The 71,054-nt window shown below is 49.1% G+C and overlaps 2 protein-coding genes across 4 annotated transcripts in view; one reads left to right on the forward strand and one right to left on the reverse strand.

Moving 5' to 3' along the window:
• The window catches only part of Cog7 (component of oligomeric golgi complex 7), a 60,770-nt gene extending 42,574 nt beyond the window's left edge, over positions 1-18,196 (forward strand). For both annotated transcript variants that reach the window (XM_052199922.1, XM_052199925.1), the window contains 6 exons: positions 3,803-3,989; positions 5,158-5,298; positions 11,413-11,496; positions 13,300-13,414; positions 15,345-15,488; positions 17,630-18,196. In XM_052199922.1, the coding sequence (XP_052055882.1) occupies positions 3,803-3,989; positions 5,158-5,298; positions 11,413-11,496; positions 13,300-13,414; positions 15,345-15,488; positions 17,630-17,796 (838 nt within the window). In that variant the 3' untranslated portion in view covers positions 17,797-18,196. The remainder of the gene's footprint in view (positions 1-3,802; positions 3,990-5,157; positions 5,299-11,412; positions 11,497-13,299; positions 13,415-15,344; positions 15,489-17,629) is intronic.
• A 6,363-nt stretch (positions 18,197-24,559) lies between these two features.
• Positions 24,560-44,858, reverse strand: Scnn1b (sodium channel epithelial 1 subunit beta). Of its 2 annotated transcripts, XM_052174828.1 has the most exons (12): positions 44,548-44,858; positions 41,072-41,342; positions 38,850-39,040; positions 32,846-32,949; positions 31,147-31,310; positions 30,780-30,887; positions 28,733-28,850; positions 27,705-27,780; positions 27,179-27,236; positions 26,446-26,507; positions 25,458-25,533; positions 24,560-25,354 (listed from the first exon to the last, which is right to left on the reverse strand). In XM_052174828.1, exons 1-12 carry the CDS (start codon positions 44,856-44,858, stop codon positions 24,974-24,976), a joined length of 1,920 nt encoding a protein of 639 aa, XP_052030788.1. In that variant the 3' UTR covers positions 24,560-24,973. The 2 variants fall into 2 exon arrangements, with proteins under 2 accessions (XP_052030788.1, XP_052030797.1); XM_052174837.1 differs by lacking the exon at positions 30,780-30,887.
• Between the last annotated feature and the right edge of the window lie 26,196 nt (positions 44,859-71,054).

Raw genomic sequence — 71,054 nt, forward strand, 5'->3', positions numbered from 1 at the left:
AGAAAGCATGTTACAAGTGGTGACTAAGACCCTAGACAAGCCCAGAGGATAGAAATTAATTAACTCAGGCAGCCTTGCAGTCCAGGTTCTGGCATAAAATTCTGAGCTGCCAAGGGGTGCAAATCAAAGGAGAATTTTGGGGACTACTGTAAGAAAAATCGTATTCTCCCCTTCTGCCTCTCTTCTAACGCTGCCAGTGCTTTTTCTGTGATCCAGGGTTGTACTGTTCAGACATTTCCCTGCAATGCTTCCCAGTTTTTTTATTCATTCATCCTGTAGGGATTAAGAGGCCTGGTGTGTGGGGTGGTTGTTGTTTAACTCTGTGTGTATGCGTGTGTATGCGTGTGTGTGTGTGTGTGTGTGTGTGTGTGTGTGTGTCTGTCTGTCTGTCTGTGTGTCTGTGTGTGTGTGTTTTAGACAGGTCCTTACTATGTTATATAGGCCCAGGGTGATCTAGAACTTACTGTATAGACCAGGCTAGCCTTTAACTCACGGAGATCCACTTGCCTTTACCTCCCAAGTGCTGGGGTTGGGATTGAAATCATACACTACCATGCTCAGCTGAGAGGAGTGTTGGTTTCAGTCAGTTAGAATGTGAGTGTTGTTCCCATGCTTCCCTCTGTCACAGTGTCCTTACACTGGCACTGCTCTAGGTATATTTGTTGGACATCTCTCCTCTTTGGGATATAGTAATTTTCCAAAGGGTCAGGAAGGTTCTGGTTAGGAGGGTGAATGAGGAAGGAGTTCATGGGTGTGGGATGAGTTTGTAGCTGCAGTTTGCAGCCTAGAGGGAAGCTAACAGGCTGGCTCTGCCTCGTCGAGAGACCACACAGCCTCGGAAGAGGTGATGTCATTCTGGAAGCACTGAGCCCGGGGATAGTCACCATCTGTGTTCCCATCTGGGTCACAGCTTGGTGTGTGGCAGCCACCCTGTAAAGCTTATCTTATCTCCCCATCTGGCTCACCTTAGAACCCAGACTCTAGCAGAGCCACTCCCCAGGGGCAGGCACGGGGCAAGGCAGAGCAGCCACTCTGGATAAGACTGACATCGGCTGTCATTCTTAAGATCTTTTTGCAAAAGAGTTTCAGGCTGTGTAAATCAGAGCTGGGTGTCACCTCTTGTCCTCAGTGACTTGGGTGAGTTGCTATGGCTTCACTTTACCTTCCTGGTGTCCTCCATGTTCCTTTAAAAGACTGGCACAAAAGTCCCTGATTTACAATGGTTCTGTTTGTGATGCTTTGGCTGCACACTGGTACAGCCTTAAGGAGAAAATATATTTAAAATTTTGTCTTTTCTAGACTAGCCTTGTTTGGGCCGTGATCCTTTCCCACAACTCGGGGCAGCGGCAGCTGGCCCCCAGCTCTCCACCAGCACCCCCCCCCCATGATTGCTAAGCTAGGAGCCCAGGTTAAGGCCTTTAGGAGGTTTTCTGCTTATGAGGATTTACTGGATCTGAGCCCCATTGTAAGTCTAGGTGCACCTGCATTTTTAAGGTCCCTGTAGAATCCTTCAAATGGATAGTTGCGTTTCAGGAATTCATTGTGAATGTACAGGCTTCCGTGGCTGAGGAGAGAAATCGCTTGTCCTGAAGGGAACTGAATTGAGGAGCTGGGTGAGATTATACGGTTCCCTCTTCAGTGCACACCTGCTTCAGGCTTCAGGTACAGGGAACGTGTTGGGCCTTCCCATTCATCTTGGAGCTTGAGTCAGGACTGTGTGCCTCTTTGGTATCCCCAGCTGAGCCACAGAGGCCGTTACAGTACTGGGAAATCAAGTCTTCGATTCCCTGAGGCTAGGGACATCACTGGGATGAGGTCACCTAGTGATGTGTGTATGGAGATGAGGCTAAGATCAGATGCCATTAGTTCTGGGATTGGAACTGGAGTTGGAATTGAGATTACCCAGACACTTTAAACTTGTCATTGCTGCAGAAAGCGTTTCTAACATGCTTTTTTTTCTTTAGCGTAGATGGCAAGCTGATGCAGGGAGGCTTAGTCACATACATGCGGCCTCTAGTCCTTCACAAACAGCCCTTAAACCCTACTGTGAGCCAGGCACTGTGCTGGGAGCTGGGGCTGGGTGATGAAGCCACTTTGTTCTGTCCTCACCTCTGCAGGGGACTTGAGAGAACCTGTGATAGGTGCACTGCAGAGGCAAGAGGTTGCTAGCAGCGAAGAGCCAAGTGCCCTGGGGAGAGCGGAGTCTGGGGACCTCCAGGGGACACACTCAAGACAGGAGGGGAGTGAGAGTGAGCCTGTGAGGCAGGGGCGTGTGTGTGTGTGTGTGTGTCTGTGTGTCTGTGTGTGTGTGTGTGTGTCTGTGCATGTGGCGTGTGTGTGTGTGTGTGTGTGTGTGTGTGTGTGTGTGTGTGTGTGTATGTGTGTGTGGCGTGTGTACAGTGGATGAGCAGAGACAGTTTGAGGCTATGAGGGATCAGCTCTGACTCCCAGGCTTCTGCATGTTTTAGTTTTATCCTGGAGAGTTGAGGTTGCTCCTGGAAAAGAAAAATCAGACTTGCCTTTTGTTAGCCAGACAGAGTGCTTCTTCAGTCCAGACCTGGCAATGAAGTCTAAGGGAGGTGGTCAGGAATGGGCCACAGTCTCCCAGACAAAAAAGCCAAGCAAATTGCTGGCAGCCTAAGCCACAGGAGCACTATCTTGAGGCTCTGGCAGAGGTGGAGGCAGCTGGAGCCTGTAGGGCTTTCTGGAGAAGCCCCATCTGCAGGGCTGCCCAGCAAGCTGTGGGGGCTGCTTTACGGTTTGTTTCTTTTCTTTCCCTTTTATTTTTGAGACCTGGCTGGCCTGTAGCTCACAGGGCTCCACCCAGGTCTGTCTTCAGGTGCTGTGGTTAAAGGTGTCCATCCCCTGCCCAGTTTAGTTTCATTTTCTTGAGATAGGGTCCAGGCTTGCTTTAACTTTGTAATCCCCCTGCCTTAACCTCCTTCTGTGGGGGTTTTAGGTATATGCCGCCTTGCTTAGCTCAGGAGCCTTTTTTTTGTTGTTTCTTTGTTTTGTTTTGTTTTTTAAATAAATGGATGTGATCTAAAACTTGGCTTGTCCAAAGCAATTGCTTTCGTAAGAAACATTCAGAAGGGAGGGTGGGGGCTGAGCTGCATTGGGGCTGTCACAGCCTTCTCTTTCCCCACAATTCTGTAAACTTTCAAGGAGGGAGGCTGAAGGCAAGAGTGGGCCGAGGGAGAAGAATGTTTCTACCATCGGTCCTTGTCGGTTAAGACTCAATTCTGTGGCAGTACTACAGGTGGATTATCATGGGGAAGCTCCCTGAGGCATTTTCCTTTCTTGAAGACTCTGAAAAGTGCCAGCCTCTCAATAGATCTCCCTGTAGCATCCAAGCCACAAAAATAAACGTTGTGGTGTGGCAGTGAATAGCGACATTGTAGTCAGTGTGTGGGTAAGGTTCTTGCGGAGGATAAGTAGACTTGCAGTTAGTCAGGGGCTCACCCAAGCCTTTGACTCTTCCCCCTCGTGTCGCCTGTGGAGTGAGGATGGAAACAAGTGTCCCAGATGGCAGCAGCTAAGTGCTGCCCTGGACAGGCTGTCCACCATAGCAAGTGTCTTCTGGTGGCAGGAGTGAGCAAATTGACTTTTAGTGTTAACCCTGCTTTTGTGCACCTGAGGCCCAGGTCATTCCTAAATGAGAAAGGATGTCTTCATTTCCTTCCAAAGCAGCCCTGAACTGTGTTTACCTCATGAGGGCGTCCTCCCTTTGGGAAGAGCCGTTGGAGGACTCTGAGAGCTCAGCGAGCTGCTCAGGGCATGGCGCTCATCGCTTTCCTTTCAGGATCCTGGCCACAGCGGGAAGGTATCTGTCTGACTCCTACAGCCCTCGGAGCCTGGCAGGGTTTCAGGACAGCATCTTGACAGACAAGAAGAGCCCTGCCAAGAACCCATGGCAGGAATATAATTACCTCCAGAAAGATAACCCTGCTGAATATGCCAGTTTAATGGAAATACTTTATACCCTCAAGGTATGAGACCAGCCCAGCCACATTCTCACAAATGAAAGCTTTCCCTCGTCACTCACTCTCCCCTGGTGCCAGGCTTTCTGGCTCCATTTGCAGCCCTGCCGTCATCCCTCTGTCTCCTGTATGTGAGGTTTTAAGGAGCTGGGTTGGAACTCGCTGAGATAAGGCTGAAGAACTTGGGTGGAGAGGTCTTTTTATGGATGAAAACCAGGCCTGAGAACTGTCCAGCAAGTTTTGTGTATCTCAGTTCAGAGATAACTTGTCTGTGACACTGTGGCAGTGTGTGTGTGTGGGGGTGTCCCCTCCTGGCTAGTCTTTTGAGCTGACCTTGCCTTTGAGTTTTAGCCTCCCTGGGTGCAGGGCCAAGAGGACTTCCCAGCAGGTGGAGTGAGTTACCTAGATCCTAGGTGTGACCCACAGGTTGTAAGAGGACCAGGGGCATCTGGTTCAGAATGCTTTCCCATTGGAGATACATTCATGTCACCAGATAAGACCTTCAGCTCTCCTGATGGGTGCAGTGCTCTGGGGTGAACTGTGCATGGAGGCCCTCATGATGTTTCCCCAGAGTCTCCCATCTCTGCACCGTGGCCCACCACTAGCTGCATCTGCGCTTGGCAAACACACTTCTTAGAGCAATTCTGTAAGCTCATTCATCCATGCTTCTGAGGTTAAGTTAAACCAACTCTGTTTATCTTTATTGCTAATCTGATTTATGTCTGTTGTGATTGACCCATTTATAATCACAAGAGCTAAGGTTACATTTTCCATCCCTGTATTTTCTCAGGCTGTATGGATTCCCGGGACACATAGTCTGGCTCTCAGCTAAGGGTAACTGTCCCAACCCCTCTGGGAATCAGAGCTCTGTCCATCATTCATGATTAGATGTGAGGCCATGGCTCTTCCCCTCTTTAGTCCCCAAGGGACAGTCACAAGTTAGGGTTTCCCAAATTGCAAATCCATAAACTCATATTGGAACAGAGTCACATGGAAAGTGACGTCAGCCCTCATGAGTTCAGTGTTTGGAGCTTGTGAATCTGTCTGCTAGCCTTTTCCCAAGTCAGGTTTGGGGACCATTATTGTAGAAACTGTCCACTTAGTGATCTTTCAATATTTTTAACTAGATAATGACCTTGTTTGGGGGCTTACCTGCCTTCTCCTTTCCCTGTCTCAGGAGAAGGGGTCCAGTAACCACCACCTGCTGTCTGCATCCCGCACAGCCCTGACCCGGCTGAACCAGCAGGCCCACCAGCTGGCTTTCGATTCGGTCTTCCTGCGCATCAAACAGCAGCTGCTGCTAATTTCCAGGATGGACGTGAGTTCCCACCGACTGCAATGTCTGTTCTCCCAGGTCCCTCATATCCTCAGCCCATGCCAGGATCTTGTCCCTGCCTGCCATGAGATGCAGGAGCAAACAGCCCTGCCACTGAGGGCAGCAGAGTCACTCGGTCATTTCAGTCTCTGTCGTAGCCTGAGTTTCTCGACTTTGTGGTTACTCGGTGCTCTGTGGAGCTCCATTTCATAAGCCAATGCTGAGAGCAGTGGTGGCTCTCATTATGTGAGACAGTGTCTTACTAGGTAGCCCAGGCTGGCACAAATCTCACCATCCCCCTACCTTAGTGTCTAAGTGCTGTGATTGCAGGTGTATACTTTCTGAAGACTGTCAGTATTGCTTGTTACCTTTCCCATCGGTGGGCCATTTCAAGGAGTCAGAGAGGTTGTGTGCTGCTCTGATGCCCTGACAGTTGTGGTCCTTGAGCAGGAGCATGCCTTGTGTGCCTTGGCCCTATATGGGATTTGGAGGGGGCTCTGCCTCTTTCACTGGCATGCGGGTTCTGTTGTGCTGGCGTGCTGAGACTGTGGGCCACACCCAGCTCTGTGCTGCCACTGTTTCCTGCAGTCCTCCTGTGTGCCTGGCTCAGGGGCGGCTTGCTGCCCTTGCCTCATGGCTTCCTCTCTTCCCTGCTTGTCCCGTTGCTTTTGGAGGAGCTGCCGAGAGCAGTCACATCTGTTCTACTTCCCTGTCTGTCCTTGGTGCAGATTCCTCTTCTCTCCCTTTGGGTTGTCACTGGTCAGTTGTCTCCCCAGCTCCCCGAGTTTGTTTAAGTTCTGCTTTTGTAGAAGAAAATTGTTTGGGAAAGACCCAGATACGTGCTTCGTATAGGGCACAGATCCTTTAAGGACAAGAACTCCTGTGGTATAATTACAAGGCCTTGGTTTCTGCTGCCCTGTACAAAGTATGTGAAGAATCTCTATATAGCCTTGGTCAAGTATCAGCCCCTTTCTGGCTCTAAAAAATCTCTGTCCATAAAATGGGTGATTCATAAACTGCGTGATTTTGGAGTTGATTCCATCCTGGAACTTGAATTTCCCTCTGTGAGAGGCTGTGAGGTCTACTGTAGCTGGAGTTTGTACTTCTACCACTGTGGGCTCAGAGAGCTGCATCGGAGAGGATGTGGGCCCACACATCAGTGCCGCTTCCTCAGCCTTCTGTGAGCCATGTGGATATAGTAGTTTCCATCCTATGGATAGTGTGTGGCAGATTTTAGCACAGCATGGCCACCGCGGATGGGGTGGTTTTTGTTTGGTTGGTTTGGACGTGGTTTTGTTTTCTTGAGACAGGGTTTCTCTGTGTAGCCCTGGATGTTCTGAAACTTGCTCTGTAGACCAGGCTAGCCTTGAACTCACAGAGATCTGCCTTGCCTCTGCCTCTGAGTGCTGGAATTAAAAGCATGCACTACAACTGCCCACAGAGTTTAAGAAATTACACTTTTCTTCCCTTCTGTGAATCTGCATTCTGATATGTATATTATAAATATATGTATATAATATATACATCAGATATATATCAGATGGAGCAGGTATATACACATATGTATATATAAATATATATATTCATATTTATATAAATATTTGAAATTTATTTTTATTTTATGTGTATAAATGTGTGTGTGTGTGTGTGTGTGCACCATGTGTGTGAAGTTCCCACAGAGGCTGGAAGAGGGCATTGGATCCCCTGGAACTGGAGTTATAGATGGTTATGAGCCACTATGTGGGTACTGGGAACTGAACCTGGGTCCTGTGTAAGAGCAGCCAGTGCTCTTGACTGATGAGCCGTCTCCATCTCTGCAGGGCCACCACTGTTGAGATGGTGTCTTCTAAGCTCATCTCAGACTGCCTCAGCTTCTAAATCTGGGGTCGCAGGCATGTGCTTCTACTTAGCTGTGTTCTCATTTTCTAAGAGAAAGGGCTTAATTGAGTCCTTAAAGTAAAAAGTAAGTGCATATTCATTTTCAGAAACACACTTAACCCTAGAAAATACAGAGTTAAAAGTATAGTAAATCCCTTTAAAATGTCACACTCTAAAATGTGAGTGTAAACATCCAATGTCCAGCAATTCCAGTGACCTGCCTACTCAAGTATGTCTCAGGTTAAGTAAGTATCTAAAGCAGTGGCTCTGAGGACACGCGGACTTGCCTTATGTGTGTTGTTTTTACAAGATTGTTACACACCTTTGATCCCACTCAGAAGGCAGTGGCAGGCAGAGCTTTGAGTTCAAGGCCAGCCTGGTCTACAGAGTGAGCTAGCTCATTGTCAGCCATGGACTTTGTCTCAAAAGCTAAATCACACAAAACAAAGTAACCTGAGCAGAGACCATGCCGACTAAGTCTCCTCTGACTTGAACCGAGCAACGTTGGAGGGAACCAGATGAGAAAGTGGGGCCGGGCCCCAGGCTCGCAGCAAACACGCAGCCCACTGAGCTGTCCCTTTGGCTTCTGTTCTTGCTGCTTTATTTCATCACCATTTGCGATGCTGGCCACACTTCACCAGCTATGTCTTAGTTCCACTCTGAAATGGCCTCCCTCTTGTCCCTTTGCTTCCACTCCTGCATCCCAGAGCTCCTCAGTGCGGTTCATAACCTAGTTTCTGGGATCCCTTCCCTGCCTTTTGTTCATGTTGGGACGCTGGGATAGACCAGGGTAGCCTGAGGTTAGGCGGGCTTGTGTGAGAGCCAGTGTCCAGCACACAGTACAAAGGCAAACACCTGAGCTGGAGGATTTGAAAATAAAACCCAGGTCACTGGTGTTGGTGTTGAACATTTGCTGTAAATTGTATTGCCCCTTTGTATTTTAAGACTATTAACCAACACTGTATTCAATTCAGAATAGATTATTGACATTTTCCTGTGTTACCTGCTGACAGATGAGTAGAAAAGCCCTTTTGAAGGGCAGTTTAAATAAGTCTAGAACAATTAAGAAATAATCTACACCATTTCCGCATTGCCCTCCTCAAGTAAGCCGTTCCCCGCCTGCGGTCTAAGTCCTTCCCAGCTCAGGCCATTCCATCTTGACCCCTTTCCAAACCTTCCAGCCCCTCCCCCCCCCCCCCCCCCCCCACGGAGCCTGCCTCTGCTCTCTTAAGGGCTCTTTCTGCTTCCTCTCAGACGCCTTTCTCAGGCCTCCAGCTCACAGCGCTTGGCCTCTTGAGGGATGGTGGCGGTGACGGTCTTTGGTCTTTGCTGTGTCTCATTTCTCACCCCTGCCCTCCTTCAGTGCCACTTCTGGACCTTCTCCTTCATGACCACAGCCTCCTGCTTCAGGTTTCCACCATCTCTGGACTGTTTTAACCCCTCTGCTCACTCCCAATCTCCCTGAGAGGTGGCTGCATACATTTCATAGAGCATTGCTCTGGTATTAGCCTTCCTATGTTCCCCAGAGAGCGTGTGTGTGTGTGTGTGTGTGTGTATTTACTTTTTGAGACAAGATCTCATTATCTTGTCTGCCTGACTGGCTTGGAACTTAATACTTAGACCAGGCTAGCCTTGGACTCATAGAGACCTGCTTCCTAAGTGCTGGTATTCAAGGTTCAAGGTGTGTACCACCATGTCTGGCTTTGAGAGAGTCTGCTTTTAAAGGGTTTTTATTACAGGAATTCATATACATGCAGAGTAGAGAGAGGAAGATGGGGAACTCACTCTATTTCCATGATGACCAGCTCTGGAGTACTCTGCTTTACCTAAAATAAGGGCTCTAGGAAGGATTATTATTATTAAAAGATTTTTATTATTAATAAAAGAATATTAATAATAGTGTTACTATTATTATTATTATATGTGTGTGTGCGATGCATGTGCGAGTGCAGGCACGTGTGTGCTACAGTCTGTATGTTGAGGCCAGAGCAGCTGTGTGGGGTCGGTTCTTCCCTTCCACCTTTCTGTGAGTTCCAGTGACCAAGCTCAGGTTTGCTTTGGGTAGAAAGCATGTTACTTGCTGAGCCACCTCTCTGGCTCCCCAGAATCATTTCTCACTACCACTCATCTGTGTCTGAGTTTTAGTTGTCTTGTAGATGACACTATTTGGATCAGGAGCCAGGACCCTGCACAGTGAGATTGTCTTCCATTTTTCCTCCTCCCTCACTTCTCTTTCACTCTTTCCCTTCCCTGTGGTCTTCTTCCTGACCACCTCACCTTCTCCTAGGAAGCTGTTTGTTGACTAAGGTACCTGTTCCCAGGCTGCTGTGCAAGGTTGTTCATTCTCTCCCCATCCTTACCCCTGCAGCTCCGCACTTGCCTACACCCTGTGACTCATCCTTTCCCTAACCTCTGAGCTCTTGCATCTCACACACAGCCCCCTCTGTGCCATCCTGTCTCTGTGCACACACAAGAGAGAGCAGAGAACAGGCTGAGGGGATGGGGTAGGGAGGGGCAGGGTGTCAGGCCACCTTTCTGCCTTAGTAGCTTCTGAGAACAAGGGCAGAGACTAACGTGAGACATTGAGCATCATGGATACTAGGTAAATGTCTAGTTAGCATTCTACTGCTGTGAAGACACACGATGACCAAGGCAACTCTTATAAAAGGAAGTATTCAACTGGGGCTTGCTTATGTTTTCAGAGGTTTAGTTAATATCATGGTATATGGAGTCATGCAGGCAGGCACGGCTCTGGAACGGTAGCTGAGAGCTTCACATCCTGACCCACAGGCAACAGGCAAAGAACTGCTGGGCTGGCACCCCCAATGGCACACTTCCCTCAACAGAGCCCTGCCTCTAATCCTTCTAATTCTTCTCAAGCAGTTCATCAAATATGCAAATATGTGAGGTTAAGGGGCCATTCTCATTTGCACAGCTGCAGTAAGTGTGGGTGGGTGGAGTGGGCTTGGAGCACTGGATGCAGGAATACTGATAGAGCGCTTTCCTGGCATTGGTGAAGCTTTAAGTTCCGTCTCCAACACCACATGATTATGTATTTACACACCGAGAACGTGGGGGGGCTAGAGCAGGAGGATCAGGACCTGTTCAGGGTCATCCTTGGCTACCTGGTGAATTTAAGGCTAACTTGGGATTTGTGAGACTCCAATCTCAAACAACAAATAAACCAAAGTGGATGGGAGTCAGTTGGGATGAGTGAGATACTTGAAGAAAAAGGTTCTCAAACAAAGTCAGGGAATCTGAAAAATGAGAAAGGATAAGGCAGGGAAGAAAGGAGCCAATACCCTTCCTTCAAAGAAACAGAAACTAGGTAGAGCTGGCAGTTAGAGATAGAGGCTTGCTCAAGCTTAGCCTGGGCCCAGAGCCCTGGGGTAGCTTCGTCATTCCATTCCAGGAATGCCACTTAAAGTATCAAGCAACCCGATCGGACCAGGTATCAGGTGGCTGCTGAGAGCAGTCACACTGTGACCTCGAGGGTTACTCCTGGAGGCCGGCCAGAAAGGGCCCTGTTCTCCAGGGAGGAATCAAGAAGCTGGGTTTCTCTGAAAGGTGTTCCAGGATGAGGCTGTGGCACATGTGTGCTGATGGGGGACCTGCTTCCAGGTGGCCAGGAAGCAGCTGCAGCAGTGTCAGAGATGTCCCCATTTCAAATAGCAAGAGCTGCATGGGTGCTGGGTCCATCGCCTTACAGAGGGTCCCCTAGCAGATAGGACGGGTGTTCAGTTTTCATCCAAGTCCTGGGTTGGTCCAGAGGTACATGGAGAAGGCTGCACAGCCTCACTTGAGGCAGGGTGGCTGCAGTGAGTGAGGCCGGCTTGTTCTGTGCTCCTTAGAGGAGCAGTCTCCATGCATTCTCTGAGGAAGAGCATAGAGGTTCCCAACCTTTAGAGTTCCAAAGGCTGAGGTTAGTGAAGCACAGATCTAGGGCCTCTAACTCGCATGGCCGTGTTCCCAGTGGGATAAGCAGAAGCACTCAGTGTCTATCTGGTAGTTGTGCTGAGAAGGTAAATGCTCCCCCATAGACTGGGAGAGAGAGGTTTGCCCCTTATGGTGGATCTCCAGGGCATTCAGAGATGTCCCTGGCCTGCCTGGTGGTATTAGGCCTCCAGGAGCCCTGCCCATGGCTCTGCCAGGAAGGGCCACACGACTCTGCTATCACAGTGTACCTTCTGGGGCTGCCTGGTAGCATGCTGCTGATCCCTTCTTCTCGTCTCCTTCCAGAGCTGGAACACAGCCGGCATTGGTGAAACCCTGACAGACGATCTGCCTGCCTTCAGCCTCACGCCTCTTGAGTACATTAGCAACGTAAGAGCGTCTTGGGTGTGCCCCACGGTGGTCTCTGTGTGTCACAGCCCACCTTGTCCTCCGATTCCCTCCTGGAAGCCATCAGCTGCTTTGTGCTGCGTGGCCCTGGTTTGGGATAGTCTTCCTTCAGATCCAGGCAAATGCAGCAGAGCCACCAGCTACTTCAGATGCTAGGAAACTGCTGCACCTGCCCGATTCTTCAGTGTGAATTGTGATAGTTGGACGTGCCTGAAATGGGCGCAGGTGACATCATGTCTGTCTCCACCACTTGTGACAAATGCTGTATTAGCTGAGGGCTTGCCCGGAATGTCTGACAGCTTCCCCTTTTGTGACTCTCTACCAGCCAAGATGGTTCGGCTATCTTTGTTTTCTAGTGTGTAAAAGTTACAATGTAATTTTCTCCCTAGACTGTAGTTAGGAATGGCAGCTGCCAAATATAGCTCCTTTTTTCTTCAGGCTAAGCCATCTTGGAGGGAGTGAAACAGAACCAGGTGCAAGCCCAAGACATAGGACCTGAGTGTACTTCCAATGTTAGCACCTCCCTGGGCTCTTGTCTGAGCAGCAATTAGAACTGAACTTACACAGTGCTTTTGGTCTTTGGTACCCTCTGTCTCATTGAAGTAGGCGGGGCTGGACACATTTCAGGACATTTCAACCAATGCAGAGAAGGATGGATCTGCAGGTGGAACAGTCTTCCATAGTGCGTGCATGCATGCATGTGTGTGTGTCTGTCTGTCTCTATGTATGTGTGTGTGTCTGTGTCTGTCTCTGTGTGTGTGTGTGTATTTCTCTCTGAATGTGTGTGTGTATGTCTGTGTCTATATCTGTCTGTCTCTGCGTGTGTATGTGTGTATGTGTGTATGTGTGTATTTCTCTCTCTCTCTCTGAATATGTGCATGTGTCTGTCTGTCTCTCTCTGTGTGTGTATTTCTCTTTCTCTGAATGTGTGTGTATGTATGTGTGTATATATATATATATATATATATATATATATATATATGTAAAAGAGAGTGTGTATGTGGATGCCAGCTAGCCACCTGTTTTTGAACTCACTGGGACCTGGTGCTCCCTGATTGAGCTAGTCTGATGGGTTAACAGGCACACACACAGATACACACAGACACACAAACACACACAGACACACACACACAGACACACACATACACACAGACACACATATACACACACATACACACACATACAGACACATAGACACACACATACACACACAGACACATACACACACATACACACACACAGACATGTACACACAGACACACACACAGAGACACACACATACAGACACACAGACACACACATACACACAGACACACATACACACACATACACACAGACACGTACACACAGACACACACATACAGACACACAGACACACATACACACACAGACACACACACACAGACACACACACACACACACACAGACACACACATACACATACATATACACACACACACACACACACACACACACACACACACGCCATCCAGGATCCATCTGTCTGTTTCCTCAGCCTTGGGATTATAGGCCTGCCCCGCTATACCCGGCTTTTCACATGGCTGCTGGGGGAAGAGCTGGGGTTCCCTCAGGCTTGAGCTGCAGTGCTCCGTGGTAATCGCTCCCCAGCCTCTTAGTGCTTGTTTCTGAGGTGCCGCCATAACGAGCACCACCTCACGCTGTGCAATCCCAGGTTTAGCAGTTTTGCTTCTCATGAACAAGCTTTTCCAGCAGTTACCTTGATTTGTCAGTGTCGGGCTGAGAGTATGCTGTCTTTTGTTTCAGATTGGGCAGTACATCATGTCCCTGCCCTTGAATCTTGAGCCATTTGTGACTCAAGAGGACTCCGCATTAGAGTTGGCCTTGCATGCTGGGAAGCTGCCATTCCCTCCTGAGCAAGGTAAGAGGGCCAGGAAGCTATCGTGCTGTCCAGGGAGGGAGCGGTGTGTGCTCGCCATATGGCATCACCGCACGCCAGCTGTAGGTCTCCCTAAGCTTCAGTGCCGTAGTTGTCGAATACAGAATAGAAGCGCTCTTGTACCTATAATCCCAGGAGTGGGCGGCTGAGGCAGGAGACCACTGTAAGCATGAGGCCAGCCTGGGCTACATAGTAAGCATTAGGAACTTTTTGCCTTGGGTAATCAGTTATGCTCTTTTTATTTCTTGTTTGGGCTTTGAGAAAGGCTCTTGCTGTGTAGCCCAGGCTGTCCTAGAACCTGGAAACCTCATGCCTACATCTACTAAGTGTTGGGTCAACCCTCAATAAAAGTGCTTTTCCTGAATAGTAAATACATTGCAGGCTTAACAACCTTTGTAAGGGTTACCAAGATGCTCTCAGGCTCAGTTCAGTGCCTGAATCCCACAAGGTGGACGAAGAGAACTGACTCCCAAGAGTCCATTGCATACACACTGTGGCATGCGTGCATCTGCACGTGCATAATAAACAATAAAATTAAAAGTATAGAAAACAAACACCTTTATAAGTGCTTTGCATACAGGGAAATGGAACTTTATGTAAGCTGAAGTGTCTTAAGTATCTCTCTGTCTCCATCACACATGGAGGCCAGTGTGGGCTACATAGTTAACCCTTTCTCAAAAAATCAACCAGTAAGCAGTCAAAGCAATTTCCCACCCATCATAACCTGCTTAGGGCTGCTCTGTCTCCCCCACGGCCATGCACAGCCTTTCTCATAAGTATAGTTCCATATATATGCGTTACCAGTTTTATTCATTTAGTTTTGTTTTTTTTAAGATTTATTTTTATTTATTTTATGTATGTGAGTACACTTTTGCTCTCTTCAGACACACCAGAAGAGAGCATCGGATCCCATTACAGATGGTTGTGAGCCACCATGTGGTTGCTGGGAATTGAACTCAGGACCTCTGGACGAGCAGTTGGTGCTCTTAATTATTATTATTATTATTATTGAAAAAATGTCTCTCCAGCCCTGAACACATTTTTTCAACTTATTAATTTTTATTTTGTGTATTAATTTTTATTTTGTGGGTGTCTTTGCCTGTATACCACATGTGTGTTGGTTCTCAGTGAGTGCAGCAAGTGCTCTTACCTGCTGAGACATCTTTCCAGCCCTCCCCTGAACACAAGCTTTAAAGACAGTTTTGTACTTTCCATACAGGACACTTTTCCCTCCCGTGTGCTTGGCAAGTGGCCCATTTGTCTCTGGGTATCCTGAGCTGACTGGCCAGATTCTGTTGTGGCATAAATCTCTGAACAGCCTTTGCTGGGAAGCTGGCTCTGCTGTGCTTGCGAGCCTCTTTCTTCCTGTACTGAGGGCAGCCAGAGCTGCCCAGACCCAGCAGGGACTGGGTAGATCTGGACTTGTCTGATTTCCAGGAAACTGTCCCTCACCCTCAGGCTGTGAGGCACTGTGGCCTCCTCATCTCACGGGCACGGCTTTCTCCTGCCGTCTTACGCCTGCATCCTGTTGGCATACATTTTTAGGAGCCCTATGTGTAACTGTGGATCCCACGGCATCTCCATGAAGGCAGGGCTCCTGTTGCCCTCTGTGCAGATGGTAGGTGGTCTCAAGGCCCTTGGCTCCACAGAGCTGTTGCTTTGAGCCCCAGTCTTGGTTCCAGCATGACAGCTGCCTCGTGTCGCCTCTTGGCTCCCTTAGTGCTCACCTGTCGTCACTTCCAGTCTCTCATCTCTCTAGGGCCCCCCTCTGCCTGCTGAAGTCCTGGCCTCTAAGGCTAGGTTTGGTTCCCAGGCTTAGGGGGACTTGGGTAGCTGATTTACTGGGAGTTAGGACTCCCTGAGAGGTCCTGGGCAGAGTTTGTATTTCTCTGAAATCTTCTTTCCCCTTCAGGGGATGAACTTCCCGAGTTGGACAATATGGCTGACAACTGGCTGGGCTCCATTGCCAGAGCCACCATGCAGACTTATTGTGACGTGATCCTCCAGATCCCAGAGGTGACCCCGCATTCCACCAAGCAACTGGCTACAGACATTGGTGAGTGCCCATGGGCCAGGCAGGAGGAGAGAAGCAGCCGCAAGTCTGACTTCCTGTGATCCCCAGGAATGTCACTCCAAAGCTCCTCCTAACTTTAATTCTGGAGTTGGCAGGTGAAGCTGGGTAGAGGGATTCTGGAAGGCCATGGAGGTGGAGATCCATTATGGGGGCTTCTTTGAAATGCATGGGAACTAGCAAGGCAGTCTGGCCCTGCCTGGTCCTGCCTGGTCTTCTGCTTACTGACATAGTAATTACTAACTTAACTAACGTTTATGGAGTGCTTACTGCATACCAGGCATGTCAGGCACTGAAGCAAGCATGCATCCATTATGTTACACAATCTTGTAGGTAGGTGAGGTTGTGTGACAACGTCACATGCTAGGTTCCTCTATGGTCCCCATCCTGCTCCAGGTCAGAGGGCATGGCTTTCCCACTCCCTTCTCCTGGGGTTTTAAGTGGTCTGGAGAGAGGGTGGAGGAGCCTTAACAATCAGCTCCCTAGAGAGTCATCCCAGCTGTGACCTGGGTAACTGTGGGGCTGAGCCAGGTCCCACTTCTGTTTGTTTTGCTGATGAAGAATTAGAAGCAAGGTTTAGCCCTTGGGGTTCCAGAGTGGTTAGTGATGGGGCCAGCCTACAACCCGGCTGCCCTGAATCCCTCCCCCTCCCCCTTTCAGCCTGCCTTTGGCTTTTCTCAGAGGCACCACCACTTTCCAGTGATTTTTTTTCTAGGCACAGGCATTCAGAGATGGATAAGGAAATTCAGGGCTGGTACAGACAAGGGCATGGAGGAGGTCCAGGGAACAGGGTGGCAGTGAGGGGGCAGGGATGCTGGGATTACCCCTAGAGTTCAGTAGTCCATGTCGGTCATCGTCTTCCCTCCCTGCTTACTCTACATTGCTTAAGCTCCTACTGTGTGCCAGCTGTACTGTTAGGGGATGGCACACAGTAGTGATTAGAGTATGTCTTCACCTACTGAGCATAAAGAAGTGAGGTTAAGGGCTGGGAAGGATGCTGAACAGTGAGGCCTGTGACAAGGAACAGGAGACATTCAAGTCAAGCATTCACATAAGAACGCACTGCTGGCCAAACACAGTGTCATGGCAGACTAGGGCTTCCTGGTTTTACCACTGAGCTGGGCCCAAGGAAAACCTGCCCTGACCCAGGACTAGACAAAGAAGAGGTGAACCCAGGTAGCGATCAGATAGTCAGGAGGAGGCCCTCCATGCCTCCAGGCCTTCTGATTGGAAAGAGGAGGAAGGAGACATGATTTGCCCATACAGTGACCCCTCCAACACAACAGATACTTTTGAGGCCTCCTTCCCTGCTGCCTGGTGGGTGGGTACTGTCTGCATGGGCAGGGTTGGTAAAGGGTAGCACTGCAGGCTACAGCAGGGTGTTTTGTTCTGACAGGGCTACCTAAGCTGCCAGTGATTAGAACCCAGGGCTGCCTGAGCTGCCAGTGATTAGAACCCAGGGCTGCATTTTAGAATGATTGACCCCCTAGACCTGTCTGTCAGTCTGTCTCTCTTGAGACAAGGTCTCACTATATAACCCTGGCTGGCCTAAAACTTACTATGTAGGCAGGTTGTCTTTAAACTCACAGAGCCCCACCTACCTCTGCCTTTTAAGTGCTAAAGGTGCATACCACCATGCTCAGTTAGGTCTCTCTTCACTGCCATGTTCAGTTTGATTTAGGCTTGTATGAACTAGTTGTCAGGGGTGAGCTGGGGAATGCAGCCTGCATGATACCTGTGACACCAGCCTTGTGTTCAGGGGCTTTCCAGGGGAAGTCTTGGTTGTTCGGGAAGCCCATGTGTCCCAGGCCCTTTGCTTCTCCACATGCTGGCGAATATACTGGGGGTGGGATGCAGGGGAGGCCAGCAACCTTTTACACTGGTGTGGTGATAGGGGAGAGGAAGGGGGCGATGCTGAATGGTTCTTCATTAAATTACAACTCCAGGGCTTGGGTCATGGACAGTCTAGTTTAAACATGTTGGAGAAGGGCCCCACAGTACCCAGTGAAGGCCTGCCTGCAGTGCGGGGGGGGGGGGGGGGGAATAATAAGGGACCACCAACATTTGGGAAGGCCTTGGGGTCCCCATGCACTATGCTGCTGAACCTGTCCCCTCCTCACCCACAGACTATCTGATCAATGTGATGGATGCACTGGGCCTGCAGCCATCACGCACTCTCCAGAACATTGCGACGCTCTTGAAGGCCAAGCCTGAGGAGTATAGACAAGTCAGCAAAGGCCTGCCACGCCGCCTCGCAGCCACCGTGGCCACCATGCGTGGTGTGAATTATTGACCAATTCTGAGAAGAATGCCCAGAACTGGGTAAAGGACTGGTGACTCTCAGAATAGATTCATTCTCAATATCTGCCAGTGGTGGGGCTGTGTGTGTGTGTGTGTGTGTGTGTGTGTGTGTGTGTGTGTGTGAGAGAGAGAGAGAGAGAGAGAGAGAATATGAACCAGAAAAAAAGGTTATAAGCCAAGCATGGTGGTACATGTCTGTAATCCCTTGGGAGGCAGGGGCAGGAGGATTACTGTGAGTTTGAGGTCATCCTGGACTAGAGACCCAGTCTCTACAACAAAAAGGCTATAAATGAGAAGTAATGTATTATTTATCAGAAAGAATTTTTCAGATGATTTTTAAAAATAACCTTATTTTAAAAGAGGGCTTAATAAACACTGTGAAATGGGTTAAAGGGTGTTTCTTTCTTCTCTGGTAATGTCTGAGTGCTCACACACCACACTGAGCAGGGCCTGAGAACACTGAGGTGGGTAAGGTCATGAAGGAGGCTGAGGCTTCACCCGTGCAGAAGGAACAGGAGGGAGGAATAGTGAACAGGTAGACCAGAAGGCCGAGGCACAGGAAGAGGCTGTCAGGCAGGAGGAGATGAGCATCGGAGGCTGGGGTAAAGGTCTACAGCAAGGAGTAAGAGGGGAGTCCCAGTAGAAAGAAGCACAGAGCAAGTGCAGGGGCCAAATTCAGCCAGGGTGGCTGGAGAAGAAGGCAGCAGGCATTTGGGTTCGAGAGGAATGGAGCCAAATCATGTAGGATCTTACAGCTGTGGTGAAAACTTTGGCTTCCCTTTGCCCTTTTAGTATATAGGATGTTGCAAATCTCATCTCCTTTTTTGGTCTCTTACATCTGTACTTGTCAAGGCTGTGTTTGGCTTATATGTAATAGAAAATAACATTGCTTGAATGGCTTGAGCTGAGAGGAATTAATTTTTCAATAATGAGAAGTCAGAGGGTGGGGACTCCAGGAGCTGACTTAGGGCCTGGACAGAGGAGGGACCTTTGCTGGTACCCATGGCAGGTGACCCTGGCAGTGTGATTGTCATACCTGTGCTCAGGAGGAAACCACTCGATGGGTTGGAGAGACGTGGCTGTCTTATCTACCAGGTAATCAGCAGTGCTCCACAGCCCCTGCTGACTTCTAGGCCACATTGGCCACTTGTTGGTCACAAGGTATGTCCCCAGCTGCAAGAGATGCTGGGCAGGGACAGGACCTGCTTCAGTATTTCTCAGATTAGTCCTTTAAACATTTTGAGTCAAATAACTGTTGGGAAACTGTTCTTTACGTGGGCCTGGCTTCTGTTCATCAACTATCAAGAGCACAGCCCTAGGGGATGTTGGTACTATTTTTTGGCACTATTTTCCTGGTTCTTATATCTCCACCTCACTTCTATCCTAATCCTTCCAACCCCCCAACACTAGGTAGGAGAGAAAGAAGATTAGATGGAAAGGGGTGTAGACCTCTTTAGACTATACCCTGCTCATTAGGTGTGTCAATCCATAGTCAGAATACCACCTAACAATCCAGCAAGAGCAAATGCAGTGCAGGGACCAGCAGCTGGCAGAGCAGCAGCCGTCACAGGCCCTCTGGGACTCTCCCATTTGTACCCTCTCCAGAGTCCCCAGAATTAAACTACCTGCAGCTGGCAAAAATCACGCTCCTGCTAGTGCACGAGGCAAATCATAATCACCTGCTGTGAAGCAGCCTCTTATCCACACCTGGGATTCAAACAAAAACAGACTCGCATATCTGTGTTTTTAAAGAAACCAAAATTCTTACTACAAGGGAAAAATCAAAACTGTTTTCAGGGGTCCCCAGAAGTACAAATCTGATAAAGAAACAAACACTGGTTAGAGCAACCAGGGTTTATACTCTGGACTGAGCCGATGGCTATCCAGAACAAACTTGGTTCTTTATTATTTATGCCACTGGAGATCTAATCACAGCCCCACAAATGATAGCAAACACCCTCCCTGAGCTATGTCCTAGCCCTTTTTATTTTAGTTTGAGGTGGTATCAGTTACTAAGTTGCCCAGGTTAATCCAAACTTGCTTTTTAACCTAGACAAGTCTTGAACTCATGACTTTCCCTCCTCAGCCTCTCAGCGAGCAGGCCTGCATTATTGGGTCTGACTTCCTTTTCACTCTGTAGCCAGTGCTAGCCTCAAACTCACCATCTTCCAGCCTCAGCCTCCCAAGTGCTGGGTTAGGGCATACACAACCGAGTCTGGCTACAACCGGTTGTTTCTTGGCAAGGAAGGTGGGAACAGCAGCAGTGCCTCTGAGAGGGCTGCTAGTCAAAATTAAACGCATCCAAGACCCCACTTGTGCAGCCTTACTGCTTTCTGGGGTCTCTCATAGAAGCCCCCCACAGCCGTGACAGGCACAGGCTGTTATCTCTAATCAAGAGAGGTTTGGGAACTTTCCAGGCCTATCAACTAGCTGCCTTGTGGCAAGTTGGAGTTGGGAGCAAGTCTGGTGACCGTGGTGTCTATACTCCTAACCCAGAGCCAGGCTACCTTTCTTTGTACTCTGTGTAGAAGGTGCATGACATAGTGCTCACAGTGTAGGGACACTTATTCCCAACAGGTCAGCCTGCTGTGCCAGTGCCACCCTTTAGAGTGGTGTGCCACACCCACAAGGCCACCAAGGCTAGCATCGCCCTGGGACTGTCCTGATACCTCGGGAACTAGATTGGCTGGCATGGGCAACAGTATCAGCTGCAACCTTGCCCTAAGAGAAACACTTTGGTTCTCATGGGTTTTTCATAGACTGTCCCTGGCAGGGGCCAAACCTGAGAGAACTGAGAGCTGGAAGGTCACAGAGGCTGCAGTCACTTGTGGTGACTGGAGTCCATGAGACGGATCGGACTTTTGAAGAACAGCCTGGGGCTGAAGTTAAGACTTTACTACCTCCCGCATGTGTGGCCTTGAGAGAGTCTCTCCCTCTTTGCCAGCTTCTAGCGCCCCATGATGGTTCCCAACTCTCACTTAGACCACCTGAAGAAACACTGAGAGACAGTGGGGACAATGGCTTGTGGCAAGTTCATGTTCATTGTTTGCTCATAGTCTTCAGCATGCTAACCTAGCTTCCCTTTTGGAGATGAAGCGGAAATCATGGCTGGATTAATCTTGGGTGATTTGAGTGTGACTAACCTGTTCCCAGTGTTAAAAAGACTCATGGGGTCCCTGGTAGGAATGGCACAATACTCTTCTAGACCATGGGTGGCTGGGCTTGCCAGGTCTGAGCTACCTTAATGATGGGACCATTGAAGCCATCATCCTGGAAGCTGACCCTCACTGTCCCCTGAGAGTGGGGACAGCAAACCAGTTCTGATGTGGTTCCTGTCGAACACCTTCAGATGTCTCCTGAGTGTCTGTGAGCAGAATCTCTGCTGGAGTCAGTGGGTTCCCTCCCTCCCTGGATTCTCCCAGGACAGCTAGTTGGTGTTTTCTCTCCCCAGTCACAGCCTGGGCTATATGAGACACTGTCTCAAAAACCAAACAAGCACTGGAGAGATGGCTCAGCAGAAAGCACGGGATGCTCGTCCAGATCACCTGGGTTTAATCCCCAGCACTCATGGTGTCTCAGAACTGTTCGTGCCTCGAGTTCCAGAGGGAACTGATGTCCTCTTCGACTTCTGAGGGTACTACATATACATAGTACACAGACACACACACACACATGAAATAACCCTCCCCACCCCACCCCAATCCTGATAAACAAATGTATCTCAGGCTTCTGGAGGTTGGTAAATCCCAATGGTGGGTCTGTATTCACATGTCATGACACGGCAGAAACATCATGTGGTGAGACAACTTTCTCTTCCTTATGAAGCCACTAATGCAGATCCCTGAGGTGGCTCAGAAGGCAAAGATGCTTGCTGCAAGCAACATGCTAGAAGGATAGAACTTAACGCTGACTTCCACTTGAGTTCCTTGCTCTCCTCACTGTGACAATATCGCAGTATATGCCTCCAAAAGACACCAACAGAGTATGTTCTTGGTCTCTTTGCTTGTTTGCTTTGCTACTGGGAAGGAACCTCCTGTGTGTTGGGCAGGCACTCAACCACTGAGCTACATTCCCAGCCCGACATAGAACCAGAGGATTGATTTTCAATATGAGTTTCAGAGGGGCTTTACAAGCCGTGAGAACCACATACTAGAATAGTGATTGCGACCATCTTTGCCTTTTCAAGCCTCAGTTTACCTACCTTTTAAACAGGATAGTATAAGCCAGGTGTGGTGGACTTTGCCTTTAGCTTCAACACAGAGGAGGCAGAGACAGGCAGCTCTCTGTGATTTTAAGGCCAGCCAAGTGAGACCCCCATGTCAAAACAAAACACCCCAAATTAAAATGAGATATTACTACTCCCTGGTTATGAGGATAACATGAGATGAGAATTATATAGTACTCAACATGAGGGTCAGGGGATGCTCCACTCAGCAGAGTATTTTTAGAATAGAATAGAATAGAATAGAATAGAATAGAATAGAATAGAATAGAATAGAATAGAATAGGGGCACAGTGATAGATAGACAGACAGGCAGGCAGGCAGGCAGATAGATGGATCTGGGTACAGTGGCCTGATTCTATAACTACAGCATTAGGTTGGAGACAGGCAGATCCCTTGGTACTCACTAGATGGTCATCCTAGCCAGTGTTTGAGGACCAGATTCAGTGAGCTACTCTGTCTCAGAAAACCACCTAAGATGGAGTGCGATCAAGGAAGACACCTGGCAGTGGCCTCCGGCTTTCATATGTATGTGCACTCACATGATACATGAGTGTGTGTACCCAGTGGCCTCCGGCTTTCATATGTGCACTCACATGACACATGAATGTGTGTACCCAGTGGCCTCCGGCTTTCATATGTATGTGCACTCACATGACACATGAGTGTGTGTACCCAGTGGCCTCCGGCTTTCATATGTATGTGCACTCACATGACACATGAGTGTGTGTACCCAGTGGCCTCCGGCTTTCATATGTGCACTCACATGACACATGAGTGTGTGTACCCAGTGGCCTCCGGCTTTCATATGTATGTGCACTCACATGACACATGAGTGTGTGTACCCAGTGGCCTCCGGCTTTCATATGTGCACTCACATGACACATGAGTGTGTGTACCCCCCCCCCCCCATAATACTACTATTAAAGTGATAAGTGCTCAGCATAGGGTCTAGCGCATGGTGTTAAATACCTGATGTGTTGTAGCTATTGTTTAATAATGACACTAGGTGGGATGGTGCTTGTATTGAGGGCTGCTGATAATAGAAGCTATAGTCATAGTAGCCAGGATGGAAACCCCACCAGGTGACTCCAGCCTGCAGCCTAGCTGGGCCCAGTGTCCCCCACATAGCCTCTAGCTTGACCCAGGTGGGACTGCCTGCTCCCACAGGTATGCAGTGGGTCCTTAATAGGAGCCCATCTGGTCTCCGTCCACCAGGCTAGACCCTCAGACAGTGTGGTTCAGCCACCTTGCCTTCTCTCTGGGGAGTCATCGGAGTTGCCATATGTGACAGCAAAGGATACGGGCCATTTGTTTTCCACTCTGCTCCCCAACCCATAAAAGTGTGATGCCCAAGATTTCATCCTATGGCCTGAGAGGGAAATGGAGGTGGGAACAGCAGGGGACCTCAGAACAGACTCTCGGAGGCAGGCTTCAGTGAGATAACGTGTTTAATTTGGGAGTCAAAGGCTATTTAAACCTTCAGGAAAGTGGATGGGGATCTCCAGGGAGAGGGCCCATCCTTGGCATGGGTGCTGGCCATGCCTCCTTTGCCTATGGAAGAATTACAGGTGCTGCTGGACAGGACCTTATAAGGGTGAAGGACTACATGCCAGAACATGTAGGTCCCAGTCAGGGGAGGGAGTGGTCCCATGCCTAACACTCTTGAGACAAGATTTCCACGGCTGGACATGACTCGACAACCCCATTCCTGCTCTGAGCCGTGTCCATGGTTCCCAGGACCCACAACCATTCACTTAAGTTTGAATATGAGAAAAACAAATGACTTACATATATCTCAACTATCGCATGGGTGAAATTATACTACAAAACCAATTTCTTGTCTTCCCTGAAATTGGTTTAACTGAGTGACCTGAATTCTGTCTGACAACCCTAGGCACTAGTCCACACTCCCCTCAGACTCTGTGATTTGCTGGATGCTATGGTGATGTCAGGTCTGGGCAGATAGAATTGGGTCTGCCAATCTGAGCAGCTTACCCAGTTTATCCAGTCTATCACTGACCACGCTGATTGGCTCAGAGATAGTCAAGGACCAATGCTTGTCAGCCCGGATCAGGCCTTAAGGGGCCCCTAGAAGCAGAGAGTTAATTATTTGGGATGCTTGAGAACATTTATTTGTTTCATGGGGTTTTTTGTTTGTTTGTGTGGTTTGGTTTTTTCCAGACAGTCTCACTGTGTAGTCCAAGCTGGTCTTGATCTTGGATCTTCTGGCCTGGGATTATAGGTGTCTGCCCTCCATCCCCAGACCTGGTTTTGCTGAAGTCAGTTTAGGACCTTGGGCCAAAGCTTGGAGGACAACATGGAAGGAAGTCCACTCTTCCCAAGCTAGTCTAGGATTTCTGGCCTGCCTGATGCACTTGGCTCTCAGGGCAGCATATTTGCCCATCCTATGCCCCAGCCATGCTCCAGGCACCCCAGCTACTTAGTGGGATAAAGAACAAACCTCCATCCAGTGTTTTCTCTCTTTATTTTCTAACAAAGTGTGTGCTCCCGTCAAGCCTTCTTACCTGATGCGGCCACCCCCCCCATGATCTGCACGCCCCCCTCCCCGAGTTTGTTAACAGAGGTCAGCTGAGCCAACCAGGGAAAGGTCACTGATTCTGCGAGACTGAGGTGGTAACAGACAGGGAAGTGGCCTATCAGCAGGACAGAGATTCTAGGGGTCTTTGGAGCCTGTCTGCTAGGTCAACAGAGAGCAAAGACTGGGTAGGGTGGGCAAGAGCCAGAAAAGGATACAAGTTCAGTATTCTGGCTCTAGCACCTGACCCTATGAACCCCTCAGCCTGGGGCTGACCAGAGGGATATGGGCTCCGGTTTGGGCACCTGTGCCCCTGGCCCTTTGGACAAGGCCTAATAAAATAAGGTACTGGCAATGGTTGTAACTCCTCAGTTTCCAGTTCACTAGTTGCTGAGTAGGGGTCCAGGTCTAGATGGCCTCCACCTCGCTGTCTGACTCCATGGTGTCCAGCGGCTGCAGCCTCAGGGAGTCATAGTTGGGGGGTGGAGTCCCCGGAATGGGCAGAGCCTGTTGGTCAGGGTAGGCCTCAGCATGGGGCCTGCAGCTGGTTGTGTCAGGCTGGAAGCCAAAGTTGGTGTGGGCCTCCACCAGCTCAGCCACAGTGGGCGGCGGACCAGTGTAGGGTGCCTGTGGCCGCCTCCTGCGCAGGCCTCTGCAGGAGGCCACCAGCTTGATGATGGTGATCCAAATGAAGTCGATAATGATCTCACCAAACTCGATGAGGCACAGCACCGAGCCCCCCATCCAGAAGCCAAACTGGCCTCCCAGGTTAGAGAGCAGCCACACGATCTATAGGAGACAGGGAGATAAGGGCCCAGTCCTGCCCAGCACTGAGGCCCTAGTCCCCACTTAGTGTCTCAGGGATCCGAAACACAGGCACACCCACACTTACATTGTTGGCTGGCGATTCCTCGATGGTGCGGTAGTTGAACTCTTGGAAGTAGATATTGAGCTTGACCACACCCTTCCTGCAGGAGGCAAGGCAGGCTGGGACCATGGGCTGCCATCCTTGCCAGGATGGGTGCGTGCATGCCCCCCAACCCGGGGGGGGGGGCGAAGGGCACTCCATGGCACCCTGCTCACCTCCAGTCTGAGTTACTCCCAGGAGTGGGGAGATTGAAACCAGACCTAGAATTACTGCCCTTCCCACTTGCTCTGGGCCTCAGAGCCAGAAAGGGCATCTGTGCTCAGCACAAGCCCTGTGAGTCTCTTCTTTATCCCCATGTCTGCCATTTTTCTAAAGGGCCTTCAGGCTTGAGATAGTCCCAGAGGTCACTCTGCAGCCACTCTCTGGCTTAAGTGAGCCCGGCCCACACACTACACACCCAAGAAGTGTGGTGGCTGGAAGACTTTTTGCATCCCAGCTTGAGGTTCCTGGTGGTGTAGACCTTGCCTTTCCTGCGCTCAGGACGTTTGTGTTGAATAGATGGGGGGGAACGTGCGTGGATGGGGAAACCAGAAGGCTGGGATTTGGGGAAGACAGCTCAGCATGTAAACTGCTTGCCACATGAGACCAGTAGCCTGAGTCAATCTCAGGGCCCCACATAAAGGTGGAAGGAGAGAGCTGACTCCACAAAGTTGTCTTCTGACCTTCACACGCACACCGTGGCATGAGTGTGCCTACATACATACACAACACATACAGAATAATTTTTCTTTTTAAGAATGGAAGACTGGGATGACATAGAGGTGCAAACACATGGAAAGGGGGGCTCTGAGAGTGCCTTTCTTTCCCCTTTGCCCCCCTCTTCCTCTCTAGTCTTGCACTGGGTTTGAACAGCAAAAGCAATTTGGGCAGCCATTCCATGAGCAAACCCTGCCTAGGGCACTGGGTCCTCCCTTTTCTGCCTTCCCCAGCCCTGGCCACACTCTAGCCTTACCTGCTCAGGGTGATATTCGAGCTCTGGTCCCGCTCCTGAGACAGGACATGTAAGATCCAATCCTAGAACCCAAGAAGGCAGCTGAGAGAATGGGACATGTGCAAGTGTGCCCATGTGTGTGGACACACACACACACACACACACACACACACACACACACACCATAACCCCTGCAGTGCTGGGCCAGGGCAGAAAGCAGCCTTCACCTTCTAGAAGCCTGAGCCTTGTGTTGAGGGCATAGGACAGTCACAGAAAGCCTGGCTGTGGTCAGAGGGAGGAGGGGCACAGCTCTCCAGCTGTCTTGTCTGGGCAGGTAATGTCTCAGGATCATTCCCTTCTCTGACCAGAGCACTTGCTGTTCCTTCTTCCCAGAATCCTCCCTGCCTGGCCTGGGCCAGCTCTGCCTCTGGCTACAGCTCCTTAGAGAGGCCTTCTCTGACCTGCTTCCTGAAGTGCCTTCCCTTACTGCCTCGACTTTGAAATGATCTTATTTCTACGTATATGTTGTCCCTCACTGACTGGGCTGTGGGCTTGGTAAAGGGAAGACTCTGTCCCTGGCATGGTGGCTGGGAGAGCGTTGATGGGGTGGATAGACGGGAGGGAGGGAAGGACAGAAATGGATGAAGGGGAAAGAAAGATGGAGGGGAGAGAGGGAGAAGACCCTCTTTAGAGTCCCAGACTAGTTTTCAATCCAAAGATAGGAGAGCAGGAGCTAGGCCTTCCAACATCTCACCTCAGAGGCCTCAGATGGCCAGTCAGCCATGGAGATGGTCATCTTATACTGGGTGTCACTGGAAGAGAAGCCAGCCTTGTTGCTGTCCAATCACCCTGAGCCCCCCTCACCAGCACCCTAGGGCCCCCATCACCCTGAGTCCCTCACCAGCACCCGCAGGCCCCATCACTTTGAGCCCCCCTCACCAGCACCCACAGACCCCCATCACCTTGTGCCCCCTCACCAGCACCCACAGACCCCCATCACCTTGTACCCCCTCACCAGCACCCACAGACCCCCATCATCCTGTGCTCCCTCACCAGCACCCACAGGCTCCCATCACCCTGTACTCCCTCACCAGCACCCACAGACCCCCATCATCCTGTGCTCCCTCACCAGCACCCACAGACCCACATCACCTTGTGCCCCCTCACCAGCACCCTGAGCCCCCAGCACCCTGTGCTCCCTCACCAGCACCCTGAGCCCCCATCACCCTGAGCCCCCTCACCAGCACCCACAGCCCCGTCCCTCCACGGGACACACTCACTTGCAGGACTCCTTGCACACGCTGAGGCAGGTCTCTCTCTGGACCACACTCATCTGTAGGCTTAGGTAGCAGTAGGCTTCATAGGAGAGAGAGATGTGATCAGGAGCCAGAAGAGCTGCTTCTGGGGTTTCTTCCCCCCTCCCCCCCGGGAGCTTCTGCACTCCTCTTAGGTCACCCAAGGGAGACTCAATCTAAGTCCCTTGTTACTAAGATCATTGCTCCATACCCCACCCCTCCACCTGGCCATCTTGCCCTAGTCCAGCACTGGGTGTGGGGCAATGTCTTAAACATCCTAGATACAGCACAGTAGGTTAGTGTCTTCTCCTTTGTCCATCCTCATCCTATCCCAGAAGGTGGCTTCTAGGGTCATATACAGAAGGATAAGTGACTAAAAACAAACAAACAAATGAACAAACAAATAAATGTATATTTTCCTTATTTGTATATTGTGTTGGTGGGAGGACCTACAACTATTAAGTACATCTCTGGACTGACGCTGCTCCTCCAGGACCCTCAGCCTCAGGCTCCATCGCTGTGGAAACCCATTGCAAATTTGTCCTGTGATGAAGCCACTACCACAATGGCAGCTTCTTCAGTGTTCCCTTCCAGCCCAGTTCCTACCATGCACGGACACACATGCTAAGGATGGATTCATGGCTTTGTATGCACATGCACTCATGCTATGGAAGCAAGGTGCCTGCTTATGAACACACACAGGTAGTGCAGTGACACAGTGCATGGAGACACAGCCATGCCTTTCCTGCATGCATCCGAAGGTACATACTGCACACACTCCAGCAGCCCATTCTCTGGATCATGTGTGTGCAGGGATGTGCATGGCACACGCACGCCTGAAGGCACAGGTCATCTCCATACCTGTGTTTCAAGCATGTAGTTCATGGGATCCAGATGAGGAGAAGGAAGGTTCTTTGGGATGGGAGCCTGGGGGAGAGCTTTTGGGCTGGGGAGCGGCCCCCTGGGCTAGGGGCTTCCCTTCACTGTTGTCTGTGTTCCTGTGCTGCACTCACCCCAGTCTGGGAAGTCCCTGCTGTTGCAGTATTTCTCCCCAGGAGGCAGTGGGTACAGGTAGTGACCACAGCTGCAGTTATGGATCATGTGGTCTTGGAAACAGGAATGAAGACAGGCCTGTGGATGCAGAACAGATCTCAGATATGGCGGGATGGTCCCACTCCAGTACCAGGAAGAAGGAGCCCGGAGAAGTTAGAGCCAGGACAGAGAAATGGGCTCTAGGAGGCGTGACCTGCTGACAGCTGCAGCTACAGGCTCTGCTGGCAGGCCACAGTTATTCTCTCTCTCTCTCTCTCTCTCTCTGTCTCTCTCTCTCTCACACACACATGCACACACACACACACACAGACATATACACACACAGACACACAGACAGACACATACACACACAGACACACATACACACACACAAACACACAAACACATACACACACACACACAGACAAACATATACACACACAGACACACAGACACACAGACACACAGACACACACACAGACACACACACACACACACACACACACACACACACACACACACACACGAGACCCCACGGCAGCTTCTTGGGGCCAGATGCCAGCAGCCCCAGTCTCTCCATCCAAAGCTGGGTGTTATAGATGGCGTGGGCAGGGGTGGCCTGCCACAAATAGGCAAGCTAACAGCTCATCCAGTGTAGTATCAGCACCCTTCTGAGGTCTGTGCACACGGAGCCCTGGAGAGTCGGCAAGCAGGCTGGCTCAGACCTGTTTTCTTATGGCATGGGGTGGGGGCGGGGTGAGATACCCAAGGGAGGCAGAGGGGTGACCTTTAATGGATCAGAGCTGAGGGGAGACGGAGTAGAGGGTATGCAAGAGTCCCCAGCCCTGAGAACTGGTTTGTAGTGAGGATACTTTCAAAGCCCCAATGTCCACGGGGTTTAGGTCATTCTGACCTGGTTCCAGCCCACTCATGGGCCAGCAATGCGTCATGAAGCAAATGATTAACTTGTGAGCCTCAGTTTACTCATGGAGAAACAGGCTACTAGTCACACTTGCCTTCCAAAGTTGGAGGACTCAGGACAGCATCAGGTGCTTGGTAAGCAGTTATCACGCCTGCTCCTTCCCTTCTGCGCATGTCCCAAGTGTTGACTACAATGGCCTCCTGCTCTAGCCCATGCCTACTCCTCTTGCCTCTGCCTGCTCCTTCCTTCCTACCCTTCCCCCTCTCCTCCAAACCAATACATCTGACCTTTTCTCCCGGGGAGGGGGGCACTGAGGTCCCTACTGGCAGGAAATGGGGCTGGCTAGCCCGGTCAGAGGGGTGGTCAGGAGACAGAGTCAGGGTCAGAGGAGGTATCAAGTTAGAGTAGCTCTCTGGCTTGGGCGAGTGGTTCACACAGACTTCAGTCTCTCATCTGGAAAACAGATGTCACCCCATCATCTCCCACCCCTGTGTCTGAAGCACATTCAGTTCAGGGTCTGTGAAACACAGTTTTCCTCCCTCCTACATAAGAGTCATGTATATAGAGCCATGTGCACCCCAGGGATGCCTTGAGGATGTGACACATGTAAATTGCTTGCTAAAGTGCATGGCCAACCTGCTGTAGTTAGCGCACTCATAAATGCTGCTGTGGTCGCCATATTGCTATCCCAGAGGAGAGACTGGAGAGATGAAATAAGGAAAGGAATGCAGGCCATCAGCACTGAATCTCTCACACACACAATGGAGTTCCATCCGGGGCGTACTTCCCAGGGAACACCTGCCAATGGGATGTAAGAGTGGCTAGCCCTGAGCCCTGGGTGAGAACCCAGAGGCCTTGCCCTTGCAACACCATGGTCCCAAGCACCGCTTACAAAAATGCAGCCATGTCTACCTGGTGCTGCACGCCTGTAATCCCCCTACTGAAAAGATCAAGTCAAGAGTATTTCAGATTTTAGGTCAGCCTGGGAAACCTTGTCTCAAATAAGTAGATCCATGAGAAAGACAAGATTTCACAGAGCCAGTCCAGCTGTCATAGGGTAAAGGGGACAGGGCCCCAAGGTCACCAAGCCTGCACAACCTTCCCACCTGGATGGAATAGGTGGTGTTGTAGCCACTGTAGAGGTTCTGAATGGCAACATCGGAGCCGTTCATGGTGCAGGGACTGTAGGGCTCCCCTTTGCGCTGCAGCTTGTCCTGTGGAGAGAGGTGGCTCATGGAGACCCCTGGCATCCCTTCTGTATGCATGTAGGAGCCAAGTGGATGCTGCAAAGGGCTGGGGAGTTTGCACGCGCTGGAAAGCACAAGAGAGGTCAGTGCCTTTCCGGGTGGGTACTGAGCAAGGGTGGGCTGGGGTCATGAATGATATTTTCAGGGCATGGGAGGGCAGCCTGGACAGGAGAGCTTCTCCCTTCAGCCTTCCCACTCGAGCCGCCCTGGGGGCCCCCATCTTTACCACCAACACCCCAATAGATGTCTCAGTTCCTGCCATGGCATAGATGCCCTCTTCTCTGATGAAGGGGAACGTCCTCTGCTCGTGGAGCATCAGCCTAGCTCCTGCCGTGGACGCAAGGAAGGGGACATAGTCTTCCTGGTCGATGTCCAGGATCAACTTGAGACCTGTTGGGGAAGGACAGCGAGGGTTCTCGAGTTTGTATATACCGCAGACGGGAGGGAGGCCATCACCCAAGTGATCAGGCCTTGTTCAGCTATGGCGTTCTGTGGGGCCCATCACCTCCTCCTGAGCTCGCGTGTGCCACCTGTAGTCTCTCGTCTGCACAGCACCACCTGTCCACTCAAGCTGCCCATCCCACCCCACACGACACATGTGACCCTGTTCCCTCCCCATCCCATCCCGCCCCACACAGCCTGTGACCTCATCTCCCCATCCAGTGGTGCTGCTCCTTCCTGCTGCTGCGCCTCTGAAGCTGCTGGTCCCTCAGCCTGGAACGCTGTTCCCGCCCCCTCCTCTCTTCTGGAGGCTGAAGCTACCATCACTTCCTCCAGCAACTTTCCTGGATGTTCAGAACCTCAGAGCCCTCTGTGTGTCCTCTCCCAGTGCCTGCCTCACCTCGGTCTTAGTCTCAGACTTTTTCCCCACTGGGCTGCCTGGTTTAGAAGCAAAGACTTGCTCCCTCACATCCAGCCCTGAACTTGGGATCCTGGGGTGACATCTCTGCCAGAGACCTGAGCCATCACTCACCGAACGCTTGCTACATACTATGTGCTAGTGAGGTGTTTATTTATTTAAGACGAGAATCTGGCTAGGTAGCCCAGGCTGGCCTCAAACAGGTGATCTTTCTGTCTCAGCTTCTTGATTGATGAGGTCATGGGTATATGGCTTTATATCTGGCTATAAAGTGTTTTATGATAAAATATCATATTGGATGCTCACGAAAGCCCATGAGGTACTATAATCTCCATCTTACAGGTAAGCAATCCGATGCACAAGGAGGTAAGGGACCTCTCTCAGTGGATTCGCTGGGGTTCTAACCAGGCCCACTGTGTCTCTCAAAAGAATGGCTCAGCAGTTTGTTGACTGTTTTCACTAACAAGGTCTGGGTGAAGGTAGTCAGTTCAGTGGGCCCCTCTTGGCCAGTGGGCCCCGATGGTCAAGGAAGGCCACCCTGCTTTTTGGTGGCCAGGAGTGTTACAGCCTGAGACTTGCTACCCTCCTCCCCAGTGTGGATGTTTGGGTGTGTGTCTGTCTCTCCAAGCTCTCCCTTTGCAGCTGAGGCTGGTTTTAAACCTGTGATCGATCCTCTTGCTTCAGCCATCGAAGGGTTGGGATGACAGGATTATACCACAGTCGCCAGCTTCCACCAGCCTTCCTCCAGAGGACACCACAGTGGAGTGGGCCTCTGTCAGGGCCATTCATCCACTTCACAGAGGGAGCAGGAGGGAGAGGCTAAATCCTAGCTCTTACCTTTCAGCCCACCCCAGGGCTCTTGGCTGAGAAAGCACCCACTAAGCTTCTCTTAGCTCGTAGCCGAAGACCCAAAAAGGCTTTGGCCTCTTCAGTTCCCAGTGGAGGCTCAGCGGTGGCTCAGGCTCTCTGCTGACCTTAGGCTAACCCTCAGTCTCACACCTGATGTCAGAGGGTCTTTCAGACCCAGGTGGTAGCATCTCATAGATCTCGGCAAACCAAAACTCACCAAATTCAGTCCCAGGGTTGGCAGAAGGAAGCGCCTTCTCTGTCATGCCCCAGTTGAAGATGTAGCAGTTGCCATACTCAGGGTAGAAGATATGTGTGAAGTTCCTAAAGAAACAGGGTTGGCGGGAGGGTTGGGGGGTCTTCTTCTGGGAAGAAGGCTCGCCCAGGGCACTGTCCTGCTCTGCTGAAGAGGGGGAGTGGGCAGCTTCTGCCTTTCAGACACTCCAGAGAGGAGGCAGGAGGGAGAGGCTAAGCCTAGCTCAGCTCCTTCCTTTTTGTCCACTCCCCCCCTCCCCCACCCCTCACCTCCACCCCCCACCCCTGTGGAAGCCAGCAGAGACTCCTGGAAGGCTGAGAGGAGGAAGGGAGAGAGTCCCTCCTGGCTGGGGCTGGTTTAACCTTTGTGGCTTGTGAAGAAGAAATGTTCCCAGATGCCTGCCCCAGTCACTACACCTTCCAAATGATGTGGCCTTGTATTGACCCCTTCTGCTTTTGGCTTTGAAACTTCCTCACTGTGCAGCCCAGGCTGACTCGGGACTGGGGATCGGCTGGCCTCTGGCATTCCTGGGGTTCTAGGTGTGTGCCACTCTGCCTGGATTTGAGAAGGCTGCGTGCCTCTCTCTAAAGGAAGAGCTCTATAAAGTGATGCTGTTGCCAAGGTCAAAACTATCAGCAAAACCTCTCAAAGATGTTGATTAAATATGTAGTTCCGATTTCATTGTTTCACAAATAGTAAATTTGTTTCTTTCAATTTGTTTATTTAAATCAAGACCCAAATACTTTTAGTAGTTGTTTAATCGCATTTGGTTAGCAAGTCCTCCCTCTATGTCTCGTTTGACTATGTTTCTTGCTCTCATAAGAAAAGCTCAGACCACACAAGCCCGACAACTGGTGACTGATTCCCAAGACCCATGGTGGAAAGGAGAAAACCAAGTCCCAAAGTTGTCTTCTGACTCTGAGGATATACCATGGCAGTCACACATGCATGTGTGTATGCACACACAAATAATAACAAAATTAAATTAAAACACAGTTCTAATTTGGTAATAATTAGAGGCGAGGTAACAACTTGTAAGACAACTTATAGAAGTCACTTATCTTCCACCATGTGGGTCTCAGAACTTGGGCTCAGATGATCAGGCTTGGGGCAAGCATATTTACCTGCTGAGTCAGCTCACTGGCATAGCTTGTCCTTTTCTGAGGCTCAGTCTCTGGTCCAAGTTCCTCTTGTTCCCTGACAGCCACCCCACGCTAGAATCCCTGCTGAAGCCTGGTCTACACCTGTGCTCTTCAATAGTCATCTTATGCCAGGGTCCTCACAGAAACCCTGTCTCCACCTTTGCCCCTTCTGTCCTGATGGGAAGTGTCAGAGCCATTGTCCCCGTGTGTGAATTAGGCAAGGCACACCCCTCTCATACCCTCCAGAGGGTCCATGCTCCTCACAGGCTCCTCTGTCTGGGCTCCGCCCCCTTATTCACTACCCTTTAGCACCGCAACAGATGTTTGCTAACACAGACTTCTCTGTATACCACTGATCCTTGTGACTAGAACCATATCTAACCAGCCCATCAAATAGCTGGTTTCTTCATTTCCTTCAGTTTCACTTCCTCCTGAGACCTCAGTCTCCACCTCTGCCCCAAGCAAAGTGATGGAGCTCAGCTGACTATGACGAAGAGTTAGGAATGGACTTCCCCCCTCAGATTTCCACTTCTTTATTACCTTCAACTCAGCATAAGACTGGGAAATCATCCCCACTTTATCAGCTTACACATCTGCTGCCCCTGCCGTGGACCCTGAACCCGAGAAGAGCCGTGACCTTGATCTGTGCCAGCCAGAGGTTAAGAACAAGTGGCTCAGAGTGGTCTGCCCTGAACTCACTTCTGGCTTTGTCCTTTCCTAGCCCAGAGCGCTTGAAGATGTCCCCAGTGTCTCTGGGCATCACTTTTCCGATCTGTTAGTACATCCCAAGGACGATAGCAACAGCTTCTACCTTCCAGGACCGAGCTGAGGGCGAGATGCCTAGCATAGTGTGCCGTGAAAAGCCCCTTGGCTAGCGCTGTCCACACCTCTGTTTCCAGGGCCTGGCACACAATGCAGTAGCACACAGACATTTGGTAAATATTTGTTGAATAAATAATGTGATAAGGATACTAGAGAGATAGACGGGGGAAGGAGGGTGGCGTGTGAAGGTGGATCAGGGAAGGTGTCTGGGCCAACGTGAGGCCTGAGAGGAGGTGGGGGATTCTTGCAGGTGGGAAAGGAAAGGGTATATGCTGCCTGGGGCTCTGGCAAAGCTTGAAGGGGAACAGGTGCACCACAGCGTCTGTGTACTGTGTGGGTCATAGCTAAGACCACAGGCAGAGAGCAGGGCAAACAGGCTGCAGCCAGGCCCTTCTCTGAAGGGAGAGACCTTACCCCAGGCCATGAGGACATAGTGTTCCCAAGTGACTGTCTTGGGTAGATGCAGCCTAGAAGGGAACAGAGGCTGCCAGGGTGTGGCCAGTCCCCTCCCGTGGGCTGCACTCCGGGTTTCCATTGGTGCCAACTATCCATTTGTTAGTAATGCCTGTCGCCCAGTGAGGCTGTGCCCATCTTTGATACCCCCTAGTTCCAGAACAAGGGTCCCCTCTTTAAATGTTTTCTGGGATATGAACCTTGAATGCAAGTTGAGGCCAGCAAGCCTTCAAAAATGACCGGGAGGTATCCAGGGACTTGCTTGCCCACTCATGGTGCCAGATACTCTGGAGATTTGAGCTGCCAGACTGTACAACATATCTAAAAGAGGAGGGGGAAGGGAGGTGGCAGAGGTGGGGAAAATGGCTCTGCCGGTAAAGGGCTACCTACCAAAGCATGAAGAGACAAGTTTAGGTTCCTAACATCCATGAGTCTACTTGCCACATCATGTGACCACTTGCCCACTCCATCACATCATGTGACGCACTTCCAGAATAAGGGCAGGCGATACCCAAGCAAGGAAGATGACGTCATGGGTGCTATAACCTGATCACCATGCGTCACCAACTGATTTCTTAAAGGTGTCAGCTGGCTTCTCAGCAGGCTTGCCTAACTGAGACCATCATCCCTGCTAAGATCAAACTGGTCCACCCACATCAAGGGCTTCCCACAGGACATCCAACCAGTGCTCTGAAGCCCTCAAGGTCATCCCCAACAAAGAAGCTTGAGAAATCGTCCTACCAAGGAGAATCCGTGTTCAATGCCGCCTGCCCTCCTGGATGGAGTCTTTGACAGGAAAATGTCATGTGATACAATCAGAACAAAGCATGTTGTTTCCTTCCTAGAGACACATTAGTTTGCATTCTTTGCAGTTGCTTTTGTGGTGCTAGGTTCTAGCCCAGGACTCCTACACACTAGGCAGGTGCTCCACCCCATGACCTACATCAGACTCATTGTCTCAGTTTTGACAGATTACAGTTGTGAGGCAGGATGCTATGAAAAGAGACCACTGCCAAAGAGTTCTATGCACTGTTTTTGGCTGTGTGTGTGTGTGTGCATGTATGTATATATAAGGTGTGTGTGGTTTATATGTGTGGTATATGTGCATGGGTATGTATATGTATGTGTGGTGTATATGGTTTATATGTATGGGGTATGCGTTTGCATGTGTCTGTGTGTAGTTTATATGTGTGTGTATGTGTGCCTATGTGTGTGCACACATGTGCACTCTTGCTCACAGGAAGAGGCCAGAGGAGGATGTTGGGTGCCCTCTCTCGCTCTCTGCCTTATTCCCTTGAAATAATCTCAGTAAACCTGGAGTCAGGCTATGAGCCAGAAAGGCCCTAGTGCTGGGGCTACAGGCATGTGCAACCAGACCCAGCTTTTTACATGGGTTCCAGGAATTCAAACTCAAGTTCTCGCTTGCATAGGAAGTGATGGTATCCCCTGAGCCATCTCCTCAGTCCCCTGTCTGAGTCCAACTCATTAAATCCCCCAAGAGCTCTATGAGGTCATTTCACTTACTCCATTTGTTAGATAAAGAAACTGAGGCATAACTTCTGATCTCCTATTTGTAGCAGAACCACTGCCAAGATGCAGGGTTTTTTTGTAAAGACCCTTTGCAGGATGTGAATGAAGACTTGAGTGTTGTCGATATGGGCACAGCCATGCCCAGGACCCCAGTGCCTCAGACTTGAGGGAATGGCAAAGCTTCCCTGTGTGAGCTCAGAGGGATGTGAAGACTTCCTCAGGTCCAAGTGCAAATATTGACATCATGTGCAGAAAATGTCCCCCATAGCTTTCTGCCCTTGAAGAGCAGGCCTGAAGACTGTCCCTCCACAGAGACCGTGTCTACCAAGATCAGCTAAGCCTGTCTCCTTGGTCCAGCTCTATGCCCTAAGTTGGCCTCCCTGCCCATCAGTATGTACTTTCCCACCTCCTATTCTGACGTAGGTAACAACCTGCCTCCTTGTACAGGTGTAAGCGATAGTCCCAGCTCCTTGTTCAGCTATATGACCTTGAACACTAAAGTGAGTGCTGAGGCCACAGCTCAGGAGAGGCAAGGAAGCTGCTGCTGTGGTCTGACTACAACAGTCATGAGGGGCCCAGCCTTCAGCTTACTGAGACCTAGAGGTCAGACTAAGAAAACTAAGGTGTCTTATACTGTTCCCAAGGGCAAGATCAAGAGAAACAAATTTAGGCTGGCTGTCCTGAAGCATGGTGACTGGCAATATTATTTGCCTTGGTCGAGAGGGCCCTTCTGATGACTGTCGTGCTGGTGTGTTCAGACAGCCACTTGGACATTACTGTGGCAAGTGTTGTCTCACTGACAACTGCATATGAATTGGTAAAAGGACAGGAATTAAGGAGAGAGAGGGGGGGAGAGAGAGAAGCCAAGGAATTCTTGGTCCTCCTGTCTCTGCCTCCTGAGCACTAGGACCACAGGCTTGAACTGTCACGTTTGATTTGATTGACAACTCCTTGACACCATGTGCAAAATGCCTGCCCAGTTCACTTGTGCGTAGGGGAGGACAGAGTGCAGCTCTCAGCCTGTTCTTCTCTGAGACTCTGGAAAGCTCAGGTGTAGGCTACTGTCCCTGCAAGATGAGCCTGGAAGCATGTCCTGTGTCCTTAGGAGGGAGTCCCCACGCAGCCTCGGAGTTGAGAACTGAAGTGTGGGAGCTCAGGCCAGGAGACGCACAAGTCACCATGCCCAGGTGAAGGAGGCAGGACTCTGAGGACAAGTTGGAGGGTCCCCAGACTTTCTGGGTCGCTGCCACCCTCACTTTGTCACTCTCAACATGAAGAGACATTGTAGGGAAGAGGAAGATTTCGAGTCCCCATAAGCCTCGCTCTACATGCTAGTGTGGGCCTGACATATGCCCTACACAGCAACTGGGAAAGGTGGGTAAATGCTTGTCCTGTATTAGAAGACAAAAGCCAGGCAATGCCAGGTGCCTACCCAGATATGCCATCAGGGGGTTGTGTGTGTGTAGGCAAGAATTAATTGGCCTGCCTGTCTCTGTCTGTCTGTCTGTCTGTCTGTCTGTCTCTCTCTCTCTCTCTCTCTCTCTCTCTCTCTCTCTCTCTCACACACACACAAAACCCACCATCTATCCCCCAGCTGTTGGGGGTGCAAGCTAATGGCCCAAGACTGCTCCTGTCCCTGGGGTGGCCAATAGCCAAGTCTGGCTGATGGAGACATTATAAAAGTTCTGGCCTCTGTCAAGGAAGGACAATTCTGATTCTATCCATGCACTGCAGCACGTCTTCCCATGAATCAGGTCTTCCCAGCCGTCACCCACAGTCATCGAATCCTTGCAGACCCTCCTTCCTTATCTGCCTTCCTTGCTGACTTCTCCCAAAGCGATTCCCTGCAGTGTCATGAGCTGTCTGAGACATGCCTCCAGCAAGCTGCAACAAGACACTGAGACACTGATCAGCCTGTGTGCTGTGGAGAGCTACTCTAGATCTGGGTGGGTCTGAACCCTGGCGGGTCAGGCTGCTCACTCATTCTGTCTGTCAGGGCAGAGGATGGGAGTTGCTCTCACCGATGACTGCAGGGCTCTGTTCCAAACAGGCAGGCTAGGATTATGTGATCAGGGGCATAGCCCATTCCCACCAGGTCCTGAGGAAGCACTTGTGAGAAGATGTTGGTGGCCTGCAGGATGTACCACTCAGTCACGGCCTGCGTGGCACTGGTGAAGTTTCGGAAGGTACACACGGTTCCATTGGCACTGCACTGTGGAATGGAAGAGAGGTTCCTGAAGACATGGAGGCCACTGCTCTGAGGGGCCCAGGAAGGAGTGTCGGCACTCTACCATCTACCATGGCTTCACCTTGGTGGTGGGAAATGGGTTAGAGTCCTAGCTCATGCGTGCTCAGGGACATAACCTCAGACAGCTCAAGGCTAGTTAGAACTCTAGAATTCTTAGGCATGAACATAGGACACATGTACAGATACATAGCTCCTTTCTGACACATACACAAATACATTACACATACAGAGATACACAGATACACAAACATACAGAGACATAACATATACATTATAAGACATATGAAGACACACAAAAGATTCACACTCAGACATACATGGGTAAACACACACACACATACACACACACACATACATATATACCCAAACACACATGGGTACAAACACATGGTCACACAAGCACACACATTCAGATGCACAAATACATACAGGCGACAGACACAAGCACACATGGGTACACACACACAGACACATTCAAACGTATATGAGTCATATACACACACACACACACACATACAGGAACACACAGACACATGCACACAGACACACATTCAGACACACAGGGCCATGTGGGCACACACTGGGACACACATGCCCATCACTCCAAGAGGTAGTGGACAGACAGGCTTGGGCTGAATTTTCAGATAGGTAACCCATGACCACACCCTAAGTGTGGCACTGCTCCTAGGCAGCAGGCTATTTGCTGGTTTGAGTGGGAGTGGGGTGAGTTCTGGAGGCTGTGACCACGTGTCAATGCAAGGCAGACACTTGCCCCTCTGGAGGCTGCACATCCCGTTCTTGCCCTTGTCTGAAGATGACCCTCAGAGTAACCAGGGAAGCTGCTGACAGTGTAGGCCTCTAGGCCCAGCCTCTGAACTACACTCTTGGGGTCTCCAGGGATGATGCCTGGCCTGGATAGTATCCATGGTGTGGAGAGAGCTCTGGGAGATCCCAGACCAGATGGGCTTTCTCCCATGGGGACTATATGAGCTGGCAGCACTGTGGCCTCAGTGGGGGTGTTGGTTTCTTGGCCTCTGACTTAGTTTCCCCCCTCCCCACACAGGTCCTTGTGAAAATGATGCCGTGGCCAGCTCTAGAGCAAATGATCCAGGACTGGCCAATCACTGGAGGCTGTCCTGTCGCCCTCCGTGATTATTTTAAGGCCGAGATAATCCAGGGCATTTGTGGTTCTAGTGAGAAAGAGGAGCTGTGGGACACTGCTGGGATGCCAGCCAGGAGAGAGCACATCCTGAGCTGAGATGGAGGAGTTTAGTCCCCAGGAAAGCTCCTGCTTTGCATAAACTGGTTTAAGCTGGTCACTCTTATCCAAGAGACTTGACTAACACACCAGCTATTTCTACATCTTAAAGCGTGCTCCTCAGGGAGTAGTCCAACTGGCTAAATGCTTGTAGCACAAGCAGGAGAACCTGACTTGAATCCTCACAACTCACATAAAAAATCCAGGTGAGGGCTAGAGAGACGGTTCAGCCGTTAAGAGCACCTGTTCTTCCAGAGGATACAGGTTTGATTCTCAGCACCACAGGACAGCTCACAACCATCTATACCTCCGGTTTCAGGGGATCCAATGCCCTCTTCAGACCTCCATAAGGCACCAAGCACACCCACCCATGGTGCATAGACATACATGCAAGCAAAAACACTCATACACGCAAAATAAAATAAATCTAAAAATAATTAAAAATCCAGGGCAAACTATTTTTCATCTCAGAGCTGGGGAGGTGGAAATGGGCAAATCCCTTGGGCTTGCTGGTCAGCCAGTCCTGCCTACAGAGAAATGACATCTAGATTGTCCTCTGACCCACCTCTGGCAGGTATACATGCAAATACACCTACCCTCCTCCACTCCACCCCACCACCTTTGCCGATAAATAAAACAGGCACTGGGATCCTCGGCAAACTTAGGTTACTAATGAAAATAGATTGCCTCCAGGCTCTCTGGATGGCCACATCCTGGCGTGTGCTTGGGGAACTTACCAGCCTCATGGCCACTTTGCACCCCTGGGCATTGCAGGTGCTTCCTGGGGCTGGGTTGCTGCCATTCTGGCTGTCCCCAAACAGGTCGAGAACCACTGGATGGTCAGGGCTCCGCTCATCAATAAGGACCAGGGGTGTGTGATTCCAGATGGTAAAGTTCAGGGTATTATTGGTGGTGGTGTTGTGGTTGGACTCCGGAGCCAGAATCTTGTCCAGGACAGCCTCCATCAGCTCATCCAAATCCTTCAGCAAGTGCTTGACCTTGGAGTACCTAAGTGGGGAGAGGTTGGGTCAGGTGGGCAAGGAGCCATCACAGAAGCAGTGTGTGGAACCTGGGGTCTTCTTGTACCCCAGTGTATTAAGAACTTGTCATCAAAGCAGGGCCTGGTGATGTATGCCTGAATCCCAGTTATTCTGGAGGCTGAAGCAGGAGGAGCATAGGTTCAAGCCCATGGGAAACTTAGTGACACCCTGCCCCATTCCTTCTTAAAGAGCTAGCGATGTGTCCTAGTGAAAGAGAGCTTGCCAGCAAGTGTGATGGCCTGGGTGCCACTGAGGTGCCGCCTCCCTCCCATTGTATCCATGCGTCTCTCTGTTGTCCCTTCAGTTCATCTATTCACCAAATGCTTATTCAGTGTTTGCCGTGTGCCAGGTGACAGTGGCCAGGAAAGCCATGAAAACCTGTTGTAGTGAGGAACTGGCTGTCGATCATGTGTCATGAGTCTGATATGAGGGGCTTTCTTTTGATTTGCCTTTTGTCACAATTCTGTCATTGCCCCCCCCACACCAACCAAGCAACTGACTCTTGGAAGCCATTTGGACTTCTGGGATGATCCCAGGGACAAGGGGCAGGGCTGAGCTGGGAATTCAGGCTTGGCGGGCTCTAGTAACAGGAGGAAAGTCATACTCGAAAACCCCCCTGGAAGCCCCCTCTCAGCAGAGAGGGAGAGGGAAGAGAGAGGAGGGGCAGGTCTGTGACCTGAGGACCAGGACCAATTTCAGGATAGAGAGGGGGTGGAACTGGAAGGGTGGCTTCTCTGTTTTCTTTTAAGGACTCCATGTTGGAATTATGACCAGTCCTCGTAAAAGGGCTAGATCCACAGGAGAGAGAATATGCCAGGGATATGTATATCAAGATCAGAGAGCAGCAACACATGCAGTACATACATGCACAACACAATGCACCACACACAAGTACCACACTCATGCAGCACACACATGCAATACATACATGTACCACATAGATGTAGCACGCACATGTACCACATAATGCAGCACATACACGCAGCACACAATGTAGCACACACATGCAGCAACATTTGCAGCACACAACCCACCAGACATGCAGCACATACATGCAGCACACACATGCACCACATACATGTGCCATACAATGCAGTACATACCTGCACCACACATGTACACCACATACATGTACCACACACATGTAGCATGTACATGCAGCACACATATGCAGTGCACATATGCACTACACAGTTGTACCACATAATACACTATCACATGTAGCATACATGCAACACACACATGTACCACATACATGCAGCATACACAAGTACCACACAATGCAACACACACATGCAGCACACAATGCACCACATACATGCACCCCACACGTGAATAAATGCATACACAAACACAAAATCAAAAGGGACTTTTGGTGATTGTGAAGGTGATTACAAGGTGTGAACTGCCTTCTAGAACTTTCCTTCAGACAAGAGTATCTTCTGTGATTCAGGTCTTGAATTTGTCAGGCTGTTTATTTACCACAGGCCCCTTGCACACACTGTGTTTACTACTTGAGTCTCGCCTCCATCCCTCCAGGCTAACTTTTGCTCATGCCTTGAGACAATTCGTACTGACTGGCCACTGACCTGTCCTCAACCCTGATTAGATGAGGTCTATTTGTCTTCATATCCTGAAGCCTTCCCATTGTGTGAGGAAGAGACTACATGGAAGGATGGTTACAAAGTGGCCCTTCTGGAGTTATACCAGGCCTGGGGTCACAGTCTAGGCTTCTCACCCTGTGTGGCTGAACAGTCAGCTCACCCCTGAACCTGGATTTCCTCGCTGGTGAACTGGAGGCGCTACAGGAGTGTGTACCCCAGAGAGGGCTGTTCTGTGAGAGTTACACCAGTTCCCCAAAGCGCAATCAGTACAGTGTGTGTGTGTGTGTGTGTGTGTGTGTGTGTAATCATCGAAGTACTAACTTAAATGTAGGTCTTAAAATTGAAAGGGAATTACTGTTTTATGTGCATGAGTGCTTTGCCTGTATGTGTGCACATTCACGGCACACTTGATGGTGCCCAAGTCAGAAGAGGGTTTCAGGTTCTCTGGTTATAGATTTTAAACTGCATATGGGTGCTAAAAACTGAACCTGTGTCGTCTGGAAAACTGACAACTGCTCTTAACCACTGAGCCGTCCCTTCAGCCTCCAACAACCCTTTTTAAAGAATAAATTAGTTTATGTCTATGGGCGTTTTGCCTGTATGTAAGTCTGTTCATCATGTGCATGCCTGGTGCCCAAAGAGGGCAGAAGAGGGAACTCACTTCCCTGAGGCTGGACTTACAGGCCATGTGAGCCCAGATCATAAAGATAAACTCTGTATCCCTTCCCACCAAGGCTCAGGGTTCAGCACAGAAGAGAAAATGGAGACATTCTCAGAGCCAGAGAGAGTCAATATCTGGATCAAAACATTTGCTGTGATATGACATGCACAATTACACCCATGGACTCACAGCAGGAGCTGCAGAAGATCAAGCTGAGAGCCCAGCCAGGGTGGGGGAGGGGCTCGTGCAGCCTCACTCCTAGCTGAGGAACTCAGAAACTAATGGCTACTCGGGGAGGGAGGTCGCTTTCTTCAGGGTTTGGACCCTAAGAGGCTGCCTGTGCTCCAGTAGAGGGTCTTATATCCATGCGCACAAAGCAGCACTAAGTGTACTTAGTGGTCAAGGGGGAGAGGGAGGGAGGGAGAGAGAGGGAGAGGGAGGGAGGGGGTGACAATGCCAGAGCAGCAGAGAGCTCTGAGAGGGAAAAGAGGAGGTGTGGGGATAAGGAGGGAAGAGCTGGAGGGGCAGTAATGAGGGATGGATTTATCCAAATGCATTATACACAGGGTTATAATATATGGATATTAAATACAATACTTTTAAAAAGAAGATGGACAGTGCTGAGGCACAGAGCAAAGACACAGACCAGAGGCTGACCTGTCCTCCCTTCCAAAGCACTATAGATGTAACCATATTGTGGCTTCTTTAAGTCCAGGAAAGACTTACGACTTTTAAATTCTTACATGCTGCAAAGGATAAAAGCAAAAAGGGAAAGAAACGAAGGAAAGAAAAAATGAACAGGACAGAAGGACTGTGGGGAGAAAGGGGAGCCAGAGAGAAAGGGGCGACGCCTGGGGTGGGAAGGGGAGGGAAAGGCCAGCTTTGTTGGGGGAGGGGGAACCACCTACTGGAAGGGGCTGGAATTGCAGACGGTGACCGCGGGGAAGTTCATGGTCTTGAAGCCCATGGAGAGCGAGACGCTGACCTCCCAGCTCAGGTAGGTCTGGATGAAGACGCCCCACTGCCAGCACACCAGGCAGGCGAAGAGCAGCGTGAGCAGGAACCACATGGCCTTCTTCTTGGGCCCCTCGCAGATGATGCGTTTGGGGCCGTGGGTGTTGGTGTTGTTGCAATACCACACGAGCAGCTCCTTGTAGGTGTAGCCGGGGCCCTTCTGCAGCCGGTGCAGGCACTTCAGCAGGTACTTCTTCACCGGCATGGTGGCACCTGCTGGGACATGGGACGCCATCAGACAGGGCCCTGTCGAGGAGGTCGCAGGCCTGGAGGCAGGTCACGTAGACCAGTCCTTTGCCTACCTCAGCCTACTTTCCATCCATCCATCTAACAGAGAAGCGCTTAGTGAGTGACTATAGTGGGATTGAACTAGTGTCTCTGGAGTCAACGATGAGCAAATCAAACAATCTCGCCCCCCAACAATTCCCCCCGCCCCTGGGATTACAGGCATGCACTACCCATACCCGTCCTAGTGGCTGAAGTTTTTGATCCCAGGGAATGCCCATCATGATGGGCCAGTGACTAAATTTCTCAGTGCAGGTTTTCCTTGTATAAAATGTTGACATATCTAATTCTCTTTCTCTTTCCTCGTATAAAATGTTAATATATTTCATTCTCTCATTTCATTAAAAATTAATTATTTCTTAAAAAATTTATGTATCATCTATCTCTCTGATCTATCATCTATCCATCTATCCATCTAATCTGTCTGTCTGTCTGTCTGTCTATCTATCCATCTATTGTGTGCCTGAGTGTGTCAGTGCATGCACACATATGGACAACCTTCAGGACTTCATCCTCTTCTTCCTCCATGTGAGTCTGAGATTGAACTGAGGTCATCAGGTTCAGGAGCAAGTGCCGACCTGCAGAGCTGTCTCTCCAGCCCCCCACACCCTCCTCTCCTTTCAGAGGAGCTGAATTTGAAGTCTTGTGGATGGCAGACCAGTGCTCTGCTGCTGACTTCCACCCCAAGCCCTGTCATAGTTAATTTATGGAATTACCTAGAAGTTTAAAAAAATGTGCAAAGTCCAGAGCTTGACTTCCCTTAGTGAGGCAGGTGCTGGTGGCATTCTGACTCTCCACAGTGGTCTGGTGCAGAAAAAAATGACCCAGCAGGAATGCTGACTTTCTGAATGGGACCAGCACAAAGGCTGGGACTCTGCACCCTGAGATCCTAGAGGCACGAGAGGGCAAATTGAGGTCTCTGAGTAGGCACGATGGGGCCTGCCTGTAATCTCATCATTTGGGAGCTGAGGCAGGCAGTTTGCCCTAAGTTCCAGGCTGCCTTGAGCTACAGAGTGAGACCCTATCTCATAAAAAGCAAGAGTTTGGGGTCTAGGGCAGCGGTGAGCACATGCCTAGCCTGTGGGAGGTTTTGGGCTCTGTAGCCAGAAAGAAGGGGTGGGACAGAGAAGAAGAGGAAGAAGAGAGGAGGAGGAGGAAGAGGAAGAGAAGAAAAAAGAAGAGGAAGAAGAAGGAAGAAGGAGAAAAAGGAAGAGAAGAAGAGAATATGAGTATGAATGAATATGAATTGAGATCCTGAGCTCTCATTCCCAACGCTACAAAAGATGAAAATAATCAAAGAAAAGAATGAGGCTGGGATGCAGCTCAGTTGGCGATGTGCTTGCCCCAGCTTACACAGAGCCCAGGGCTCTGGACCCAGCAGCACACAGACCTACAACCCCAGCAGGAGTTTCAAGGTCACTCCCAGCTCGTAGTGAGTGCAAAGCCAACTTGACTATATGAGAGATCCTGTCTCAAAAAACAAAAGTCCGAGATCTGATTGTCACCCCCAGCTAACATATGTAACTTGCCTGTAGGTTGGGAATTCCAGGGGTAGAGGACTCTTGTTTGTTTTGCTAATCACTGGGCCCAGAGGAACAAACTCAATGCTGGGTGTGCACGTGGTGGTGGTGGTGGGGTCATTAAGTCTTGGATTTGGAAAGAATACTCCAGCAGCTCTACAGGTCAGGTTGGAATGGGGGGGGGGTGGGTTGCTTAGTGCATCGGGTGGTAGCTGTGGGTCAGGGAAGACTCCCAGACCTTTCTAGATCTGTCTCCCAGAGACACAGGAGGCAGGGCTCTTCCAGAGCGTGTGAGTACCACCTTACTAAGCCTGGCATGAATCACCCCAGCCCTTGACTCCTCCCGTGCCTGCCTAGTCCATCTTCGAGGTCAGCAGCAGAGGTTCTCTCCTCCTTGGAGCTGTCCTGACTCTGAGCTGCAATGACATTCACTTTGCCGTGATGTCGGCTTCCTGCTGGGGATGCTGTGGTGGGACACATGGTACCCGCTGACCCCATGCTGATGCAAATTAGGAGTTTGTCATTTACAACTGTTAGAAGGCTAACAGAAGGAGTCCATCTCTCTTTACCCAGTGTTATAGTTATTCATGCTCAAGGTTCCTCCCTTAACAGGTCAAGCTCCTTGGGGGAGGGGGAGAGTCAGCAGCTTTTGAATCTTTAACAACACCCAGCATTGCACCCAGCTCTCCACAGAACAGCGAAATATAACAAGCCAGGCGTCCCTGTCTGCACTGTCCAGGTGTGTTCACGCCCAGTCTGCATACCGTGGCACTCTAGCCTTTCCTTCTGTAACAGGAAGGGACCAGAGCACTAGGGACCTTGCTATCTCTATGGCCTTCATTCTCTGTAGGAATCAAATTCCATGGCCTTCCAAGCCATCTTCACTATAAGGTGAGTGTTCCAACATTCCTCCCGCCCAGTGTTCCTCAGCCGGCCTGTCCTCTGTGCTTCTAACAGTTACAGTAGCCACTTAAGAGTGTCAGCACCTGAGGGTTTCCCTCCACTTGCATCTGCCTCAGACATCAGTTCCTCCCACACATTATTCTTGTGACTGGTAAGAGAGGACTGGCACAGAGAATGAGGTGGGTCTGTCTGGAACACTCCAGAACCCCACAGCCTCACAGAAACCAGCACATTAGGTTCCAGTGAGTTGTTGTGGCAGAAATAAACAAAGGAGATCTTTTGGGTCCTGACCTTTTCCATTCTTTTTTAATCCTTCCTGTTCAGTCAAGGGAGAGTCCAGGCTCTGTACAGGGCTCTGATCCTGGATTATCTCCTAGCGCAACAGTGGGGCCTTGGGCTTAGAACATAGTCAGATACAGCATCCAGTTACAATAAGAAACATTTGGATTTTCACTGTGCTTGTGTTCTGAGACAGAACCTTGTAGTTCATGCTGGCCTTGAGCTCCCTGTGTACCAGAAGATAGCCATGAACACCTGATTCAACCACCTACAGTCCTGGGATTCCAGGTGTGTCCAACTAGACCTGACTTTTAACTTGTGTTTAATTAATATAATTTTTATGGATCTGGGGATCAAACTCAGGACATGCTAAGCAAGTGTTTTGTCACTGAGCCGAATCCTCATCCATCATCATCAACATTATCATCATCTTTTCAATTATTATTATTATTATTATTATTATTATTATCAGGTGTACAGACAGCACACTGCCACTGGATTTGTTAAGTCACATTTATTTATTTGTTATTTATTTATTTATTTATTTATTTATTTATAGCTTGCGCGCGCGCGTGTGTGTGTGTGTGTGTGTGTGTGTGTGTGTGTGTGTGTGTGTGTAGGCCTAAGGGCAACCTTGGGTATCTGTTTCTTTGAGACAGGCTCTCCCCCTGACCTAGAACTCTCTGAGGAGACAAGGCTGGCTGGCCTCTCTGGCTCCAGACACTTTCAGTTTCTGCCTTCCTGGTGCTGGGATTCCAAGTGTGAGCTGTTTTTTTTAATGTGGGTTCTTGGGATTGAACTCCGGTTCTTGTTCAGCAAGTGCCTTAGTAACTGAGAACCCCATTCCCAGGTCTTTGCTTTTTAAAAGACATTGCTGAGGCAGGTATGCTGGGTCACATCTGTGATCTCAGCTGCTCAGGAGGCTGAAGGAGGAAGCTCTTAAGCTAGAGGGTAAGTCTGGGCTACAGAGCTCAGGGCTAGCCTGGGCTACGGAGCTCAGGGCTAGCCTGGGCTACGGAGCTCAGGGCTAGCCTGGGAAACTTGGTAAGATCCTATCTCCATCAAATCAACAAACCAACCAACCAAGTAATGATTGAAGAGGAAGCTTACTACCTAGTGTTTAGCATCCTCAGTACTTCAGCCCCTCCCCTGAAAATGGCACCTGTGGAGAAAATGAAGGAACAAGAGAGTGGAGAAGACGCTTGTGACCTCCATGTCTGGCAAAGAACTCAGATGACAGATCTATAGATGTTCTTTCAAGTCAGACGGTAAGTCAGCTCAGATAACCAACCACAGCCGAACAGATAAGGAAAACGTGGTAGTCGGCCGTGGAGGCAAACACGTGCAGTCCCTGGATTTGAGAGGCTAAGGCAGAAAGATTGCAAATTCAAGGCCCACACAGTAAGACTGAACCCCATAGCAAAGCCAGCCAAGCAGAATGTAAATAAGTGAATAAAAACTCCCAACCAAAAAGGAAAAGCCACACAACAGTATTCATCCATGAGAAGAATGTAAACTGGGCTGGAGAGCCGACTCAGCCCGGAGAGCGACTCAGCACTGAGAGCACCGGCTGCTTTGTGGGGCCTGGTTTTGGTTTCCAGCACCCACGTGGTGGCTCATAAGCACCTGTAGCCCCAGTTCCAAGGGATTTGACACCCTGTTGCACACACACACACACACACACACACAGACACTGCATGCACGTGGTGCACAGCCGTGCATGCAGACAAAGCACACTGGCTGGGAAGGACAGTGGCGAGGGAGAGAGTGAAAAGGAGGAATGTTAACAGGACCAGGAGGGATGACTTTCCCTCTGTCCTACAACAGTAAACAGGGAAAGTCTGGTTGGTAAGTAATGGGATGTTCAGAATAGGTGGAGAGGATTGTGACTGTTACAGCAGAAGGAAACAGTGTTTAAGGTGACAGATGCACCAGTTGCCCTGATCTGATCATTACCTGTTGTGTTCATGGATGAGAATCTCACATACTCCCTGATAAAATGTGGGTGATGGTCTATCAACGAACATCTAAAAATAGTAAAACACCAAATTCACCCATAGGAAGTTAGTACCACTAACTTACCACAAGGAGCACTGCATTTTATTATTTGAACAAATTAAATCCATTCTCAGAGCCAACTCTCTTTGTTGCCTGGCAGCCCTGGGATTGAACCTGTAGCCTCACACATAAATCGGAGAAGGTGACACACACACACCTTTAACCCCAGCATCTGAGAGGCAGAGGCGGGCAGATCTCTGAGTTGGAGGCCTGCCTGGTCTACAGAGCAAGCTCCAGAATGGCCAGAGCTACACAGAGAGATCCTGTCTCGAAACCAGGAAGCAAATCAAAATCAGTCAATCAACTAATCAATTAAAAAATGAAATGGGAAAAGGAGGCTGGTGATGTCTCAGTGTATAAGAGCACTTGCCCCACTTGAGGATGTCAGTCTGAATTCCCTGCACCCATGTAGAAAGCTCACTGTGACGGCAATGCTCCTTTGACCCACCTATTGTGAAGGGTAGAGACAGGAGGTTTGACGGAGCTTGCCGGCCGTCAGCCTTAGCTCCAGAGACCCTGTCTGGGTGGGAGAGGTGACGAGTGATAGATAGGATACCTGACATCCTCATCTGGCCTCCTCATGGGTGACCACAAAGAGGCATAGTACACAGTAGGTACACTAGACACACAGACAGACACAGACACACAGACACACACACACACACACACACACACACACACACACGTAAGAGAGCATAAATGTCAAAAGATTAAAAAACATATCATAAAAAAAGATTATGAACAGAAGAAAAATGTCTCTGTGTCTTTACTCACTGGGAAAACCAAATCAAGACACAGCAGGAAACCACTCCCAGCTACGGGAGGGCCAACAGCTCTGGGCTGGTGAGGCCCTGAAGCAACATGCAGGGTGGAAGCTGTGACATAATGACTTTGGAAAACAGCTGGAGACTGTCTTTCTATTGCTGTGGTGGAATGCAATGAACAAAAGCAAGCTAGGGAGGAAGGGGTTTATTGGGCAGGAACCTGGAGGCAGAGTTGATGGAGGGGTGCTGCTTACTGGCTTGCTCCTTATGGCTTGCTCAGCCTGCTTTCTTATAGAACCCAGGCCAGATCAGGGATGGCCACATTCACAATAGGCTGTCCCTCCCATGTCAATCACTAATTAAGAAATCCTATAGGTTTGCCTACAGCTATATCCAGATCTTATGGAGATGACTCACTATGTAGCTCTGGGTGTCTTGGAAATCACTATGTAGACAGGCTGGCTTAGAACTCACAGAGATCTGCCTGCCCCTGCCTCCTGAGTGCTGGGATTAAAGGCATGCACTATTGTGACTGGCTGGAGGCATTTTCATAATTAGGGTTCCTTTCCCTTAGAGGACTTCATGTTGTATCAATTGACACAAAACTAGCTAGCAGGGAGACATACATTTAAGTGGCTGGGAAGTTGGTTCAGTGCATAAAGGAGAGACTGTTGTGAAACCTGAAAACCTGAGTTACCCTTGACCCCACATGGTGACCCCACATACACAACATGATGCCCCAAAACAAAAAAGATAAAACTTCAAATAAATATTTCCCTTAAGAAATAACAATTTTGTTTATCTGAGAGAACCTACTATGTATGCATACACAAAGGTATCTGTGCCTCTTCATAGCAGCCTTGTTCAAAGAGGAAATTACTCAAATTTCCATCGATTCATAAAGGAAAATTTGGAATATCCACAGTAGAATACTATTCAGCAATAAACAGGAATCAATGATTAATACACATCACAACATGGATGGCTATGCACAATCACTATGCTGAGTAAAATGTCACAAAAGAGAACACCGTGTAAAATTCCCTTTCAGAAAGCCCTGGCCATGGCTGGAGAGATGACTCAGCAGTTAAGAGCACTGACTCCTCTTCCAGAGGTCCTGAGTTTAAGTCTCAGCAACCACATGGTGGCTCACAACCATCTGTAATGGGATACAATGCCCTCTTCTTGTGTGTCTGAAGACAGTGACAATATATATATATATATATATATATATATATATATATATATATATATATATATCCCTGGCCAAGCTGAGAGCAAACTGGAGGCTACTGTGTCTTCAAGAGGAGAGGGCTGGCTAGCAAGTTTCACAGAAGAATCTTCTGGAGATGATGGACATGTTTAGATTGGCCCTGGGATGGCAACGAATTTGGATGTATGAATCTATGTATTTATAAAGACTACTTTTTAAAAAATTGAAAATATTTACCTCTAAGTGTATATGAATGTCTTGCATGAATATAGATGTCAGATCCTCGAGAAGTGGATTTGCTGACAGTTGTAAACTACCATGTGGATTCTGGGAATCCAGCCCAGGTCCTCTGTAGGAGCATCAAGGGCTCTTACCCCCTGTGCCATCTCTCTAGTCCCTAAAGACTGTATTTTTATTGTATGTAAACTCAGTAAATTCAGTAAACTTTGGACAAAATGTCCATTGTCATTTCACATATATGAGATTCTATAGTAAATAAAAATCTAGTTTTTTTAACTTTGAAAAGAAAAGCCAGCAAGGCAGTAGCTGCTGTAAATGTCCTTCATTTTCCCTAACTTGTCCCATTTGCAGATATTTTATACCCAGCCCACAGTACTTGGCTTTTTTATTAGCTGCTTTCCTTATGCTGACTGACTGTGATCATTGTAAATTTCAGAAATTCTTCCATGTAAATCCCCTGTATTTATTTTTATAGAGAAACTTCAGATAATCTGAGAAACGAAGTATAAGAGGCTTAGGTTTGGTACTTAATTGACAATTAACCTGAGCACAGACTTAATTCTCATTATTGAGAAAGTTTCCATGGTTGTGTCTTTGATGGGGAGCCATAGAACATGACTGAGGCTTTGTTCTCAAGGACTAGACAATCTCAGGGCCAGGGGTGGGGTTGACTGTGCTAGGCAAGAGAAGCTCAAGGCAAGGCTTTGTTTCTAACAGGTGAAGTCTCACTCTGCTCCCCAGGCCGGTCTGGGACTCCTGGGCTCACGGGATCTTTCCACTTCATCTAGCTGAGCACTGTGATTACAGGTGTGTAGCACCACACTTGACTTAAAGAAGAGTTTGAAAGGAGCTATCAGGATCTTTGGGCTTCACTCCGATTCCTCAAGCATTATATGCATCCCAGCACCTACATCTTGGTGTCTGTGTACCACAGCTGACGGAAGCAAGCAGGTCTTCCTAGACAAACAATTGATACTGGCTTTGTTGTAGGAAATACAAAGTGATTGTGAGCTACCATCACACTAGGAAGAAAGATTCAAGTCTGTCGGAGTCAGTCAGAAGGATGTCTGGGACTGGTTGTCACTGCCAACAGTGGGGCACTTTTAGCACCTTTACAATGTGGGGGCAAAAAAGATTTGGAATGAATTGAGACACATTGTGTATTAAAATTCCATGGGTTCACAAGGACATCAAGAATTGGGGGGGGGGGGGTGTAAGAAAACCAGCAAAGCCATTAGTGAATAAATGCAATCGATAAACGGGGCCCTGGAATCTAGGACCTGCTACAAACTTCCCATTTACAGCAAGAACCTGTGAATTACAGTTCAAAGCACATTTCATGGCCTGGTTCACTAAGAGTAAATTTTACATTCTTGTATGTGTGTGTGTGTGTGGTGTGTTCATGGGTACTAGCACCCGTGTGTGTGCCTGTGGATGGTTGACATCTGGTATCTTCCTCTATTGCTCTCCTCAGTATTTTTTGAGATATGGTCTTTCACTGAACCTAAAGCTTGCTGATTTTGGCTTAGGCTGAGCACCAGGGCCTTCCTACATATCTCTGTACCTGTAAGTGTCGGGGTTAAGGACTCGAGTTTGGAATCTAAGACCCATGTAAAAGCTGACCATGACAGTGCACTTGAATCATTTTGTTGGGGGGGGGGGCAAGGTTTCACTATGTACTGCACCTGGAACTCACAGAGATCCACCTGCCTCTGCCTCCCAGTGCAGAGATTTAAAGGCATGCACCACAATGCTCTGCTAATTTACAAGGAAAAGATAGAGATGTATATAGTTTATAAAACTCAAGATATTAATGCTTTGACCCTTTATAGAAAAATGTCGCTATCACCCTACTTTCCTTCAGGGAGGAAAGATTTATTTGGGCTCACAGTTTCAGAGGGCTCCAATTCATCACAGTGGTTGACTATATCCAGTCTACAGCATCATGGGGCAGCTGGGATGTGCGGCTCAGCTTCTCACATCATGGTGGATCAAAGAACAGGGAGGAAGACTGGGATGGAGTAGCTGGCTGGAACCCATTGTACTATGAGGTACCACCTCATCAGGGTTCCATCCTCTCCAGTAGCATCACCAGCAGGGGGCAAGTGTTCAGAGTGTGAGCCTGTGGGGCATCTCAGAGTCATACTGTGTCATACGTATGTGCTTTCAGCAAATAGATAAGAACCTTTAATATGAGGGTTTTCTGTAAATGTTTTATATTGGGCACTACAGGTAACAGTTCAATGGTTTCTGAGTCATCTGTCATTCATAGGTCACCACCATGTCTGCTGAGCCCCCGAAGCATTTCTGTCTGAAGCATTGTGTAACGTGTAACAGTGCACCAACTGAACTGGCTTTTGTCACTGAAGTCAATGTAGCCTTAGCCTGAGAGGTGCTATGGACACTAAGTGTATAGTATATGTGTGAAATAACAAGTTTGAAGCACCAAGACCCTCCCCCCCAACCATTCAAAAATAGGTTATTTTGGGAGCTACTCAAAATCATTTTGGCAAGTATGGTTGTGTATGCTCTAAAATCTCTGCACTTGGGAGGCAGAGGCAGGCAGATCTCTGTGAGTCCAAGGTCTACACAGCAAATTTCAGAGCAGGCTGGGGAACTTAGTAGGTACTTAGTGACTCAAAACAAAAATGTCAAAAGCCTGAACCCACGCATGTGGTTCAGTGGTGGAATACTTGCCTAGCATGCGCGAGGGAGGCTCTGGGTTTAACTCCCCAGGGTTAAGAGACGCTTAAGGTGAGAGAAGCTCACCTTCCCATTGTTTCTCATCGGCTGAAGCACCTGCTGTCCAAGGACACGAGATGTGCCCTAATGCCTCCAAGGCATTTTTCTCATGTGTCTGTGTGTTTGCATGCCATCCTCTTAAGCGTGCTGGCCCAGATAATAATTAGGCCCATTTCTCAGAGAAGGTAATGAGAACGCAGAGTGGTGCGCACATCATCTCGGTGAGTCAGAGCAGATCTGGAAATAGAAACCAGCCATCCTCTCACCCACAGGCTCAAAGGACACCTGATACCTTGCACCTGTTCCCGTGGGCGTTGGGGAAGTAACAAATGTAGCAATGGGCGGCTGCTTAGGTGTGCACGCATGTGCCTTCTTCACCCAAGGCTGCAGTGTGCCAGTGTCTAGGTGCTCTCTCAGAGAGCCAAGCTCAGCACCTACAGGTGGAAATGGTAGCAAAGGTGGCTTCTGGCATTGTCTTCAGAGAGGGGAGACTCCCAGGCTGCAGTTGTATAGTGTGCAGTTAAGTGAGTGGGAGAATGCTCACATGTTGCCAGTTGTAATCCAGGGTTTTAGAAGCAGAGGCAAGAGGATTACTACTCTGAGATAGATTACTAGTTTGAGGTCATTTGTAGAGTACTTTCCTACCATGTATGAGGCTGTGGATTTGGTTCTTAGTAGGAGAGAGAGAGAGAGAGAGAGAGAGAGAGAGAGAGAGAGAGAGAGAGAGAGCCCTGGCATCTATTGGCTTGTGCTCATTTATTTATTTATTGCTTATATGACTGTCTTTATTTGTGTATTTTTTTGCTCAGGACTCAATCCAACAATGTACATCGCCTCTTTTGGTTTCCACTCTCTCTTTCTCTCTCATTGTCTCTCTGCGGTACAGGGTTTGGAGCCCTGAGCCTTGGGCATGCCAGGCAGGCTGTGCAGCCCTGAGCCCTGCCCCTACCCTTCCCTGTGTGGTTACTGTGGCTCCTGCTGCTGCTACTTCATTCTCTGTGTCCTATGATGGGGGAGAAACCCAGCAAGTGCTGGCATAGGAACACTTTAGCTGATACTCATCCCAGCTCTGGAATGCTAACATGTGTGGCAATGACATGCTGATGTCACTCTGTCCTCTGTGGCAGGTCACAGACAGATCCCTCTCCTCTCCGGAAGTGAGGGAGCAATGGCTACACTCACGAGTAAAAGGCTGGCTACACTCTGCTGAGGGTCAGAGACCCCTGCCTTCACACCCGTAAGAGGCTGGCTACACTCTGCTGAGGGTCAAAGACTTGTGCCTTCACACTCTCCTCTCTCCCACAGATGACTCAGGCCTTGGCACTTTCCCTTCCTCCCAGTCAAATCAAAACTGTCTTCCTTGGGTGGGGGAGATGGCTCAGTGGTTAAGAGATGGCTGTGTAAACTCGAGGACTGAGATTCAGATTTCCAGAACCTACGGAAATGTCAAGTAGGCATGGCAGCCGCAGAAGGCAGAAACAGGAGAGTCCTGGAGCAGGCTGTCGATGGGAAGGAGCCGTGTCTATGAACTCTGGGCTTGACTGAGAGACTGCACCATTGAGTAAGGTGGAAGAATGACTTGAGGATGATTCCTGATGTCAACCTCCAGTTTCCACACACATGTCCCCACTTGGGCACCACACAGTAAGCAGATGCCAAAGAACCTCATGGTTTCATATCCCCTCTGCTCTCTGTCCAGCTCCAATGAAGGCCTGAACCTCTCCTTGCAAGGTTTGGTTGATACCATACGGACCATACAATACCCTCTCGGGATGGGGAGGACACAGACTCTAAACCCTCAAGGATGTTTTCCTCCCTAACCATCTGAGTACCATAAATGCCCACACAGAGTGCATGCTGATCTGCAAGGGGGAGGAGATACCAGCTCAGTGCCAGCACAGGCCCTGCTGGCCCAGTAGTATGTCCTCAGTAGTGGCTGAAGGTGACTTTCTCCTGCCTGCTCTAAGATACCGTGTAGAACCCGGATGTTGCTGCTAAATGCTGGCTTCTGCCAAGAGACACAGTCAGAACTTCTTGAATGAGTGGGGCCATATTTTCAAAAATGAGAAAGATTCACATCCCTTCATTCCAAGAAGAAGGAGGAGGAAGAAAGAAAAGAAGAAGAGGAGGAAGAGGAGGAGGAGAGGGAGAGGAAGACGGAGAGGGAGAGGGAGAGGGAGGGGAAGAAGAATATAACAAAGACAGAATTTTCAAGGAAGGCTTTTTATCCAAAGTCCCTTCCTGGAGCCAAGCTTCAGATGTGAATACAGGGAAGCTGTGCAACCCTGGGAAGCTACATGGCATCTCTGTGCCTTTCCAGCTCCTTAGCTGAGGTATGGAGACAATATTATGCCTTCATCCAAGGGCATGAACTCTATGTGGCTCATGGCATCCTATGCACATCTGTTCCTGCCAGCTTTTATCCTCTCAGGAATCTAGGAAAGTGAAAGGCCATACTGGCTTCCAAGTGGAGCCAGGTGTGGTGGCTTGCTCCTGAAATCCCACAACTCAGCTTGGGGATCAGACGATCAGGAGTTCACGATCATCCTCATCTATATGACAATTTAAAGACCAACCTGAGATACTTGGGATCCTTTCTCAAAAAAACTGAACAGACAGATTTAAAAAATAGGCAGTGGTGGCGCATGCCTTTAATCCCAGCACTTGGGAGGCAGAGGCAGGTAGATTTCTGAGTTCGAGGCCAGCCTGGTCTACAGAGTGAGTTCCAGGACAGCCAGGACTACAGAGAGAAACTCTGTCTCAAAAAAACTAATAAATAAATAAATAAATAAATAAATAAATAAATAAATAAATAATAAAAAATAAAAAATAGGCAATAGTTAAGTGGATATCTGGCATCTTATCAATGAGACAAGCCGGATGTATGTCTGTAGTTGCCGTAGGTAAATGATGCTGAATGAAGAGCAAGAGGGAATTTCGGTGTTTGACAGGATGTGGGGCCTGGGGTTGCCCTCTGAGCAACCCAGTCACTGCAGGGGCAGGGGATGAATTCACTCATGTCTATTTCCTCATTTCAGTTTGATACAGTCTTTTAAAGATATATTTTATTCAAGGACCAGATTGTCTCTGAAAAAATTTAAATGTATTAAGCTTTTGTTGGGAAAGTGTTCCCAAGCCACAGACATAACACTGCACTTGCGTCTGGCCCTCAAATCCAACCCTTGTGCCCTCTCCACCTTCCTATTTTCCTTTCCCTCTTTCTCTTCCAGATTCTTCCTTCCCTCTCCTTTAAAACAACTCCTCCTCTCGTGTTCTCACTGTGTCCTTCCCTAGTTATCGCTAAAAGTGCCAGCCGGCTGCCTTCCTAATTGCAGCGTTATTAGAGAGTGACATTAATTATAATGGGAGCTTGCTTTGCTCAACAGTGAAAGTCATGACAAGAGAAGTGACCAAGAGTGACAATCTGCACTTTCTGCAGATGAAAGACATCCTGGGCCCCAGATCGTATGACCCACCTTTGTGGTGACCATGTACCATCTGTTTTCTAAGTCATTTTTTTGCCAGTTCTAGCCAAGAGCTCAGAGTAGGAGACCAAGGTTACCATCAACAGCTGGGAGCTGACTTGGACCCCTTCATAGGCCAATGTGACAGTCCAACTCTACAGAAAATCTTAAATATATAGATCCACTTGAGAAATCTCACCTCAATGACAGGCACAGAGGTATAGATTTGTAATTCTAGCACTTGGGGAGGTAGATGCAGAAGGGCCAGCCTCAGCTACTTAGTGAGTTTCAACAAACCAAATTCCCAACTTCAAATGGATGTGGAGCCAGCAGATATATGCAATTCTAGCACGCAGGAGGCAGAAGAATTGTTTGACCATATCTCAAAAGCAAGGCAATCCCCCAACCCACCCACCCACCCACACACCCACCCACCCAACCAACCAACCAAACAAACAAGCAAAAACCCTGCTATAGCCAGAGTGTATGCAGGGAGAGCCCAGATCCCAGCTCAGAGGTATTTGACCTAAGTTGTGAGGCAGAAGGTCTGAGTTCACAAAACTAGACCAATTTGAGCTGCGCATCTGGGTTGACTGCTCATTTCTAGAATCTTCTGGCTTCTAGAGTTTTTAGCTCACAGAATAGTAGAAGAATTTCATAAGATTATCTCTGCAGATAGAAGCGGTTCAGAGGGTCGTTAACGACCTCCTCTCTTTCTGTCCCTGGTTGCTTCATGTACAAGGATGCCTTTGAGACTGGTCATCATGATATGACTTGAGCTGCCTTTGGGAACCAATTACACTGTCATTTACTTAGTATCTTTCTTTCAGTTGACTCATTCCTGGTTTTGCTTAAATATCCACTTCAGCTTTGTCCTAAGCATCAACATCCACTAAATCACAGGTTGGATGTTACTAATTATATGTGTGTTTTAATCCACCCCAACATAAACAGTTATGAAGGAGATGAGAAACAGTGCCATGTGTGCTACCTCAAAGCCACCAGTACCCTCTCCCAGGCAGACACATTCATCAGGAGCCTTCTCTTCTCTTCACTCCCCAGATTAGATAAGAGGTCTTGCTGCCCCACAGCTTGATGTGCTGTCCCCGCCCCCGAGTGGTCATGCCTGGCGGATCTTAGCCTGACCTGTTTTGTAGGTTTCTCTACTACTCAGCCTAGGCTTACATAGACCTCCATTCCAAGAACAGTCTGACACGTGCCTAGCCAACCCAGACTGAAGCCACTAATCTCTAAGACCTCAGCTGGCCAGAGCTGTCAGAAAGACTAACAGGTTGCCCTGCCTAGACCAGGGCTGCAGCTTGAACTCAGAGCCTTGTGTCATGTTAGACAAGTATTTTTACCACTGAGCTACATCTTTACTCCTTTAATTACCTTCCCCACCCAGGGACAGGCATGGGATATGCTATTTTCCTGTGCCTCAGACCCTGAAGTACTAGGATTATAGTCACATATCACCATATCAAGCTTAGAAAATGTGTAGTTTTCTGGAGGGGCTGTGAGGCAACTTGGGCTTTCAGCATGCTGTAGAAGCACTCCGTCACTGGGCCATGTCCCAGCCCTTCCTTGAATAGCCATTCAAGGAAACATCTGTCATTTCCTTGGGCACCTGGTGATTAAGTTCCACAACTGGGTCCAGAAAGGTAACCACACCCAGGGCAGTCCCAGCCTCTCCGTCAAGCCTTTCTATAACAAGGTAGATGCTCATGGAGAGGAAACCTAAGTATGTGATAGGAATAAAGTTCCTGGCGTGCTATATGTGGTTCAGACACACTGCAATACTGGAGGTCATTAGGAAGGATGGTTATATATTGTATAAAATAATCTGTTTGGTTTGTGAAGGTGGCTTAGCTGGTCAAGCACTTCTTTTGCAAGTGTAAGGACTGGGATTTGATCCCTAAACTTGAATAACAGCCAGATATGGAGGCTGGTTCTTGTCACTCCTGTTGAGATGTTGCAACAGGAGGTAGATCTCTAGAAACTCTACGGCCAGCTAGTCAAGTCTGCTTGGCATAATTCCAGGCAAATGAGAAACTCCATCTTAACTCAAAAGGTAGAGGTACCTGAGGAATGATAGTCAAGGTTTTTCTCTTGTCTCTACATGTACATGCTGTACATGCAAGCATACCGACACACACACACACACACACACACACTCACACTCACACCTGTAGAGTTGATCATGGTAACGTACACTTGTAATCCCAGTTTTCAGGAGGTTGATGGAGAGTTCTAAGCCAGTCTGGGATACCTGGTGAGACTCAGTCCTCCCATCCCCATATTAAAACAACCTGTAGGATTATATATAGCTATGCACATAGGAAAAAGATCATCTGGGAAGGCATTACCCAGAGTGTTTATTGTGATAACCTCTTAGAAGCAAGAGCTTGGGTGACTAAGGATTATATTTTTAACATTTTATCCGTGTTTTATATTTATCAGTATTTATAGGTCAGGGAGGTCCTGACCTATAAATTATTTATGTATTAAAAATATTTATCTGTGTTTTACAGTGTTCTCATGGTGAACATATATTGCTTTTATCACAAAATATAATAAGCAAGCACCTTTTTAGTTTTGCAGCAGTGTGGGAAAGAGATCTAAGCAGCGTTTCTACTTGGAAAATTGAGATTATAAAAATTGAGTAGGGCCAGCAAGATGGCTCAGGAGTAAGAACATTTCCCACACCCACCTGGTGATCAGAACCCATATCAAAAAGCCAAAAGTCATGTCTCATGCCCATAACTATAGCACCCCCACCAAAACAACTCCCGTGCCAAAACAGAAGGCACGGAGACCAAAGAACCCCCCTGGAAGCTTGGGCCACGTAGCCTAGGATACACGGCACGGCACGACAGGAGACAAGAGCAGCCTTTCTCAGAGAAGGCAGAGGCGAGAACAGGCTCCCAGAGGTTCTTCTGACAGCCACAGGCATTTCAGGCTCTCTCTCCCTCCCCCTCTCTCAATATAAATAAAAATACAATTGGTTTCTTGTATCATCTGTGGAGTCAAGCAATCTCAGATCAGCCTTATTTTTAAAGTAATGTCTGTCTAGAACACCTGCCGCGTCCTCATCATCACTTCCTAAGCAATACAGCAAACTCCTACATCATAGTGGTCATGATAGGTGATCTAGAAATGACCAAATCTGCAGGGGATATACAGCGGTAATATGTGCTCTCTGAATCACTTTATAAGCGGGGCTGAACAGCAAGGATTTAGGTCCTAGAGTTGTCCCCTGTAGATTTGAAAGAATATGCATAAAAAATTGTTAGGGAGAAATGGTGGGAGAGCAGCAGGAAATATAGATGGATTGTTGTTAACAGTATTTTTTTTTTTTTAAGAAAAAAAAATCTAGCTATATAGCCCAGGCTGTTCCGGAACTCACTATGTAGCCAAGGCTAACCTCAACCTCATAGCAATCCTTCTGCCTCCTGGGTTCTGGCTGGAATTCTGGCATGTATCATAAAGCTCTAAAAACCCGTATTTTTTTTAAATGTTGTCTTCCTAGAATTGTGAGGCAGTGGGGGAGTGGTTTAATGAGCAACTCGGTTGCTTGGGATCAAGTTTCTATTACTTGGCCAAACAGGTTTACAAAAGAACACAAGATCGGACATATATATATATACTTCAACTTATATACTACTATTTCTCCCTGTTTAATCCAGTGTTTGTTACTTTATAATTTATTTTCAATTAAAAGAGAAACCTAACAAAAGAGGTGTTCAGTAAACTGGCAGAGCCCACCCAGGACCTCTGGCCAGTGCACACTTATCCTACAGTGTCTGGAGGTGACACTGGCCTTGCCTGAGGACACAGTGAGCCAAACATGGCCTTCAGAGGAGGTGGCTGTGATGGCCCTCTCCACTCTGATGTCTTCCATCTCCTGCTGTTTACTCTCCTCTATCTCCAGGGCGTCCTATCCTGTGCAATCCCCAGTCTGTGGGAGAACACCTCCTCCACCAGGCCCAGAGCCAGGAGCCCTGTCATCAGGTCCCGATGGATGGATGGATGACTTGGGGGCACCCATGGCGAGTGCCCAAGCCCTTGGCTCTGCCCTCACTCATTCAAGTGTCCACCTGCCCAGGTGGGAGGAGTGTCATGTGCTGGTGGCAGGCTGAGAGGCAAGAATGTGACTGCTTTCATCTGCTGCTACCTCCCTTCCTGTCCAGGCTGGAGGCAACCGCAGAGGATAAGATCAGCTAAGCCTGAAAGAGGTGTGTGTGTGTGTGTGTGTGTGTGTGTGTGTGTGTGTGTGTAGGGTTGGTTAATCCATGGAGTAGAGTCAGAAAAATCAAGTTGATTTGCTCAAGGTTCAAGGCTCCATGTGGTGGATCCAACTTTACTGCCTCTCTCTGCCCCAGACACTCATGGATGGCTGTGTTATTAAAAGTGGAGGTGAAAACGGAGGCTCACACTTATAATCCTGAACTGGAGTGACCAAGGCAGAGGGATGGAAAGTCCAAAACCAATCTGGTCTCCACAGTGAGACCCTGTCTCAAAAACAATGAAAAGTTAGATGTATTTAGGTAGAATCTGTGTCCATCTGTCTTGGGAAAAAATATATATGTGTATATATGTATATATATACATATATACACACACACAAACACACACACACACATATACACACACATAAACATTACATTTTGCTTATTTGTGTGACAGTTACAGATCAGCTTGCAAGAGTTGGTTCTCTCCTTCCACCACGTGGGCCTGGGGATTGAACTCAGATCCTCATGCTGAGCTGCAAGTGTCCCTACCCACTGAGGCATCCTAGCAGCCCCAGTTGGGTTTTGAGGTAAGGCCTCACTATGCAGGCCCGGCTCACACTATGTCGCACAGACTGGATTTCAAACTCATGGCAATTTTTGTGCTTCTGCCTTCCTAGTTCTGGCTTCGTAGGTGGGCACCTCCATTTCCAGCTACATTTTTTTTTGCCTTTAATTTTTTTTCTTACATTTAATTAGTTGATTATTTTACGGAGTGGGGAGAGTGTATGCACGCCACAAAGGGACATCTTGCAGGGACAGGTTGTCTCCTTGCACCATGTGGAATCAGGGATAGAACTACGGTCATTAGCCTTGGCAGCAAACACCACTGAGCCACCTGCCCTCTCCCACTTTGCCTTTAAAAAAGTAATGAGGAAGGACTCCTAAAGTAGGTGGCTTAATATGGGCGTGCATCTGTAGAGAGTTCTGGAAACCCTCATTTGGAATAAAATATACCAGCCCCAGCAGAAGTCATTTCCTCTGGGTGTGAAGGATGGGTTCCTGCTCCCCTCTTTCCAATCCAGGGTCTGGGGGGGGGGCTCTTTAGCTCTCTACCCATCTCTCTCCCACTCCTTTGCCTGCTGGTCCTTTCTCCTTCATCTCCTTGTCAGGCAGCCAGGGCTGCCCTAAGAAGGCATTAAGCTTCAGAGCCCAAACACAGAATGCGAGTTCTCCTTGTCTGGAGGCTAGAAGACTAAGAGCAAGGCATGGGCATGAGCAAGGCATGGGCATTGAGCTGGTTCTACCAAGGATGCTCCTCGGCTGGCAAGCGGCTGCTGTGCTCTTCCGGCCTGTCCTCTGCCTGTGTGCGGGACACCCCGTTCTTTCTCTGCACTTCCTCCCTTACAGCATTCATGTGGGAGGTAAACGTTCTAACCACTTGGTTTTTAAAATTTAATCACCATTTTAAAAGCTTCATTGCAAATACAGACATGGGGGGGGGGGTTAGAGGTTTAACCTAGGAATTTGAAAGGGCTTAACTCACCCCCACAACACAGCTGCAAGTGGCAGGTGGCTGGAGGGAAAATAGGTAAGCTTCTTCTCCCCTTCTTTATTTCACACCCAGCTCCACACCCAAGTACCAGGAACTTGCAGAATGTCAAGAGAAAAGGCATCATGGGAGCTGTTGTGCACACCGGTGACTCTAACACTCAGGAGATAGAAACAGCAAGATTAGAAGTTCAAGGTCATCCTCAGGTACTTAGTGAGTTTAAGGCTATCCTGGGCTATGTGAGATTCTCTCTCAAGAAAACATAGGAGAGAGGGAAGGGAGAATGGAAAGGAGGGGATGAGGTGAGATAGCTCAGCAGTTAAAGGCATTGCCTCCAAACCTGATGATCAGTATGGTCTCTGCAACCTACGTAATGGAAGGAGAGGAGAGAACAAACTCCCACAGTTCACATGTGGCATAGACACACACACACACACACACACACACACACACACACACACACACACACACACACAGGTCTCTACCCCTAAAATCCTTAAAACCTTTGTGTCAACCGGTTCCCCGGTGCTGCACTCCACATATATATACTGAATACCTTCTCTACGTAGTCCAGTCCCTCTCCCCCAGTAAGATAGAGATAGGGGCAGCCAACCAGCCACGCTGTGAAGCAGATGGAGAAAGTGACAAGAGGAGACACTGGCCCTCAGAAAGGTCACGGGCGCAGAGCAGGGAAGGTGACTGACCAGTCATTTGTGAGGGACTTCTTGGAAGAGCTGGCATGGAAAACTGGATCTGGGCAGTTGTCAAGAATTCCTTAGAGGGGGGGCACTCAGGGGGATAAACAAGAAAGAGGGATCAGAGCTCCCTAGAATGCTCTCCCTCACCCAGAGCACCTCTCTTTCTCTCTCTCTCTTTCTCCCCCTCCCTCCCTCTTTCTCCCTCCCTCCCTCTCTCTCTCCTCTCTCTCCCCTTTCTTCCCCTCTCTCCTCCCTCTCTTTCTCCCACTTCTCCCCCTCCTCCCTCCCTCTCCCTCCCTCCCCTCCTCTCTCTCACACACACACCATGCTGTGTAGCTTCATACACAGAAGCTGAGACACCTACCAACTCAACGGCACAGTTCTTTTTTCTACCTCATTTTATGGGTGGGAAAGCAAACTACACAAGAGAGGGGATGGGCAAGCTACATAAGGCAATGACCAGCGAGAGGCAGGGCTGGGACTTGAACCAAGTTCCTCACTGGCACATTCTGAAAAGACATGAATGGGACAGAAGACAAGTGTCTGGCGGAAAGCCTGTGAGAGTTTGGCCTTTGCTTTGCAGCCAGTGGGAGCTGTGGGAAGCTGTCTGAGGCATATGTGGAGGAAGGAGCACATTCATTGACAGTCTAGTCTCGGAAGAGTTATTCCGACATCCAACTGGTTGTTCTTTTTTAGAGCTGGGAAAATCCATCTCTAACAGCTGTCTCTTCTCTTCTCTTCTCTTCTCTTCTCTTCTCTTCTCTTCTCTTCTCTTCTCTTCTCTTCTCTTCTCTTCTCTTCTCTTCTCTTCTTTCCTCTCCTCTCCCCTCCCCTCCCCTCCCCTCCCCTCTCCTCCCCTCCCCTCCCTTCCCCTCCTCTTCTCTTCCCTTCTCTTCTCTTTCTTTTTTTGTGTTTCAAGACAAGGTTTCTCTTTGTAAACAGCCCTAGCTCTGTCTTGGAACTCACTTTCCAAGGCAGCCTTGCAGATAAGAGTGCAAACTTAGCAGTTACTGCATGCTTTTGTTGTCCTTTCCCTGCAGTAATCACAAAAGCCAGCGTTTGCTCGGTGCAGTGCCAAGGGCTCTCTGCATGCATTACCTCATGGAAATTCAGGCAGGGAAACCGAGAGAGCCTGCCGCTGCTCCGTCCACCGAAGAGTCTACTAATGCTAGAGAGGTAATGGGATTTTGCCAAAACCACCAGCAATGGAGGAAGGGTCCACCTCCCTACAATATCTCCTTATAGTATCCCAGAGCTCTGTGCCAAGGCCTCCTCTCAGACAAGCCTCCCCTGACTCTGATCTGCTCTCCTACTGCCTCTTTGTATTCCCTGGAGTCTACCTCCCTATGGTGGCAAGCAGGCAGCCACCCCACTCCCCTCTGTGACCTCAATCCATGAGCAGGGCCTTACAAGCCATTTTGGTAGTCCCTATCACACAGCAGCTACTGGGAAGTAGAAACTTCCCCTGAGGATCAGAGATATGCCATGAGTGTAAGACACAATCCAGTCTCCAAAACAACACGATGTAAAAATGAAAGACAGGATGCTGAGAGTGCTGGACTCCAGTGTGAACATACTTCACATTGCAGAACTGTGTGCTCAAAAGTGGGTTAAAGTGGCTGGCAAGGGCTCAGCAGGTGAGAGCACTTGATGCCAAACCTTGCAGCCTGTTGATTCTGTATGGCAGAAGGAGAGAACTGACGCCCCCAAGTTGTCCTCTGATGCAGGCTAGGGTACATGTGTGCTTACTTCAAAATAAAGAATGAAATTTGGAAATTGATTTTTAAAAGTGGTCTGTAGGGTATGAGGGAAATATTTTTAATTATAGTATGTGGGAGACAGAGGCAGGTAGATTTCTGTGAGTTTGGGGCCAGCCAGGGCTACACAGTGAATCCTTGTCTCAAAAAAAAAAAAAAAAAAAAAAAAAAAAAAAAAAAAAAAAAAAAGCTAGAATGATATAAGCAGGTGAGAGTTGGGGTTAAATGGAACCTGGCTCTGCCTACCTGAGGCCCTGAGTTCCATCCCCAGAACTAAAAATAAAAGAGCTGATCATTTGTATGCTACAGATCTTTTGTTTTTATCGATCACAACTGAGAATTAAAATACATTTCTGGGTATAGTGGCACATACTTTTAATCCCAGCACTTGGAGGCTGAGGCAGGAGGATTTTGAGTTCACAGCCAGCCTGGTTTTCCCTATTTCAAAAATGAAGGCCTGGAGTTGCATGTGCACCTGGTTAGCATGTCCAAGGCCCTGGGCTCCATCCTCTAGGCACACCACAGGGTGTTTGATTGCCCCTACAGTTCGTGTGTGTGGATCCTGTTGTATCGATAGAAGACAGCATTGAGCTTGCACAATAAGTCAGTGCTTAAATGTGGGTCGATTCCTGCAATGAACACGCTTGGGGCCAAATAGGTGCTTTTTGGTTAGAAGGCAACTCTTGTGAGTTGAAGGCCACAGAGGCATGGAGGAGACTGGGGTGGGGGTTTGGGGTGGGGATGTGAGGTCAGGGTGTAGGGAGGCAATATAGGGAAGTGGTGTTTAGGCTGTTTGCAGAATGAAATCATAGTTCCTGTCTGTTTTGTGATGGTAGCTGCGACATTCGCTGAGCACGGAGTATGCACCAGGAACACGGCACCATCTCAGTTAATCCTTGAGTCAAGCCTGTAAGGAATTGTCACCTCTCTGGCATAGAAGGCCACTCAGGGTCATCCAGCTGTGACCAGAGAAATGGAGTGAAAGGTTCCACTGTACCTGCCTTCTCAAGTAAACCATGGTGCAGTTCTACTGATACCCCAACCCATGGGCTGGTGCTTCTGGTTTACACAGCAACAGGAGTCACCCTGCCACAAAGGTAGCCAGTATCCAATCCAGGAAGAGAAATCTGAATTTCCACTCTCTGATCGCCTATAGCTCACTCACCCGTTCAGACCTGCCTGTCAATCCTCTCAAGTTCAAGGCCTCAGGGAACCAGTTGGGGGCTGGGTGGCCAATCTTGATCGAGGCAGTTGTGGAGGGTGGCACTGGGCCCAGCCCCTCCCCCCATGGCTCTAGGCCTGCAGCTGAGGAACTCCAGAGGTGAGACTGAGGCGCCCTTGACAGGCTCAGCTGTGTTACTCTCCAAGACCCCCTCTGCGGTGAGCTGCACAGGGCAGAAGTCCTGGAATGGGGAAGAAGCTTGCATGACCACAGAAGGTCTGTCTTCTGAGTAGCAATTATATCTTTAAATTGTGGGTTTGAACTTGAAGAAACCGCTCAGGTCTGGTCAGAGACACAGCTTAGCCACAGAAGCAAACTGAGATCTGAATCTTTTGTAAGACCTGAGTGCCTTAGACAGAATAAGACTGTCTTCTGGGGGCCTCTGCGGAGTCCGTTTCGGCGAGAGCCACTGGGCTAAAAGCTCAGTGTATGGCTGAGAGAGGTGGTTTTCAAAGTCTAGTTCTCCTCAGGCCGTAGCTGCAGCCCCTGGGGGCACTGTCTGTGAGGCACTGTCGGTGAGGCCGATCATCAGGAGTCACCCACCTCACCTGCCTGAGAAACTCTAGGTTCAGCCACGTTCTGGAGTTCTGGGTCACACTCAAGCTTAGGAACCGCTTCACTAATGCCTCTCTGCGTAAAGGATGGCACAAGAGAAGGGTATAGTAGCCCATGCCTATAAATTTCAACCTCTCCAGAGTCTGAGGCAGGAGGATGGAGTTGAGCCTGGGGCTCAAGTAAGTTGGAAGCCATTTTCATGAGACTCCATGTCAGAAAACAAAACAAAATAAGGAACAAGGGAAAGCAGCCATAGTGACTGACAACCTCACACAGAGACCAAACCCAAGCCTGCTGTTACCCAACCACATGGAATCTTTTTCTTCCAGCCCTTTGCCATGTTGAAGATATACCCAGGGCTTTGAACACGCCGGAAAGTATCCCACCACAGAGACATACCCTGGCCAGAACATGCATTGGCACCAGATTCCAGGGGACTCATGTTAGAACCAAAGCCCCTGGGTGGGCTTTGGTGCCCTTCCATTTCTCGTGGGTCTCAGGTGCTCCCAGAAAATGACTTCACAAAACAAAGCCACATCACACTTAAGAGATTGAGACCACTGGAAACTGGGGATTAGATGTTTAGAAAGAATCTGAAAACCAGATGTGAGTGAAGTTTGATGGAAACCAAAATGACTATAGGCAGGGGCACAGCTTAGTGGTAGAGCATGTGCTTAGCATGCTCAGAGATCTTCAGTTCCTTCCCCAACATCCTCCATCCCAGAGAAAACGCTGTGTGAACCACAGTCAGGCCTTGGGAAACATTGGCTTATGGTCCTGTCTACAGGATGTGCCAAAGCCAGAAACAGTGATGTAGGCCTTGAGAAACAAGAACACTGTGACTGTGATCTGCTCTCTCTCTCTCTCTCTCTCTCTCTCTCTCTCTCTCTCTCTCTCTCTCTGTCTCTCTGTGGTGGTGGTGGCAGTGTGGTGTGTGTGTGTGTGTGTGTGTGTGTAGGTCAACCTGAGCTGTCATCCTTAGGGTTATCAACCATCCGCTCTGAGACAGGGTCTCTCACTGTCCTTAGTAATTAAGCTAACTCGAGTGGCCAGCCTGCTCCAGGAGGTCCTCCTGCCTTTGCCTCCCCAGAGCTGGGACTACAATCGTGTGGCCCCAAGCCTGGGATTCTTACATGGGCTCTGGGGGCCGAACTCAGTTCCTTACACTCACTGCTCAGCAAGTGCTCATGGCCATGCTGCCTCCCCAGCCCCTGGGATGGCTTTCTGATCGTGGAAACAGGCAATGCTTCTGGGAAGGAGAGCCAGGGAAAGAACTCTTGAGTCCCCTGCAGGTGTTTAAACAACACCGATGCTGGCTCTGCCCTCGGGGCTCCCGATTTGCTCGTCTGGAGTGTGGTGTTAGCCTGGAGTTGACAAAATTCCCCAGAAAACAAGAACCTGAAGCAGAGTTTGGGAAAACAGACTAAAACAAGGATGATACACTTTTAGTAAAGGGCCAGGCATCATCATCATCATCATTTTATTATATGTGTATAAGATGCAAGGGATTGAACATAGGAATTTATGTTTTACTAGGCAAGCACTGAAAACATTTTGTTTTGTTTTTAAACTTTGAGACTGGGTCTCATCGAGACTGGCCTTGAGTTCCATCTTTCCTGGATTCCCCTCCCGTGTTGGGATGACGGGCGTAGGCTACCATGCAGGGCTCTTGATGTCAGTTCTACAATGTAACGGCCATGCTTGGCTCGCATGCTACGCACAGTTAGAGGGTAGATCCAGCTTGCCTGGAGAGCCCTTGGCCATACACTGCTGGCCTTGGGCACTGAAATGCAAGCAGTCCAGGGAACTGGTGGCCCAGCCTGCTGGCTGGTTTCTTCTTAGGGCAGTCGCCTGTACAGGTTCCCTCTACTGCACCTCAGCTCTCCTGGCACCTCTGAATTATGAGAAAGTCACATTGAAAAGACAACCTAATATTGGCTGACTCCACTGAATTCTGGGTCATAGGTTCCAAGGCTGGGCCCTGGTTCTTTTTTCTATTTTAGGACTTCAGCGACCTGCCTTCACTAGGCGACTAAAGCCTTACCTCTCTCTCTGGGACATAACAAAACCTTGAAATAAATGGTCTGTGTAGCAAGCATGATCAGGGTCATGCACACTTTTTCCTTACTTCCTTAGCTTACTTCCAGGGGAATTATTATAATAATATATCTATATTGGTATAATAATATCTACATCTTGGATGAAAACAAGGCACAGAGAGGTGAAGTGATTTGCCCCGAGTCACACAGAAAGCCTAGGGGGATTTTCCTTTTGGCCGTGCTGGATATTCACCCCAGGGACTTGAGGCCACACCCAACTGCACAGCCTGCTTTTGTGACCACTCTGTTCAGTGCGTCCCCGTCATCTATCTTAACAACCATCTGTAGCCTGCCACCATCCCCAGTCACCACAACGCCCACGCACAAACTTCTCAAGGTCAGCTGCAAACCTGCCTGGTCTGCTTGGGCAGCGAACCTGGACTCTTTGGGTCTTGACTGGCATCTAGACCTTCCTCCAACCCTCCTCTGCTTCGAGCCTGTATTGGGTCCTGATAAGATCAATTCTATACAACTCAGGAGAAGGAGGCTGGCAGACCTGCCCTGTTTGTTTGATCAGGTTGTGTACCTCATAACTCCAGGGCCTCCATCCGTAATGGAGTTGACTAAGTGACATCCTGAAGTTGTGCCGCGCACAGCCCCTACAGCTGGGTGCAGCCGCCCTGGGGGCTGGAGGTAAGGTAGGATGCACAGGTGTAGGAGCCGCCCTGGGTGTCTGTCTTTATTGCTGTTCAGAAATAAACCATCAAAAAGAGAACAGCCCAGAAGGAAATGCCTCTGTGTGTGATGGGGGGTGGGGCTATGTGCTGATGCTTTGGGGAACGGCTTGCACTGGGAGCAGGAAGTATGCGGCTCTTCCTGGG

Source organism: Apodemus sylvaticus, chromosome 1 (genome assembly GCF_947179515.1).
Source record: "Apodemus sylvaticus chromosome 1, mApoSyl1.1, whole genome shotgun sequence".
In the NCBI taxonomy this organism is placed as follows: domain Eukaryota; kingdom Metazoa; phylum Chordata; class Mammalia; order Rodentia; family Muridae; genus Apodemus; species Apodemus sylvaticus.

What these genes read in the sequence shown, in the direction of transcription:
- Scnn1b (XM_052174828.1), bottom strand. Translation starts at nt 44,858, where the DNA reads ATGCCGGTGAAGAAGTACCTGCTGAAGTGCCTGCACCGGCTGCAGAAG. An exon ending in ACAGAGCCCTGCAGTCATCG is followed by an intron (nt 32,950 to 38,849) that starts GTGAGAGCAACT and finishes CTGTTTCTTTAG; the next exon opens with GAACTTCACACATATCTTCT. An exon ending in AGGAATCGCCAGCCAACAAT is followed by an intron (nt 25,355 to 25,457) that starts GTAAGTGTGGGT and finishes TGTCTCCTATAG; the next exon opens with ATCGTGTGGCTGCTCTCTAA.